The sequence below is a fragment of the Achroia grisella genome, unplaced genomic scaffold (assembly GCF_030625045.1).
Source record: "Achroia grisella isolate CSIRO2021 unplaced genomic scaffold, CSIRO_AGI_Agris_v1 utg109, whole genome shotgun sequence".
In the NCBI taxonomy this organism is placed as follows: Eukaryota; Metazoa; Arthropoda; class Insecta; order Lepidoptera; family Pyralidae; genus Achroia; species Achroia grisella.
The window spans coordinates 4,349,654-4,401,850 of NW_026712573.1; the positions used below are offsets into that span (position 1 = coordinate 4,349,654).

Sequence of the window (52,197 nt, forward strand, 5' to 3'; positions counted from 1 at the left end):
TGGGTGTTTTTTATTTATATTAATGTATCTACTCGTGTTTACAAAAGTATTTAAGTATCGGTATCAGTTGCCTAGTATCCATAACATAAGCTTAGATTGGGACTACATGGCGTTGTGTGAATTGTCCTAGGTTAAATAAACTCATTTTTATTATCAATCAAATATTAGGTGGCATATTGACAATATTAATGTATTTAAAACAGTACAATGATATCATATAATAAATTTCTTTTACTGGTAAAAATTTTTTTTTTAACAGTGTAATGTTCTCTCAACAGGGGTGATGCATTGGGTCGAAAATTATTGAAAGTTAAAGTATGCCAGGGTCCGCGCCGAGACATGTTGAATTACATGAACAAAAATACTAAAAATATATCTCAATCTACTAATGATAGTGATACAACTAGGACGGTTACAAAGACAATAAGAAAAAGGAAAATTGTTGAATCCAAAAAAGACATGGAAGATTCGAATGATTGGAATATACCCTTACAAGCATTAAAAAAGAAGAAGAAGGCAGATAACCAGATCTACATAATACCTTCGGTATGTACCTGCCCGTCACCTTAAGATTGTGAAATCCTTTAGTTTATAATCTATCTAATATTGAAGGCCTCTAGCTCTTCCGATGGTCGCGGGTTCGATTCCTCGAACTATATAACGTTGTATACGTGACAATTCTATACGTGAGTATGATTGTTTATAAATCTATCTAATATTGAAGGCCTATATATGTATATATATCTAGCTCGCCTCATTTCTTCCGATGGTCGCGGGTTCGATTCCTCGCACTATATACCGTTGTATACGTGACATTTGTATATGTGAGTATGATTGTTTATATCGGTCTTGGTATTTTCTATGTATAGTATATATGTATTTAAAACAAAGTATGTAAGTATATATATTGTCTAGTACCCATAACCAGGAGCCTAGTTTAGCTCAGGTCTAGATGGCGTCGTGTGAGTTGTCCAGGTATATTATTATTATTTTCTAACGACGTTGTGATCAATCAGTAAATTATGAACAGTACAATATTGCTTATAATACAACCCGCAACATCAGCACTATTAGAGGTGAGTTGTCTGGTTTTAAATGTAGAATTAACATGTCATCATCATTTCGGGCGCAGGATGTCCATTGCTAAACAAAGGCCTTCCTCAAAAATCGGTCCTGCGTTGCTCGCATCCAACGCTTTCCAGCGGTCTTTACCAGATCGTAGTTCCTTGTCGGAGGTCCTCCCACACGTTATCAGCTCCGCGGTCGCCAATCGAGAACTACTACCCTAAAGGGCCATCTGTCCTACGAGCTATGTGCCCTGCCCATTGCCACTTCAGTTTCGCAAATCTTTGTGCTATGTCGGTTACTTTGATTCTTATGCGGATTTCCTCATTTCTGATACTATCACGCCGAGAAACTCCAAGCATGTCTCCCTCTCTATTGCCCTCTAAATGAATCTAAACAGATTTATGAGGCCCATAGTTTGCAACCCATCTCTGTGCCGTAAGTCATCACCAGCATCACACTTCGGTCGTAAACCTTCGTCTTGAGACACTGTGGTAATTTAGACGAAAATATATATTGGAACTTTTTTAATACTTCTATGGTGGCAATCAAGCATACAGCCCATCTGATGGTAAAAAATCCCCGAACGGTGACCCATCCGAGTTGGATTCGACTGAATAAACATGTAAATGTAGACAAAGAGAACGAGAATAACAGCGCGCCGCCAGTTTAGACATTCCCGCGTCTGTCACTCGAACGAGCGCCATTTTTTTCAGACTTAATTATCATATCAAAATGTCGGATTATGGAGAAAAGATATAATTATAGACTTATTGATAATTTATAAATATTGAAAAATAATTGTTGTGGAATAAAAAATACAATTTTAAAAGAAAGTAAAAACCATGAAATATAGTCGCTGCCACTCGCGAAAGAGTGAACACAATAAAAATAGTAAAACGCAGTCGCTCACGATTGCATGCGCTGGCTTTCGCGCACTGAATCGCGCGCGTGAAAGAATCTGTCATGTGACGGGCAGTTTATGACAGCGTATAGTTGACTAATAACAACGACCGAATGGTAAAATATAATACTATACGTCTTCAGAGCACCGGCGTTAAACGTTGCGTTTCACATCGTCAGTCGAGGTTTGAAAAGACCTCTTCTTAGAAGTCGTCGGCAACTTACCTGCAATTCACGTGGTGTTCATGGGCGGCAGTGATCTTACCATCATGTGCCAAGAACGTTTGCCCTCTATGCTACAAAAATGACTCTTTAACTAAAAGCTCACTAAAATGTCCAGACATGTGGCGGCGTGGTGGGCCGGGTCAATGGGCTCCCTAAAATATGGTCGAGCGCAGTGATGGCTGGCTCATCCGTCATACTCGTGAACGAGTGCTGCTTGTAGGGACTGGTCTGCTCTTATCACTACGACTGATTTAATCTTATTGCATGATTATATTTGACCCAAAAAATTAGTGCTTGTTGGTAGTTTGTATTCACACGTTTCGACTTGTAAATGTAAACTTACAAGTATTATTTAAAAGAGCAACACACAAGTTTCTTGCTCGTTCTTCTTGTGATGAGACAGCTTTCCGAACGAGTGGTAGATAAAAAACAAATTGTTATGACTATTCAAAAGTGCTTAAATTAAGTTTATTTGAATAAATGATTTTCTATTCTATTCTATTCTATTCTATTCTATTCTATTCTTTAACTGACTTTACACAACATTCATTCATGCGAGAAAGTGCGCAATCATGTGCAAAAATTTTTTAATTTTGTTCACCTTTTCCCGCAAGATTGCTCGTGTTAGATTGTATTTCCTGAAAATAATAAGATGAAAAGTTGCAACCGCCGCCAATATACATGAATAGCACTATAGACATTGTGTTCCCTCCGATCGATCTCCCGTCCAATTCGAACGAGGATTGAGCCGAGATTCGAACCCTTGGCGCCTGCCCTCGAGTTGCCTTCAGATTAAAGTCGTAGCTGTCAGGCAGGAGTTGGCCTTCAGCCGTTTTATAACTCCTTCCGCTGCTTGGAGTGCTATCTGCACTATCGTTTGTTCAGTAAACTTATAAAGACCAGCTGCGGCCAAGAACATTAGAATATTTCGGAAACAAGAACATTATGTCGTCATGTGACATCATTCCTCGTGCATTGTTATTGCCGGTGAACTAAGATTTCACTTCGGTAAGCTGTTTTTTCATTGCTACATTTTCCCATCAAACCCAAACAGCTTGCAAAAGCTAAGTGCTTGGGGGTTGAAAGCGATGAGACAAAAGTACGTTTAACGACTCGGTTTATATATGGTATGTGTTTTATATATACGATCTAAGTATTTAATTCATATATATTTATAGCTGAATACATATGAATACATATACATTATGTTTACTATGTGAATGGCTGTGCGACTGTACGTGTATGTGTTGTTTACATATATTTTGCTCTTTGTATTATGTACTAAAAGTGTGAATTCTTTTGTTTACAGATCTATGTCAAAGACCGATTATTGTTTCGTAAACTGATTAAGAAGAATATCAAAGCGTTAAAATCTCACATTGCCAAAAATAACGAAGAGGATGCAGAACATTTAAATGCTAACATAGCTGTGCTGAAACGCGGACTCAGTTCAGTTTAGGCAAGTATATTAATAATGTCTTATAATAACCCGGAACAATTCACATAGAGCCTTCTAATTCCAAACTATGCAGACCATGTGTTATAGGTATAAATATTAAACTATAACTGGTACAAAATATTTAAATATTTTTATGTATCTCAATATATTTTTTTTCTCTACGTTAATCGACGATCAGTCGCAAGACTCGGTCAACACATATAGCTACTTGATTTGTAGGCGATAACCTCTTCTGCCTTTCTAAAATATCTTGACTATGTGAGAAGGCTCCAAGAACTGTACTGCCGAAGAATTAGGATGGTTAGAGAGTCGAGTTCAAGAAGCATGGTGCATTTGCTATAGTTACGCAGAAAACCATTTGTATTCTTTGTAGACACATGGTGTTGCTATTTCTGGCCGTGGCTCACAGGGCAATACGTCCAGATTGGTATCAGAACAGACTTATATATTTAGTTTTATCGGAGTTTATTATCCACAAAGTGCACAGAATTCCTACCCATGAGTCAGCTCAGATCACTAAATTTGAGGTTCATCTCATGTATTTTCTTTTTTATATATGTAACTAGCTATTCGCCCCGGCTTCGCACGGGTGTACATGTATTATATATATAAACCTTCCTCTAGAATGACTCGCATACTTAATAAATAATTTAAAAAAACCGATTCAAAATCCGTTGCGTAGTTTTAAAGATTTAAGCGTACATAGGGACAGACAGCGATAGCGACTTTATTTTATACTATGTAATGATTTTCAAGTGAGTCTCTTGTCCAGATGAAAGCCAAGGTATTTTATGCAATGGATGTCGGGTTGCTCTTCATTACTAAATCTGACATATAGATGGGTGAAAGTATGAAACTTTGCGTGTTTATGTGAAAATATGCTTTGATTTTTGCACCATTTTGTCATCCATATATTGGATTTATCCAATATATATTGGAGTTTTCTGCTAGCCATCTCTGTCTGTCTGGTTTGTTATCACTAGCGAGGTAGGCTATATCATCAATGTAAGTTGTGATAATAATGTCTTCCAAGATGGGTAGGTCTGACGTAAATATACTGTAGAGCTATGGACCCAGTACTGAGCCCTGTGGTACTCCTGTTTTAATATCTAATATTGGGAAGTTTATTTATAATTTTTGATTTTTATTTCTCTTTCAAATTACACTCTACATAAATTGCGTTATTGTATTTCCACAAAAAAAAAAAAATGCTGTTACTGTTTCCGAGAATTGGCTTAACATTTAATATTCTGTATTTATAATGTAATTTAATTGTAAATCACTTGAGATTTATAATTTGCATGCCTCCTGAATATGAGGCGAACATTTGTAGCATGACACTGTAAATATTCAAGCAAATAAATTATCTATCTTATCTATCTATCTATCTATTGCGTCGGATCGTCTCGATTGCCTTGAACACAAGAAAGGCCGCGCCCTTTCTCCTTCTCATATATCCTATGCGTATTGGTGGGGCCACGTATAATTTTAGAGTAATAATTTTACCACCAGGAGAAAGGGAAAACCTATAGTTTAGTATTATAATTATAATTTTGTAAAATACAAGTATGCTATATATAGGCTACCTCTTTCACACGACAGTAATTCTTTGTCGTGATCGAAAAAATAGAAAAAAATATATATGTAATATCTATTTGTAATAGATGAACTCGAACATAAACGATTTCAATATTCTTACACCTATATATAGAAAGATTATCAGCGAGTAATAATCCACTCAAACAGCGCTGCGTGATGACGCTTGTCATTTATAAATATTTAAAGTTGTTTTTGAAATTTTACAGATAACGCGGACGTTGCAGCACCTCAGTAATCGGCGGTCTAGTAGTAATTAATAATATTAAGTCCTTACATATGTAATTGGCGTTTTGTCGTACTGGCCACTTTGATCTCAAATAGCTCCTCTTTGGTTAGGAATTCCAATTCCAAATTTATACACCGTAATCCATATGTTTTTCCATCTTTGGTTTTTTCTTTGCGTCACTCAGTTACAAAATTGAAAACTTAAAACATCTCGTTATTTACGAGTACGAGTTCCGGCGCCGTGGCACCAGTGCTGCAGTAACATCCACCGTACTCCCCATACCTTGTTCCAATAGATTATATATTTTTCGAAATTTGATGCAAGGGAAAAAGTTCAACTCCGATGAGGCAGTCCAAAGCGCCTTCAAAGATTTTATTAATTCCCGTCCTAATGGTTTATTTAGTAAAGGGATCAATTAACTACCTATGAAATCGCAGAAGTGCATAAATAGCAATGGTACATACTCTGATTAAATAAATATATTATATTTTGAATAAAATCAACTTCAGGTTAGTCCCTTACAAAACGCCAATTTCATATGTTGTAACCTAATATTACAATAAAATCTCTCTATTTGAACTTTAGTAGTAGAAGCTAAAAAAAGTGCACTTTCTATTTTAGACACGTGGCAGGAAAAGTCAGTTTTTTATAAATAATAACTGTAAAATATTCACATATATATACCACCACAATACACTAGTAGACTGCCATTGCCCGCCAATTACCACTACTTTACTAATGATACTGACGCGGCGCGTAGAGGAATTTCTTTCGGACCACCTTCGGCCCTTGACAAGGGGAGACTTCATCTCTTATGCAGAGGTGCATAGGGCCCTGCAGGGCCTCTCTAAGAGAAACTCCCATTCCGGGCGGGCTTTCCAACGCCGACCAGATACGGCTGCCTCATAGATGTCTGATAGCACTTACCAGCCTCTACAATGCTATACTCTGAAACCTGGAAACTGGGCAGGGTCATCGCCTTCCAAAACCAGGGAAATACAGACTTTCCGGAAACTACGACCCCATCGGTCGAACTGTCGTCGGTGTCTTTTTAGACATACAAAAGGCGTTCGACCGGGTTTGGACCGGCGGCTTACTCTTCAAGCTCCTTGAGAACACCAGCACGCCGCCCGCCTACGTGCGTTCACTGGTGTCGTATCTAGGGTCCGTAACTTCTATGTTTTGACCCCTGCATGGTATCCACTGTGCTGTCCAACGCTCAGGCTCCGGTTGCATGCCCAGCAGAATGTCGCTCTTCGCTTGTGCACGGGAGTGGCTCGATACATCCGGTATAACGTGTTGCTGCGCGCGATCTTAAGATCCCCTGTGGTGGACGAGTTTATGAGTCCTCACTCCCACCTGAGGGAGATCACTCTGTATCACGTATTGCTTCATGCGCGACCTCCAGACTGTCGCTCTGTCGCTCTTCAAGCGTGACGACGTGGCGCTACCCTACATCCTCCTCCATTTTTTCTTATTTTATTTCTTCTCCTCTCAACCTTCCCTCTCGCCCCGCGTTAGTCAGTAGCTAGCGGATATAGGTTAGCGCCACGTACCCTATATCCGCTTCCATTTTTTCTTATTTCATTTCTTCTCCTCTCGACCTTCCCTTGCGGCCCGCGTTAGTCAGAAGCCAATGCCACACAGAGGTTGAGCCTCCCCGTGAATGCGGTAGATGCCTTGTAGCTTAAGTTAATATGTAAGTGCCATACTTGGAGGACTAAAATAAAAAATAAAAAGTATAAAAAACTACAAACGAAAAAATATAAAAAAAACTATTCGCCAAGTAGTTAGGATAAGTTATTAATTAAGTAGTTAATTAAGTTAATAATTCTAACATATGTGGGTAATTCTTAAAAAAATCCGAAATTCGTGTACTTTGTTTTGTTTTATCAATACATGTTTCTTAGATTTTATGTATTGATTACCAATATTTCCTGGCAATCTACACTACTGTGCCTAAAAGTTTCACATATCATTTTAGCGCTAAAAGTGTGCAATAAAATAAATGCATCTATATATTTAATATCTCCAAAATCATTCCCTCACATTTTACTAGCAATCTAATTATGAACGCATCTGTAATCAAACATGAATGCTGCTATTCGTTTGTTGATAGTGGGTAATACTGTCTATTTAACAATATAGCGAATTGAATGTGAGGGTTCAGGTGTTTGCGCTGAAAAAAGATTTAAGTAATTATTTTTAACCAACCCTAAGGGGATAAAATAGGTGATGAAAGTTTGTATGAAAGTACTGTAAAGCCGCTAAAACTACACCTAATAATAATACTTCTTAACGCGAGCGACGCCGCGGGCAAAAGCTAGTTAAACATTTACATTTCAAAGGTTCTCGAAGTTCTCTCCCTCACCTTACTCGTCGTTCCCTCACTTATATTTTTTTTTATTTCCTCATAATACACGTTTAGTCTGGGGACCACTATGTAATTAATATATGGTGACATCAGTACTACAATATCCATAAAAAATAAATGCAAATTAATGTCAATAATTATTAAAAATTATTAACAATTTTTTATTTCCGAATTTCGGGATTTCATGAGAACTACCCATTTTATTTGCCTAGCTTAGATTTTAGAATTTTAGTCTTAGAAATCCGCCCCAAGAGGATGTCAACCCAAAACTTTTACAAATTGTTTTAGAAATGATTGAGTTTTAACATAACAGACATTAATAAAATAAAATCCTACAAATTGACCTCCTCCATTTTATTTTAAAGTCTGTTACAAAAAGAATTTTCAAAATACCTACCTAATTCGTTTGCAATCACAATTCTAAGGACTAAGTATAAAATCTCTGGCTCGAACCAATGGTCGCAATAGGTAGGTAATAAGCTATAGCAATCTCAAATTCAATTTGCCAGAAAATAAATTCAAATGTGTCACAAAATATTTTCTTTGCTTATTATAAAAAAAGCTTATTATAAAATTGACGAATTTATAAATGATAATAATGTTTTTGTAGAAAATATCTAACTTAAAATTCATAGCGCTGACAATGTTATCTGATTGAACAGAGATTAAGTGCGTAGCGGTTTCTACGTTGATTGTCGCATGCCTAATCCTTGTTGTTAATTAAATATAAGTAAATCAATATTTATTTAAAAGAGCAACACACAAGTTTTTGCTTATTCTTCTTGTGATGAATCTGCATTCGGAATAAGCGGTAGAATAAAAAAACTTGACTATACAAAAGTGCTTATATATATATATACGTTAATTCTGTTACTCCAGTGGTGTAACTCTATCGTATATAGGCCGCAAATTGTACTTTATTAATATGAGTAAAAACACTTTTTTTATTTTATTTAATTTTATACTATTCCAATGCACACAGCCTCTCAAACTAAGGGCTTCCCACATGACAGGACCGTGTTATTTTGCCCACTATACCACAGTATTGTTACACCATTGTCGTACATACTATAATTAATAATTAAATAATATTTAAAATTTATATATTTTGCATGCCTAATGAGGCAAAACATAATGGGACATTATATTACAATAACAACCAATGTAAACCTATGTTTAGTGCAAATAAATTTGATTTGATTTGATTTGATACATATATTGTTCTTGAAATTTGATATGTATTCTATTTGCATCCTCATGTAAAGTGCGAATACTGTAACTACCATATAGTAATTTTTGTAGCTGTGACGTGGAATGAGTAGTCATGCTCACTAAAATGTCCAGACATGTGGCGGCGTGGTGGGCCGGGTCATTGGGCTCCCTAAAATATGGTCGAGCGCAGTTATGGCTGGCTCATCCATCATACTCGTGAACGAGTGCTGCTTGTAGGGACTGGTCTGCTCTTATCACTACGACTGATTTAATCTTATTGTGTTTTTATATTTGAGCCTAAATAAATTAATGCTGGTTGGTAGTTTGTATTCACACGTTGCGACTTGTAAAATGTGAACTTACAAGGATTGTTTAAAAGAGCAACACACAAATTTCTTGCTTATTCTTCTTGTGATGAGACAGCTTTCCGAATAAGCGATAGATTTATAAAATGTTTACTATTTGATTAAATTAAGTTTATTTGAATAAATGATTTTCTATTCTATTCTATTTCTATTATTAATACCACAGATAACATAATATTACATACAGATACCCTACCACCATTTTTAAGTTTAAGTTCACAATTTTAAAGTTATACAAGTAATTCTGAATGTTATCAAGTTCAAAATAAGCACACATTACTGGCTTAGATAATAGACTAATATTACTTGTAATAAAAACATTTGTGACACCCATATGTATATATATTACATAGTAAGTACTTACGCCCGCGCCGTGAGATTCATCTAAGCGTACAGCGCATGCGCGTCGTGCGGTAACCGCACCGACCGACCAATAGGAGCGCGCCTCTCGCGCATCCAGAAAGTTCGCGACTAATGGACGGTATAGTAAGGCAATGAGTGTTCCAGTGACATCATTATAATATTTTCTCGTTAAGTTTTATTGTAATATACACAATTTCGTACTAAGTAACGTGTTTCCCCGTTACACATTTCTATAATAGTAATGAAAAACCTAGACCGACCCTGTTCACTTCATCTAGGATTGAAGTTTTAAGCTATTAAGCTTAATTAATATTCCTTCTTTTGAAACCGAATTTCATTTCATTATAGATATAAATTAACTGACCCGGCAAACCTTGTTTTGCTTTATAAATTAACAAGCTGTACCCGCGACTTCGTCCGTGTGGAATAGTGACCTTTACCAAATAAATAATAAATATTTAATAATGTAACTCGAAAAATCCAAAGAAAGAATACATGAAGTATATACCAGTAAATTAATTGTAGCTAAAATCAGTCTCTTACACATAACGATTGAAATAAAAAATCGTATAGCCCGATTTTGATACGTACGAGTATAAACGTATCAAAATCGGGCTATACGTATAGCGCAGACGCATTACAACATATCTTCGTCGAGAGAAAAAAATATGGCATGGAATGTAGAATAAACTATAACATAATATATACATTGGCACATAAGCCATATCTGCAGAGTGTCGGCTAAATCTTGAATCGTCCCTAATGAGGTACACGATACAGTTACCTATATATCTATTATATACCTATCTTTGCAAAACAGATGTCATGTAGATTGAATAGCCATCTATTTTCGTGATTTGTTACTAAGCACCCACTTGTAATCCGAACTGCTTCAGATATAGCGACATCTAGCGGCTAAAGGTAAAATGCATTTTAATTTGTTAGCCAGAAAAGCTAGGAAAATATCGATGTATTCAGACATCTGCGATCTTTTTTTAATGGATTGTGGCGAATCTACTATCATCGTGCGGCAACACCGTTGCCTAGTTACGATGGGGCAAGAAAAATAACAAGCTTGTCATTTTCGAGACCGAATCGCCTTCTTGTACATACCTATATATTCATTGTAAATATTTCGTAATTATAAATATGTACATAACAACAATCTGGACTCATCATTTCACCTCCTTCTTTCCCGCTGCTGCTACAAGAACACAACATAAACACAAATAATAGCGGTAACAATATAGACGCTAAAGGATGATAATGGAATGAGATTTTCGCTTGAGTTTACGGATTACGCTGATGGGCGCCAGCGGAGGATGATAGATGGACATGAGGTCGGGTCAGTTACCCCATCATGGTAAATTCACCAGGAATTTATCGCGATGATTTCCAGGGGGAACCGCATGTAGGTAGGTACCTACTTCAGACATTATTAGATCACTGTAAGGTTTCATGTTAATGCGGCTGCAGGAATTAGAATTAAATTTCCACAGCATATATTATTAAATGTGAGTAGGTATACACTATACATATAGGCAAATGAAATCTTAGAAAAATACTCCAATAGAGGTAAAGTAGTATTTCTTTCTAATCAGTTTAAAATATCTCCTATTACTGTAGTACTCCACCTAGTGCCGTATTAAAAACACTTCTTTACTATGTATAAGCAGGTTGTAACACTCGTTTTCCCATTACACCAAAGAGCGCTCGATAATACTGGCCACTAATAAAAACATGTGGCGACTTATATAATAAAAAAAATCAATTTAAAATAAGAATTGGAATGAAAAGGACGCTCCGATATTTTTACTATTACAAACAAGAAAATGATTGAATTAATTGATTAAATATAATTGTGTTTAATAAAATATCCACCCCAGAGTGCGTCACGTCGCCACTAAACTGTACTTCACATCGGGATGTTCCTGAGCAAAGGTGAGTAAGTTTAGTCTTACTTTAGTGTGTTTTGAGTTTGGAAGACGTAGTTCCTAGGCGAAATCGTATTTCTCCTTTCTTTTCTATAAATCATTTACTTTTCCAAAATACAGTCAACTACCTATTCTATACGGATTTATAATCCTACAATTATGTATTGTTAATTTGTTGATAATATAATAGATGGCGTTGTACAAATGTTTCAGTTATTTTCATAGTTTAATTATTGTCAATATGTTTTCACAATATACACGAAATTTCACATATCGCCTGTAGTGTTTAGAAAGTTTTCTCGCTTTGCGCTACCATCTTTTAAAACTTGTCTAGTCATATTAAAAAAATCTAGTCTAGTGTAGTCATTGAAACGTTGTTGTTTGTTGTTGTGGACCACATTGACGGTGTTTTTAATGTGTAAATGAAGAATGTTAACTAATTTTGAATATTAGCTTTCCATATTCTCTGTCAAAAATAAAAAATATAAGTGAAAGAATTACTTCAATACGTCAATTAGTTTCTGATTTATAGAAGTAAACGTGCGATGCGGACTCGTGTGACGGTGTGACGTCATAGTACAACACTCGCTCTGTCCGCTCGCGTTCTCAGCACGGACTCGTCTTACGTTTCATTAGAAATTATAAATACCTTCAAAAATAACCAAACCAAATACTAGGAAATCATGTGTTGTGCCGAAACGTACAAATACAACCACCAAAGTAATAGTTATTTTTATAATAATCACAAAAAAATCCAACAAATTTGATAACAGTCGTCGGGTCCTCTCTTCGACGATGTAGTCACATTAGCTAAATAGCAAGAAAAGTTAACTTACCTTTGCATTTCTATTCCTCGCATTTCGGCGTCACGAAATCACTATTTGTTGATAAATAATAGGCAACCATTAATGCATCTATTTTAAGCATATTATCCGATTGCTATTTTTCGAATCCTTGATCCATTTCATTAATTAATAGAATAATAACGTAATGCGCGGATGAAAACAAAACAAAATACTGACGACTCGCTACTAAGCGGATTGGAGCGTTGTAAAGTGACGTCCCACATCACGTGACTGTTAGCGGGATTCGAAATTTATCGTAAGTTTAAATGCCTATAAAATCAAAACTAATAGTTATTTTTGACTAAAACAAAAACTAGTATATTTGTATACATACAAACTTTACTATATCAAACTTTAGACCGATTTGGCATACCTATGTAACATTCTTCATTATTTTTTGTATTTCTTATGTCATTATTTTGTAAAAAATCAATAAAATTATATTCTATTCTCTATACATATATGGCGAATAAGCATATGGCTCATCTGATGGTAAATGGTTACCGCAGTCTGTAGACACTTGTAACATCAGCTGCAACTTCATAGTAATGTTTTATCGATAGAAATGATTCATGTAGCCATCATCGGAACTTACTTATCGCATTTTTTAAATTGAAATATGGCACCACATATTCAACAGAAACGTTTTTATATCGTTATGTAATTAGCCCACAGGTATGTCACGTGCTATTCCGGACCCTTAAGAAATCCTAACAGATGCACTTTTTAAAACTCCACATTCTAGTCTATAGAGAAAACCTCAGCTAGTTCATTACAACATCTGGATGTTCCATCCGCATTGTCCGCATGCTTCAGCTTCAGGATGTAAGAATGAATGATGTAGTAATGAATCTCCATGTCGATGGAGATAGATGTATCGGTAGAAGGTAGGTGTAGGTATCATATTAATTAATTCACCAGAACACAAACCATTGTATATTTGGTAGGATAAGTGTTAATATATATATATCGTGTTAGTTAGTTACCATACTCCTCCAAAAGAGTTTGAACGTTTTTTTATGAAATTGTATTTCTGTAGGTAAGATCCGATTCTCAGAATCGGCTACTATCTATGTGTTTTATACTCCTAAGTGATAAGGGTTGTCCACCCCAAAATCTTTTATTTTGAGTGTAATTTTTAATATAATGCGATATTAAAAATACACTCAACCTTAAATTTTCACAATATCTACAACATTCCATATTGAAATAAATTAAACACAACTTTATTATATAGGTATAATTATATATTTATCATAACCGTTATGTAATATTATTAGTATTGCACTTCGTGGAAAGGTAGCCATTATTATTACTAAAAATTGCATATAGATGGCGTGATTGGTATCGATGGAATTCTTCATAGTTTTGCAAACGTTTTAAAAAACAAAACTGTGTTTTCATAAATGTTTAATCTATTTTTAAAAAGTTATATATACATGTTAAAATGAAATAATGCGATTAGAAAAGTAATATTCATTACTCGTTATTGAATCATATTAAAAACTAGCTACCCACCCCGGCTTCGCACAGGTGTATTATTTATTATACATATAAATCTTCATGAATCACTCTATCTTTTAAAAAAACTATGTAATGAAATAGTATCTACGCAAATAGGAGAACTTGATCTGCAGCCATGCATGTGCTTCATAAGTTCTTCTGCGGCTTTGAAGTGCCATTTCTACTCGCCCCTATGGTTCGGTGCAGCCTTCAAGGCTGCGGCCAAAAACATTCAACGCTGCGGCCAAAAACATTCGAATTATTCAAAAAATTAAAAAAGAACTGTTTATTTCAGGTAACTCGAGTCAACTCGAGATTTACTTCGAGTTTTAGATTCCTCATAGCTTTTTTTATATTAATTTTTAAAATTTTAAGGTTAGGACGCTTTTTGCATTATATCTAATAGATTTGGGGGAAGGGATACCCCTTACATGGGGTTCCCCTTACTGAGGGAAATCCGCCAGACGTACTCCCTGCGCCGTCAGCAGTCTGCCGCACCAAAGCGCAGCCCGGGGATGTCCTCCGCAGATAGGACTCCCGATCTTAACAATGTTAAAATCAGGAGCTACCAATGTTGAACTCGTGAATACTTACCCAAATTCGCGAAGCGTAACCGTAAGCGGGATCGTATCCTCCGTAAGCACTACCGCGCCACACGGTTAAACCGTAGGCGTCGGTAGTGTTGCCTCCTCGAGTGTTGCCCAGCGTCCGAAGACGCCTAGCAACGATCCTCGTCGACTCCGTCGTCTGCGGGCCCTCCTCGCCCGGACGACGTCCTCCTCGTCGACAGCCGCGCCGACCGCCAGAGGTTTTTTATTGAGGTTGTCTTCTCGCAGCCCCGGGCGAACCCAGGGCCCCGGGGGGAAAGGGGATTGTTAGTAATGTGGATTGATAATCTCATTGCTGCAATGTACCATGTCATGTCCACGCGGTTACCCCTGGAAACAATCGTGATAAATTCTTAGTGAATTTGTTACGATGGGCTAACTGACCTGACCTCATGTTCATCTTATCATCCCACTGGGCCAGCGTAAACCGTTAACGCAGGCGGGTGCACTATTCCATTATCATCCATAAAAAAAAACCCAGGGCCCCCGTTCTCACACTGGGCGGACGACCACTGACATCACACCCAGTGCAAGTTTACGGTATGAAGATACACTCGCAGTCTTCGCCAGAGACAATTCCGTCGTCTACGGGCACTCCTACCCGCAACTCCGTCCTCCTCATCGACTCTGACGCCGACCGCGAGAGGTTTTTTATAGAGGTTGTCTCCTCGCAGCCCCGAGCAAACCCAGGGCCCCCGCTCCCACACCGGGCGGACAACCTCCTGTCATCAACACCCATGCAAATTTATGGTATGATGGTACACTCGCCATCTTTGCCAGGGAAACCCCGAAGTCGACGGCGAGCTGTTTTTTAAAGAGGTTGGCTCCTCGCAGCACCAGGCCTGGGTTCGCCAAGTGCAAGTTTGCGGTGTAAGTCAGTCCGGCTATGCGCAAAGCACGGTGGTGCATTCGAGTCAGATCCGGTGGGACCTGACCCGAATGCTTCGCTCACAGCCTGGACGAGTCCTGGCTGGGATCAGGACCCATTGTCCTAGCCGCTCGCGTCGCCCTCTCGCCGAAATCGCCCTAGGTGGCACGCCACCTTAATTGGACGGGCGCCGTTAAACAGCGCCCTGACCACATATTTATTTGTTTTTTTTTATAATGCGGCATTAAAAAATACACTCAAACTTTAATTTTCACCCTTCTACCATCGACCCCTGTTTTTGAATACCGATTTTAATTTAGGTATATGTCAAAACGTTTACGAGGTAAGCTAGTTAGAAATATTAATTAGTTTAAAACTTGTCTTAGAAACTGATAGAAAAACTTAAGTATAGGGTTGGACATTTTCTGACTGATATAGTAACACAAGACAATTGATTTGATGATGTAATAAATATGCGGTTTTAATTGAACATAAATTGTATTAACTACAAATTGAATTTTGCTCATCTCTCAGACGTAATGTACGGATCTAGACAACATATTGTTAACACATTATTAATAATATCTATTAATAATTTATTTACCAACATTTGGTAAATAAATTATTAATAGATATTATTCAAACTAAAGGACTGGATACCATCTGTGAGTTCAACATTATCAACAATTCTCGGGGCATGTCTCTAAACCTCAATGAACTCTTTGTAAGCAATTAGTGTTCATTTGGAGATATCAGTTGAATAATTTAGATATCTTAGCTGATGGGAAACTTCAACAAAGTTGTACAAATAGTTCGGTATTTCATCATAGGATAAACATAGAGAATTCACGTCGAGGGGTTAACTGTTGTAGCTTCATGCTCCTCCTATCATTAATTCTGCACTTCCGCTCCCCCAGCCTACACCCGCTGCTAATGCGAAGTGCAACATTCCATATTGCAATAAATAAAACACAACTTTATTATATAGGTACAAAAATTATATATTTAACATAACCGTTATATAATATTATTAGTATTAATAATAGAAATAGAATTCATATCAAATTTCAAGAACAATATATGGTATTATAGTATTTTCGACAGTGGTGTAACAATACTGTGGTATAGTGGGCAAAATAACACGGTCCTGTCATATGGGAAGGCTGAGAGGCTGTGTGCATTGGAATAGTATAAAATAAATTTAATTAAAAATTGTTTTATTCATATTAATAAAGTACAATTTGCGGTCTATATACGGTAGAGTTACACCACTGGAGTAACATAATTAACGTATCTATATAATCAATACATTATTTAAATATGCTATCAGTGTTCGTTTAAATTTATTTTTGTACTTGAGGTGATTAAATAATGATAATCATTATTTAATCACCAATATGTATACAGGGTGGAAGGGCTGGTTGACCAAAAAGGACAACAGCCCCGCCCAGACTTCTCTTCTTCACTTGTAATTATTTTTAATGACTAGTATGTCTTTGGAAAAATATTATTTATTAATTTAGAGAGGCTAAAATAGGAGATTGCATTGTTATGTTAAAAAGTTTTAAACATTTGCCAAACAATATGAAAGCCACAATTGAAGTTCAGAAAATATCTAACAATTTCTATTATATATATTGATAGTCACACAATATAATAGCCAACTAATACTATTCCTATTAAAATATTTATGTAAACTAATATTTATCTATCTTTATAAATATGATGGACATTGACTTGCTAGTAGACTATTCTCCAAACTAGTCAATGCATTTAGTCGATCATTTATCTATAAATGAATTCCTTCCCTGAATTCCTTTAAAAAAATTTTTTCTTGACCCTACAAAAACGGTTGGGACCTCTGGGTTAAGGGCCTCGCCTTAACCAAGGCATCGACTCCAAGGCACAACCCTCGGGTAACTGGGTTGACACTTGGCCGCCCCAAGAGGTTTCTAAAGACTAAAGTTCTAAAATCTAAGCTAGGGAAATAAACCGTACATACGAATATGAAATTAACTTATCTAATCTCTTAATGAATATTGAATTAACTTATCCTAACTACTTGGAGAATAGTTTTTTTTTTAATATATTTAGTTTTAGTTTTTTATACTTTTTTTTTACTTTTTATTTTTAATATTTTAGTTTTTTATACTTTTTTTTTACTTTTTATTTTTTATTTTAGTCCTCCAAGTATAGCACTTACATATTAACTTAAGCTACTAGGCGTCTACCGTATTCACGGAGAGGTTCAACCTCTGTGTGGCATTGACTACTGACAAACGCGGGGCGAGAGGGAAGGTTGAGAGGAGAAGAAATCAATTAAGAAAAATGGAGGAGGATATAGGGTAGCACCACGTCGTCGCACTTGAAGAACGACAGAGCGACAGTCCGGAGGTCGCGCATGATGCGATGCGTGATGCAGCGCGATCCCCCTCAGGTGGTGAGGAGAATTGAAGGCGCGGCTGGACAAGCGCCGCTCCATGCTCCTCACAAAATCATCCACCGAGAGTTATCTTAAGATCGCGCGCAACATGTCATACCGGATATATCGCGCCACTCTCGTGCACAAGCGAAGAGTGACATTCTGCTGGGAGCGGGACCAGAGCCTGAGAGTTGGACAGCACAGTGCATACCATGCAGGGGTCAAAACATAGAAGCTACAGCTCCCTAGATACGACACCAGTGAACGCACGTAGTCGGGCGGCGTGCTGGTGTTCTCAAGAAGCTTGAAGAGTAGACCGCCTGTCAAAACCCGGTCGAACGCCTTCGTATGACTAAAAAGACGCCGACGATAGATCAACCGATGTTTCAATCGATGGGGCGGTAGCTTCCGGGAAGACGTCTATATTTCCCTGGTTTTGGAAGGACGATGACCCGGCCCAGTTTTCAGGTTTCAGAGTATCCCATTGTAGAGCCTGGTAAGTGCTATCAGATATCTACGAGGCAGCCGCATCAGGTCGGTTCCCGCCCGGAATGGGAGTTTCTCTTAGAGAGGCGCTGCACGGCCTTCCGCACCTCTGCATAAGAGATGAAGTCTCCCCCTGTCAAGGGTCGAAGGTGGTCCGAAAGAAATTCCTCTACGCGCCGCGTCAGTTTCATTAATAAAGTTGTGGTAATTAGCGAGTATTGGCAATGGTAGTCTACTAGTGTATTGTGGTAGTATATATTACAGTTATTGTTTATAACAAACTGGCTTTTCCTGCCACGTGTCTAAAACAGAAAGTGGACTTTTTAGCTTCTACACTAAAGTTCAAATAGAGAGATATTATTGTAATATTAGGTCCGGTCCGAATTTGACGTTTTGTAAGGGAGTAACCTAAAGTCGATTTTTTAACAACTCGGACGTGGTTTTAGCCCAAGAACCCACGACGGCCAGACATACGTTTTATTAGTAAATGTGAAAGTTCTTGTGTGTGTGTCCCCAACACAGGTAAGAACGATCCCCAAACGTGAAACCTGTATCGTGGTTCCTTTGGCAGGTAACAGGTAACAAAGGTGTAAATATTTTCATATAAAATTCGTTATTTTGTTTATTTGTTTTTTTATTCGTTATTTGAAACACCTTTTTTTCATATATTGTTCGTAGCAGTATTATAACTTGCGCTGCTCATTGCCAGACACTTAGTATGGTTCCAACCCCCCGCCGGAACCCTCTAAACTATATTATTTTATGAATAAACTTACGTTATTTTAATAAAGCTGAAATTTATATATATTATTCAGAGAACTATTAAACTGTGTTTCCTAAATTGTATTTATGAGTATGATTGTTTGTATCGGTCTGGGTGTTTTCTATGTACATTATGTATGTATTTACAAATTTAATAATCTAAGTATTTATATCAGTTGTCTTAAGCAGAGCTTGTGTTATGAGTACTACACAAGCTCTGCTTATCGTGGGACTAGCGCTGTGCACGCAAGTTTATAAAAATAACGTAAGTTTATTCATAAAATAATATAGTTTAGGGCGGTCCGGCAGGGGGTTGGAACCATACTAAATGTCTGGCATGAAATAAAATAAATAAAAGGAAAAAAGGTGTTTCTTAAAATAACGAATTTTATATGAAAATATTTACACCTTTGTTACCTGTTACCCGCCAAAGGAACCACGATACAGGTTTCACATAGGTTTGCGGATCGTTCTTACCTGTGTTGGGGACACACACACAAGAACTTTCACATTTACTAATAAGACGTGTCTGGCCGTCGTGGGTTCTTGGGCTAAAACCACGTCCGAGTTGTTAAAAAATCGACTTTAGGTTACTCCCTTACAAAACGTCAAATTCGGACCGGACCTAATATTACAATAAAATCTCTCTATTTGAACTTTAGTGTAGAAGCTAAAAAGTTCACTTTCTGTTTTAGACACGTGGCAGGAAAAGCCAGTTTGTTATAAACAATAACTGTAATATATACTACCACAATACACTAGTAGACTACCATTGCCAATACTCGCTAATTACCACAACTTTATTAATGAAACACAAGAACTTTCACATTTACTAATAAGACGTATGTCTGACCGTCGTGGACTTTTGCTCTATTTGCGAAGGATCCGCTTCCACAATAGCCTTCAATTCTTCAAGCTTGGACTCCAGCCGCCCACAGGACTTGTTTTGCAGGTCGAAATTTCCAGAACCAAAAAGGCAGTGTTTTCTTTTGTGACATCACCGCCATACATATCATTAATCTTTCGAGCCGTTTCTGTAGCACTGCTGCTATGGCGGAACTCGTATTCATAAATAACGAGATATTTTAAGTTTTCCATTTTGTAAACTGAGTGACGCAAAGAAAAAATCAAAGATGGATCAAAGTGGCCAGTACGACAAAACGCCAATTTCATATGTAAGGACTTAATATTATTAATTACTACTAGACCGCCGATTACTGAGGTGCTGCAACGTCCGCGTTATCTGTAAAATTTCAAAAACAACTTTGAATATTTATAAATGACAAACGTCATCACGCGGCGCTGTTTGAGTGGATTATTCGTGCGTTGTTCATAAATCGGCAATATTTCCATATACCTATAGGTGAAAGAATATTGAAATCGTTTATGTTTTGAGTTCGTCCATTACAAATAGACATAAAAAATTACTGCCAGTATTGTTCACTATTCGAGAGTGGAGGTGTCCCCGAAGGGCGAACCCCTTTGCCCCGGAACTATGCCGCTGGGGCAAAGGGCTAAAGCCATATTTGAAAGTATCTTTTTTGTTGAGGTTTATTATTATTTTTGAAGCTAAACTCCTATATAGACTGCATTTGGATTATTCGATCACGACAAAGAATTACTGTCGTATGAAAGAGGTAGCCTATATATAGCATACTTGTATTTTACAAAATTATAATTATAATACTAAACTATATGTTTTCCCTTCCTCCTGGTGCCCCTGTATCATTAATTGCAGGGGCTTGTCACTTTTATGGGTGTTTAGATAATAGCTATGAAGGGCGGGAGGAAGAGGAGAGAAAAAATTTAATCCTACCCACCTATTATGTACCTAACTACATGTTAATTATACAATAAGATTTCTTATATTAGAAAAACAGATTTTAATTAAACAGCATATTTTATTCGACGAAATGAAACGGTAGTATGATTCATACTAATATTGAAAATACGTCTGCGTTCCAAATGAGTGGTAGAATAAAATAAAATAATGAATATGAAAGTGCTTAGTTAGTTAGATTAGTGTTAGTTTAAATATACAAATGTAAAGTAATCATTTGACTAAATGGTAAAATGATTACTCTAAAATTATACGTGGCCCCACCAATATGCATAGGATATATGAGAAGGAGAAAGGGCGCCGCCTTTCTTCTATTCAAGGCAATCGAGATGATCCGACGCGATAGATAGATAGATAATTTATTTGCTTGAACATTTACAGTGTCATGCTACAAATGTTCGCCTCATATTCAGGAGGCATGCAAATTATAAATCTCAAGTGATTTACAATTAAATTACATTATAAATACAGAATATTAAATGTTAAGCCAATTCTCGCAAACAGTAACAGCATTTTTTTTTTGTGGAAATACAATAACGCAGTTTATGTGGAGTGTAATTTGAAAGAGAAATAAAAATCAAAAATTATAAATAAACCAGTACCACAGGGCTCAGTACTGGGTCCATAGCTGTACAGTATAGTTACGTCAGACCTACCCATCTCAGAAGATATTACTATCACAACTTACACTGATGATATAGCCTACCTCGCTAGTGATAACAAACCAGACAGACAGAGAGGGCTAGCAGAAAACTCTAATATATATTGGATAAATCCAATATATGGATGACAAAATGGTGCAAAAATCAAAGCATATTTTCACATAAACACGCAAAGTTTCATACTTTCACCCATCTATATGTCAGATTTAGTAATGAAGAGAAACCCGAGATCGATTGCATGAAATACCTTGGCTTTCATCTGGACAAGAGACTCACTTGGAAATCATTATTACATAGTATAAAATAATGTCGCTGTCGCTGTCTGTCTCTATATATGCTTAAATCTTTAAAACTACGCAACGGATTTTGAAGCAGTTTTTTTTTAATAGATAGAGTGATTCTAGAGGAAGGTTTATATATATATATATATAATACATGTACACCCGTGCGAAATCGGGCGAGTAGCTAGTATCATATAAAAAAAGAAAAGAAATGAGATGAACCTCAAATCCAGTCGAGCTGACTCATGGGAAGGAATTCGGTGCACTTTATGGATAATAAACTCCCGAGTATATAAGTCTGTTCTGATACCAATCTGTGGGCCACGGCCAGCAATAGCAACCTCATGTGTCTACAAAGAATACAAAATGGTATTCTGCGTAACTATAGCAAATGCACCATGCTTCTTGAACTCGACTCTCTAACCATCCTAATCCATCGGCAGTACAGTTCTTGGAGCCTTCTCACATAGTCAAGATATTGTAGAAAGGCAGAAGAGGTTTTCGCTTACAAATCAAGTAGCTATAAGGAGATATGTTGACAACTTAAAGTCTTGCGACTGATCGTCGATTAAAATATAGAAAAAAATATATATTGAGATACATAAAAATATTTAAATATTTATACCGGTTATCTAGTACCTTTAACACATGGTCTGCATAGTTTGGAACTAGAAGGCTCTATGTGAATTGTTCCGGGTTAATATAAGATATTATTAATATACTTGCCTAAACTGAACTGAGCCCGTGTTCCAGCACAGCAATGTTCGCATTTAAATGTTCAGCATCTTCTTCGTTATTTTGAGCTAAGTGCGATTTTATCTCGTTGATATTCGTCTTAATCAGTTTATGAAACAATAATCGGTTTTTGACATAAATCTGTAAACAAAATAATTCACACTTTTAGTACATAATACAAAAAGCAAAATATATGTAAACAACAAATACACGTACAGTCGCACAGCCATTCACATAGTAAACATAATGTATATGTATTCATATGTATTCAGCTATAAATATATATGAATTAAATACTTAGATCGTATATATAAAACACATACCATATATAAACCGAGTCGTTAAACGTACTTTTGTCTCATCGCTTTCAACCCCCAAGCACTTAGCTTTTGCAAGCTGTTTGGGTTTGATGGGAAAATGTAACAATAAAAAACAGCTTACCGAAGTGAAATCTTATTTCTCCGGCAATAACAATGTACGAGGAATGATGTCACATGACGACATAAGTTCTTGTTTTCGAAATATTCTAATGTTGTTGGCCGCAGCTGGTCTCTTTCTAGCGTGAATGACCATGTCGTATAAAGTCAGTTAAAGAGTCATTTTTGTAGCATAGAGGGCAAAACGTTCTTGGCACATGATGGTAAGATCACTGCCGCCCATGAGCGCCACGGGAATTGCAGGTGAGTTGCCGGCGATTTTTAGGAAGTGGTGGGGAGATGGACTTTTCAAACCTCGACTGACGATGTGAAACGCAACGTTTAACGCCGGTGCTCTGAAGACGTATAGTATTATATTTTACCATTCGGTCGTTGTTATTAGTCAACTATACGCTGTCATAAACTGCCCGTTACATGACAGATTCTTTCACGCGCGCGATTCAGTGCGGGAAAGCCAGCGCACGCAATCGTGAGCGACTGCGTTTTACTATTTTTATTGTGTTCACTCTTTCGCGAGCGGCAGCGAGTATATTTCATGGTTTTTACTTTCTTTTAAAAACTGATATACAGCTCACGCTAGTTTGGGAGTCAGGACTGCATCAAACTGTACACTGATGAAGGTTTCAATAAATAAATTAAAAAAAAATCTTTTCTCCATAATCAGATGTCCGACATTTTGACATAATTAAGTCTGAAAAAATAATGGCTCTCGTAAGAGTCAAAGACGTGGGAATGTCTAAACTGGCGGTGCGCTAACATTTTCGTTCACTTTGTCTACATTTAAATGTTCATTCGGTCGAATCCAACTCGGATGGTCAGCGTTCGGGAAGAAGAACCATCGGATGGGCCGTATGCTTGTTTGCCACCATAGAAGTATAAAAAAAAGTTCCAATATATATTTTCGTCTAAATTACCACAGTCTCAAGACGAAGGTTTACGACCAAAGTGTGATGCCGGTGATGACTTACGGCACAGAGATGGGTTGCTAACTATGGGCCTCATAAATCTGTTCAGTCACTTAGAGGGCAATGAATAGGATAGAAGAGATAAAACCAGACAACTCACCTCTAATAGTGCTGATGTTGCGGGTTGTATTATAAGCAATATTGTACTGTTCAAAATTTACTGATTGATCACAACCTCGTTAGAAAATAATAATAATATATCTGGACAACTCACACGACGCCATCTAGAACCGAGCTAAATATGGCTTCTGGTTATGGGTACTAAACACTATATATACTTATTATACATACATTTTCTTAAATACATATATATTATACATAGAAAATACCAAGACCGATACAAACAATCATACTCACGTATACAAATGTCACGTATACAGTGCGAGGAATCGAACCCGCGACCATCGGAAGAAATGAGGCGTGCTAGAGGCCTTCAATATTAGATAGATTATAAACTATAGGATTTCACAATCTTAAGGTGACGGGCAGGTACATACCGAAGGCACTATGTAGATCTGGTTATTGTTATCTTCCTTCTTCTTTTTTCTTAATACAGCTAGGGGTATATCTGAATCATTGGAGTCCTCCATGTCTTGTTTGGACTCAACAATTTTCCTTTTGTTTTTAACTGTCTTTGTTTGACCACTTCCTTCAGTAGATTGTGATCCATTGTTACCATTGTTATTAATGGCGTGTAGTATAGCATTGCGCGGTTTAGAGGTCAATACTACTTGCAATTTTTTTTGACCCACTACATAACCTCTGTTGACAAAACATTACACTGATAAAACATATGTATATCATTTTTATCAATAAAACATCGTCATTGTACTTTTTTAAGTAATGAATATTTATTGAAAATATTAATAGTTTATTAATTATAAATTATTGTTATGGGTATTCCCAATCTAAGTAGAGCTTGTGTTATGGATACTAATAGGCAACTGATACTGATACTTAAATACTTTTGTAAATACGAGTATATCCATAATAATATAAAACACCCAGACCGATACAAACCATCATACTCATGAATACAATGTTTGTACTGTGCGAGGAATCGAACACTCGACCATGGCGGTGTGCTAAACCGCTAGACCACCGAGACCGTAGGCAGGACGGATTAAAATAATATGGCGGAATGATATTGTTTTATTTATTGTTGTGTTTGGTTATCATCGACAGGTGGCCTCTATAAATATATATTTGTAACTTATAACCTGAATTCGCAGGCACGATTAGTGTAAAAATAATTATTGCTTACTCCTCGTCTTTTAGCATAAAGATGACTTGAATATTCCAATGTTTTATTCCACACCCCGATTTGCATGTATTATTCTCATATACAATATTGTATCCATAAAACGGTTTAATTTTACTAGGTTCCAATTTGGTGGAAACATGTCTTAATATGGCATTCATCGATCCAGTGTCATCATTGTGAACGCTCTCAGTATTGGTATCGCAGGAATGTAAACTTAGCATTTGTTCTGCAATATTAAAAATATTTCAATCGAACGTACATTTTCATTCTGACCTTTAGTGTCATTATAAATGCGAAAGTACCTCAGTCTGTCAGTCTGTCGTGCTTTCTGAACTAAGCAAAACAGGAAGCGGCTTCGATATTTCTTAGCTACTATGTTGAGAGCAAACATCCAATCGGTAGTCGATAAGCCCAATATTATTTGGTAAATGAAGGATGTTAATAGGTATGCCAAATCGGCTGAAAGTTTAATAGTAGTGACACTGAAAGTGTATACAAATATATTAGTTTTTGTTTTAGTCAAAAATACCTATTAGTTTTGATTTTATAGGCATTTAAACTTACGATAAATTTCGAGTCCCGCTAACAGTCACGTGACATGTGACGTCATTTTTACAACAGTCCGCTCCGCTTAGTAGCGAGTCGCCGAGTTTGTGCAGTATTTTGTTTCATTTTCATAATGAAATGGATGTAGGAATCGAAAAAGGGCAATTGGATGATCTGCTTAAAATAGATGCACTAATGGTTGCCCATTGTTTATCAACAAATACCTAGTGATTTCGTTGCCGCCGAAATGCAAGGAATATAAAAGTAAGTTAACTTTTCTTGCTATTTAGAAAATTATTTATCTGTTTTAAAGTGTTTTGTTAAAAAAAATACCCAACTGATATCGTATTGCAATTCAAATAGGCAGAAGTACTAAACCTTTTAAATTTTACGTTATAGAGAACAAATGTGTGTTAGTTTTATGTCTATAGGTACCTACGTATGTACATATGTGAATATAGGTACTTCTTTTAGTAAATTTAACTAAACACATATATTGATTTATTGCAAATGTAGTGGGTTGAACAGATGTACTAAACCTTTTTTAATTTTCATTTGTCTTATTAATATTATAATGTTTTATTTATTTTTATTTGTAACTTATTCCAAGTCGGCAAGAGACGGCTTTGGTGATGATGCTATCGGTTACATACAAGTAAAAAGAGCAGTACATTTAAAACCACGAAGTTTTAAATGTAACTTACGAAGATTGTGCCGCCAACAGAGGCTGTAAACGTACTATAGCATTTTTAATGTGGTGACTGTTATCAAATTTGTTGGATTTTTTTGTGATTATTATAAAAATAACTATTACTTTGGTGGTTGTATTTGTACGTTTCGGCACAACACATGATTACTTACTACTTACTTCTATAAATCAGAAACTAATTGACGTATTGAAGTAATTCTTTCACTTATATTTTTTATTTTTGACAGAGAATATGGAGAGCTAATATTAAAAATTAGTTAACATTCTTCATTACAAATTTTGATGAGTGAACCAGAAAGTACATGGGTGCGTTTTTAAGTTCGCGAAATGAGAGAGTTGTAGGGGGGTGATTAGACTCGTTGGAATCGTAACGTATTCAGTGACTCATAATTAGTATAAATACGAGGTTTCATTGTTATTAGACTATTAGTCTTCGAGTTGTCGTCAACCAACATAATCCGGAGGGGAAAGGGAAATATGGAAAAAATCTAATATCATGCCGTTATAAAATTCCTTACCAAGCAAGGAAAATCAGTTGAAACCATAATGAATGAGATGTCATTGGTTTACGGCAACTCTTGCCCAGGAAAAACTATGTTGTACAAGTGGAACAGTTTATTAAAACAAGGAAAGGGCATCACTTGAAGACAACTCGAGGGCGGGCAGGAACATCGAGGAGACCACGCCAGAACTTATACAAATAGTTGAAAAAATTGTATTCGTCGAATACAATTATTTCAACTTTTTATATAATACTTTTTGTATAATGTGCTCGCCTAAAGAAGAAACAACTCGCAGAAATGGTTGGAGTATCTGATACAACCATTTTTAAAATCCTGTACGATCATCTTGGCATGACAAAGTTCAGCGCAAAATGGGTACCTTGAATGCTCACATTGCCGCAAAACAACAGCGCGTAAAGTGTTCACATGTATTTTTGGACCTCTGTAATGAAGATAAGGATGGTGTATTGTAGTATCGAATTGTTACTGGAGTTGGAGTCGAAACTTAGGTGTGTTGGGAGTGGTAAAATCATTATAAACCGAATCGAAACGAGACTCCATGTCGTGGCGTAAAAAGCACAGCACAGCACCTCACAAGAAGTTTAAGGTGTCACAGTCAGATTTTTTTTTGTGTTCCCTTAATTTTTGCGGGATGTGTATGTTTTAGATATTTCAAATTAAAACATTACGTGATATTCACGTTGTGTGAAAGCTGTTAGAATATCTCTCTATCTTCAAAGTAACTTATCTATCTCTATCTTTAAAGTAACTTACTCTGTACAACTTTTGTGTTTTCTGTTTTTTTTTTTATTATCTATGATTCTTTCTTTCACCTTGACCTACTTCCGGCTTTTGTTAAGGCAATAAAAGATGTCGTCTTTTTGTTCAAATAAATTATTAAATAAGTACATAAGTATCTAATTATTTCACAATTGTCAACAAAAGCATAGACAGATATTAAATTATATGACAAGGTAGGAATATAAAACACATTACATAGTTTTTATACCATTCTTAACAAAAATATCACCTCGGCACTGTTTATTTTTTCTTCGTTCGCCACTGACATAACATATAAACCAATGTCCTCGAGTAATTTTTAAAAATTTGCAGTCGACTTTGGTCGCTTATCTTTACCTGAAATTTTCTTAGTGCAGTCCTTGGCCTAATGACCAACCTTCTATACACCGGTAGCATACCGGAAGTTTTGAAATTGCCAGAAATTGTTAGTACTGGCACGGTTGTTTGTTTGTTGCCTGTGTTCTATTATTCTTATTAGATTACTTTGTAGACATATGTCAAATAAAGTTTTCATTCAACTTACATTTTCTAGCCAAAAACCCTCACGAACTGGTAGCAGAGCGTGGTTAACAATAAAATGGCATCTACGTCGAGTTTCAGAAATATATAATAGAACCATTAAATAAAGGAAATTACGATACATGGAGCCTACTTGCGCAGGCCGCATTGATCAAAAATGATTATTGGGATATCGTAAGTGGCGCAAAAACATTGTCACCCAGTGCTGAAATTAAAATCAATATCTCTTTGTGACGAATTATAATCAATACCAGATTATGCCGGACCAGCAAGAAAGGAGACCTTGCTGAAACAATTAGTTCTAAAGCGTATGAGTTTTGAAGAAGATATTCGCGATCACATAAATAATTTCATGGACATCGTTGTTAAACTCGCTGACATGGAGATTAAAATACCTTCAGAGTTACTCAGCATTATGTTACTGTATAGTCTACCAGGAACATTTGATGACTTCGGAATAGCCAGAGTCACGAGATTCATTACTGAACCCCGAAGATCTTAAGGTAAAAATACTAGAAGAATTGTAGCAAAAAGAGCCACGCCACCGAAGAAGTTGGGGAAAGAAGAAAGGCGGCAACCTTAGTACCGTAGAACTACTAGTAGAACACACTAGTGAAATTACATGGTGCCTGGATAGCGGCTGTTCATCTATTTGTCCATATTCGCGTGCAGTAAATAGTCCATTACGTGCTGGCTGACGTTCCATTAATAATAATAATAATAAAGTATTCACAATTAAGAATACAAAACAAAAACAGTAAAAACCTAATCTCATTTCAACATAAAATCGAAAAAGTTTTTTTATAGTACGGCAAAACACATTTTTCGTACGCTTATGCCGTTGACCTTGACTCATAAGTTCATAACACAGCTGATTCGCGCGTATCGGTACAATTTTAAAACGAATTACATTGCTGCTTTTTGATATTTTATAATATTTCATTATAAAATATTATTATTTCTTTATATTATGATAAAATGTCCTACAGGATTTATTAGAGAAAAAAAGGGAAAAAACTACAGAATGAATTTCCACTTGTTTTCAGTTCAGAATAATGGTCTGAATTCACAGTTTCAGTTTTTGTCAATCTGTCCCTTACACCCTGTATATTTCGTAACGACTTCACCTGACTTATGACCACAAATTAAAGATATTTGAAGGACGTACTTTGTAAAATATCATACAAACCAGTATTGCCTGATAGAAGATTCTGGCAGGTCTTATTGTGTTTCAGGACCGGCGTCTGGTATGGTGAGTCAATAAATGCACATAGGTACATTGGTTTCTCTCCCATATTTTTTACCGTAACATTAACGTGGAACTCGATGTCTGGGCGGATATAAAGTTTGCCATTGTTATACTGAAAATATTAAGCTTTTACAGTACGTTACAATACAGTGTAAAAATGAACTTAAATAACTAATGACTATACTATATTTAGTAGTATGTATTCAAAATAATCTTAAAAATGTAATACTGAACAACATTTATTTAAAGGACCAACATGCAAATTATTGCTCGTTCTTCTTGTGGTAAAATAAAAATATGACAATTCAAAAGGGCTAACAATAAGTTTATTTGAATAGAGATTATTCCTTTACTGAAAGCTTAATGCCCTCATCATTTGCTGCGCTGCAGCGTGTCATTAGTTTTAAACTAATCTACATTATCATTGGGGTATTGGGCCTAAAATATGGTCGAGCGCAGTGATAGCTGGCTCATACGTCATACTCGTGAAAGAGTGCTGCTTGTAGGGACTGGTCTGCTCTTATCACTACGACTGATTTAATCTTATTGTACATTTATATTTGACCCTAATAAATTAGTGCTAGTTTGGTAGGTTGTTAAACGTACACACGTTTCGACTTGAAAATGTGAACTTACAAGAGCAACACTAATAATATAATACTATTCTATTAATAAGTGAAGAAAAAACTTTTCACTCCTTTTTAACATGAATTTCGCGGACGGAGCAATATGAAATATCTCACAACGCCGCCGGAGTCGTAGAATCTTTTTATTTTGACATTGAAATAGTCACCATTCCGTCACCATCACCATTCCTTTTCTCCGTTCTTGTAATTTAAAACTTACTTTCAACCTAATAGTACGGTTATAAATATTATTTATCAATGAAATGGTTATAATGAAGACACAGATATATACAAATAAAATTATTTTTACTTTATACATTTTTCTTTGAAGTAATATTATTTTTGACCATTTCAGTTTTTTGGTAAAACGGAACGTAATTGTAAGCTGACAGACATGAGTAACTGATTTTGTATATTATCTGTGGGGAATATACATATAATGAACTACTAAGTAGTCCTCTGTTAAATCTGGATTCGTAATAATGTTAGGTTTATTCCTACTATTAACTTTAGGTATGGTTTTAACCTCGATCACAATCATTCATCTCTTCTTTCAACCACTAACAACATTTTTCTTTATTTATATTTATTTAACAGCCTAAAAAATAAATAACAGGCTCTCTAATAGCCTAGCTTTAAAATAGACGATACTTCCATACAACCTTTCATAACCGCTTTCAACCCATCTTTCGCATTAAAAAATAGCCTATGTCCTCAGAGTCTAGACTATGTATCTACTAAATTTCATTTAAATCGGTTCAGTAATTTTGCCGTGAATGTGAGACATACAACCAGACAGAGTTCCTTTCGCATTTATAATATTACTAAAGATATGTGTGCGAAATTTCATACTTCTCCGTGCGCACATTTTCGTAAAAAGGAGATCAAAGTTTTTGCTTCACATATTAATATATAGATAACGGTAGAATTATATTTTTATTTTTATAGTAATATATTTTTATGGTATAAATTACCTGAAATCGTTGGAGTTCTTCATCAGGGACGACGTCAAATTCATAAACGTCTTGAAAGTCAGCAGTACTCTGAAAAGCAGCAGATTACTACAATTGTAAAAAAATTTAATAAACCATAAATAGTTGGAATCTTATAAATATGTTTGCTATGGCATTTAAGTAGGTTTTAAACACCGTTCAGTATGAATTGTTCTGTCCTGTTCTGTACAAGTTGTCTGTTTTGCGCGTGAGGTTTGCTTCCTTCGAGCCTCCAGATATAAAGGATAAAAGCAAAAACAAGGCGTACCATCCTAAGGTTGTCTGGTCTCTATTTAGTAATAAAGGCGCCAATTGTTACCTCTTTTACTAGCACACTGTAATTATGTTTTTATATTGTGGACATATAATAATTTATGTAACTGTGTGTTTATGATAGATAAAAAATAGAGTTTACATTTCATTTAGAACAGTTTCGATTTTTCTATGATACATATTACTATTATACAAATCTGTATAATCAACATATGTTGATCTAAAGTAAATATGTGTATGTCTTTACATATTCTCTTTAGAATAATACAGTCTTGAAACGTAGGTATACCAAGCCAAAAGCGAGTGATGAAATTCAAGAAACTAACCAATTTCGCCAAAGGGACCTAACTTGTTTTTTGGTGAAACCGAGTCAAAGAATTAAGGTACTTAAAAAAATATTATAAATTACAATACCTTCTTTACAGAATATCACGGAAAGCTATTAAAAAAATTGTGTTTTATTAAAATTCATTACATTACAGAAAATGTGCAGTCACAAGGGTAGTAGAATGATATATTTGTATATATATATGTATATACCACGAATAGTGATTTTGCCGATTAATACCGAATGTTCAGCTAGGTTCTCTACCGAAAATGTATTTTGCTTATATGGTATATTTGGATAATTTGATAACTTTGTTTAATATGACGACATGCATGATTTGTTGATTGTTTATTATATCAAACTGTGTTGCTAATAAATGTTGTATGAAAATGTGTGGCAACGTCAGTGCAACAACCAGAATTTCTTATGTTTAACTGTACATTGAATACCTCCACATTTTATTCTTAAAAATGGTGTTTTAGAGCTGAACCCTTTTTTGATTCATATATTAATATCACCGAGAACTCTATAGTATCGCAGAAAGATTGATGTTCGATATTCTGCCAAATATCGAATATTAAAAAGTAGTAGTCGACTAGAAAAAACTATTGAATACAAGAGGAGTATTCATGGCATCTCTACTACAAATATTTTTAATTCATAATACCGTGCTTACACAAAATTGTTTCATAATTGCATATTACTTACACACTCTGAGACGGACCCGGAGGGTTGCTTGACAAGTGACAATTCCGCTATGCCGATCTGGAAAAAAGGAATTATAAATAATAAAAATTGCTATACACTGCTGACATCTAATCGAAAGTTCACTTATGCCTTTATAAAGTTTAAACAAATAAGAGATGAATATTCTAAATCTCCTAGTCATTCAGATCAAAATAAAGAACATACCTATTTACTGTAAAGAACAGGAGTTCAAAAAAATAAGAACTATATATATGTATATAATTAACTTTTTACTGTATAAAATAATAATGCAAGTAAAAATAAGAGAAAAAAGCAGAAGAAAAATCTGTAAATTATTAATCACAATGCAATTAAATTAAAGAAAGCAATGGACTGGGGATGAAAAGAAATTCCAAGTTATTATATTATGTGTGACCGACTGCATATAAGTTTATGATTCAAGCTCATGATTGTTATTATATTGCTTCATCAACAAGTCCATGAATATTTTGTGTACCAGGAATTAATTTTGAAATGATTGTGATGAAATAATTGTATTGATATTGTATTTGGAATATAATATAAAAATAACAGAAGTGTTTGAAGTTTTAGTGGTATAACCCGTATAACAGACAAGTGTTGTGTACATGCAATGTTAATTTCACCTCATTCGATTTAAAATATCAGGAATAATTTACTACATAATGATTTTGTATTAGATGGTAATCATATATATATATATTTAATGACATGTGTATAATAATGTCCATTTTCATCAAAACACTTTGTGCTCATCTATATTTCTCTCTATACATAATATTTCTCTGTCTATAGACTTTGGTCGTGGAATACTAATAAGAAACAAAATCGAGAGACTGTAGTATATCACATCACCCCAGAACCTTGCATTTAAGTCATATAAGGACTTACTGAAATGATTACGTGAAATGCAATTTCTCATGTAGTTCAAATAAAGACAATGACAAGAGAAAGACCGCACCGCGCGCCGCCAGCTCGGAGCTTTGACGACTTTTTAATAATTAGTTATCATTGTAAAATGGCAGACATCTGACTATACATAATTATATAGAGTTACTGTTACTTTATAAAGTTAATTTATAAAAGTGTCTCTGGAAAATAAAAACTGAAATACAAAATAAAATTTATAGAGAAAGTGAAATGAAATGAATCCCCTACAATTGTGAGTGTGCACGACTGTATATTCGTTTCAAAATTGTGTATAAGATGTAAATAATATATCGAAATAATACACGAATTTTAATAAAATAGAAAAATTATATATATTTTCAAAATATCGACGAACTCGTTTAAATTAAATTATATTAATCTATCTACTGGTAAAAAAATACAAATAATTGTCGATGAAATAGGTATCGAATAAAAAATTGGACGAGATAACACAATAGGAATAGGAGAATAGCTCACCTCGTTAAAGTACCGTACCGCTGCCACTGCTGCGTTCAGTACAGGATCCTGAATAGTTAACAGTTGACTAGTTTAAAGGCCATCATTATCTCACGTCACACGTTTACGTGTTTTCAGTTTAGTCATAACTTATATATTAATTTTGTTTAAAACCATGCTGTGCAAAGCTATATCGTGTTCCTAGGTGCGTTTTAATTTAATAATTTCTAGTTTTATAGAGGTAGACTGTTGTTTATAAAGTCCACTACGTGGAGGCTTCTCCCCCATCTATTCCAACTGCCTTACAGCTTTTGTAAGCTGTGTTTAGGTTGAAGGTGTAGCCACGGGCGTCACACAACGAGTCAATGTAAGTGATGCTGTTCATGTACCTACTATATGTACATACAAGGTACATACACTTTGCAGTTACCATCAATAATGCCCGCAACTTATGTCTTTCCAGTTTCAAATATAGAATTGTATAAAGTATTGTATGTCGCGTATTCAATAACAATTATCGACCGACTGTTTGGCGACTACTACTCCGAAACGCCGAACTATCAACAATAAGGTTACCAAGCTATATCCGAACTCTATTCATTGACTAATGATGTGTCGTTTACGAGATGAAACACGTGTAGCAACATAGGCGTAGATTTAATAAATGTCATAATGCTTCCAATAGCAGTGGTCAGGTTTCCGCACTAAATATTTGTGATCTCACACATGCTAATGGTAGCGGAATTGAATTAAACAAAATAACATAGGTAATTTATTTAAGTAATGAAATTGACTTTCGCAAAATAACACCTAATTTGTTAAAATATATTAGCAAATGTAAAGTTCGTACACAAAATTGGTTCATAATTACATATTACTTATACGCTCTGAGACGGACCCGGAGGGTTGCTGGGGATAGAAAAACTCATCCCAGGTGATCTGCTGGGAAATTATAAATCATAAAAATTGCTATACATTGCTGACATGTAATCGAAAGTTCATTTATGCCTTTACAATTCCCTTTATAGTCCCCAAAATAGATTCGACAAACTTTGTGACAGTATTCTGTACTGCCTCCTGGGAAGAATTTTTTTGACCTAGAAAATTGTCCAAATCACGAAAAAACAGTAGTCCGTTGGAGCAAGATCTGGCCAGTACGGAGGATGACGTATGGTTTCTAACTGCAGCTCCTTTAAGGTTGCAAAGATTTCTTGTGCAGTACGAGGACTTGTGTTATCCTGGAGTAATAATGGTGAAGATCGAGTCACGAGTCGGGGCTGTGCCAGTTTCACTACCAGTTGGCAAATGTTGGCAGTGAAACGTGAGTAGTACCTGAGATATCCATAGAGATCTCATCTATTCCAGCCTCCCATCAGAATGCTTTTAATGTGTTTTGGTTGATGCGTGAGGTATGACAGTGGAATAATAGATGTCTTTAAACGTATGCACTTTCATGCGCGAATTGCATTTCACGCAGGAAGTAGTATACTACATGCACATTCATTCCTGCGTAATATGCAATTTCTCATGTAGTACAAATGTAGACAAAGAAAACGAGAAACACTGCGCCGCCAGCTCGCGCATTCCCGCGTCCATAAATCGTGCGTGCTTTGGCGACTTTTTTAATAATTAGTTATCATTGGAAAGTGGCAGACATCTGATTATTCAGCAAATACATAATTATATACAGTTATTGATAATTTATAAACCGTAAACTCGACTGTGGAAAACAACAAAACTGTGAAATAAAAACAACAATTTATAAAGAAAGTGAAATGAAATAATCACAGTTGCACACTGTGGCTCAATTGAGCTAAGTCGCGCATGAAAGATTGTGTAGTGTAAAGGCAGCTAATAGGATATGAACGCAATATGACTTGGTCCTCCGGAATGGCAGACGTGTGAGTGGTGCCACGGGTGTCACATGATGATGTGATGTCTTATCAGTGGGAGGCCAACACATTGTTTGTCATTCCAAAGTAGATGAATGAAATTAAAATATTGGCATATGTAAAATATGTTTCATAATGTAACATGTGATTACTTACTTGCTCTGGGCCGGACCCGGAAGGTTGCTGCTGGATATTAAAATCCACGGTATTCTGTAAGTAGTAATATGTATAAATAAAATAATAATAAAAAGCGTAAGGCGGTTTACACTCTCGTGGACTTTTATCTAAATAAATAATAGTGTTATTGGACATTTATAAGTTTACTAATAACGTACGTAATTGTAACGTATTGAAAAAAATGTTAGATTTTACCATCTCTACAATGAAGTTACAATATTGGCAGTATTACTACTGCATATGTACATTTTAATAAATAAATGTTTACTATTTTTTTATATTTATATTTTTTTGCGAGTGTGCACTACTGTATATTCGTTTCAAAATTAAGTATGTGTATAAGATGTAAATAATATACAAATTTTAATAAAATAGTCAAATTATATACATTTCCAAAATATCGACGAACTCGTTTAAATTAAATTATATTAATCTATCTACTGGTAAAAAAAAATGACAAAACACTGGTGATGAAATAGGTATCTAATAAAAAAATTGGACGAGTTAACATCAATAGGAGTAGGAGCATAGCTCACCTCGTTTGAGTACGAATCCATTGCCACTGGTTCGTTCGGTACAGGATCCCCTGACACAGGTTCATTCGGTACAGGATCCGCTAACACTGGTTCGTTCGGTACAGGATCCCCTGACACAGGTTCATTCGGTACAGGAGCCTGAATAGTTAACATTATAGTTTAAGTCCATTCTCATTCATCTTACTTCACACGTTTACGCGTTTTCAGTTTTGTCATGACTTACATATATATTAATTTTATTTCAAAAAATGCGGTGCAAAGCTATACCATAGTCCTAGTTGCGGTTTTAATTTAATAATTTCTAGTTTTATAGAGGTAGACTGTTGTCTATAAAGTCCACTACGTGGAGGCTTCTCCCCATCTATTCCAACTGCCTTACAGCTTTTGTAAGCTGTGTTTAGGTTGAAGGTGTAGCCACGGGCGTCACACAACGAGTCAATGTAAGTGATGCTGTTCATGTACCTACTATATGTACATACTAGGTACATACGCTTTGCGGTTACCATCAATAATGCTCGCAACTTATGTCTCTCCAGTATCAAATATAGAATTGTATAAAGAATTATATAAAATAAAAATTGCAATTTTATTAATAGTAGGACATATCCTATTATCTATATAATTGCAATTTTTTGTAGTACGTGTCTTGGTCTTGAACAAAAAAGAGAAATTTATTTGTTTCAAAGTAACAAAATACAGCCAAAATAGTACAAACTTATTTTAATATTATAAACGCGAAAGTTTGTGAGCCCAAATACCCTGTAATTTCGCAGCCTAATTTCAACTAAATAACAACTTACATAAATACCTAACAACTAGCAGTACGGGCGTCGTGTGCTAGCGATTTACTGTCGCCAGCCTACTTGTAGATATAGAAGGTTCTACAAGTATAACACAAAATAAGTACCTACTTGTCATTAGCACCGATATCTCAAATAGCTTTCTCTTTAATATGTGGTTGATGGTTTGTAGATATTATTTTTTATTTACAAATACCCAGTTTACAATAATTAACTATATATTGAGAAATACTCATTAGTAGATCATTGTGATCTACACTGAAAAATATATAAGTTACATCACTTGATTATAGCTAAAATCTATAATCTGTCACATAAAAATTTAAATAAAAAAAACTGTATCAAAATAGTGTGGACGCGTTACGAAATATCTTCGTCGGGAGAAAAAAAGTAGGCATGGAAAAAAGTAACTATAACATAGTATGTACATAGGTACATTAGCCGTGTCGGCAGTGTCGGCTAACGACATTATACCTACATGGAATGAAATGCTCACCAATCAATATTTACGAAAATAATTCAATTCGTAAATAAGAATATTATTTATAAGCTAAAAATAAAAAGTGTAAACCTACATTGTACAATAGATTATTTTCAAAAAATTCTTCCATGGTTGGTAAACTCCACCTATAAACAAACAATTTCTTTTTAATTACTATTGTCTAGAGATGTATATGGGTATGGGTCATAGATAAATTATGTCACATATTAGGGGGCAGTGAAGGAGTCGACAAAGTGTGACATTGTCTGACACAGGGTGGCAGAGATTCTAAATTTCGTGACAACGCATTTCAAAATACAATAGATGTAAGAGGTCATTTTTAATAGATGCTGGCGTACGTGGGTGACGATCACCCGTGCGATGCACCGACCGAGTCAAAGCAACTCCACGAATGTACCAAAATGGCAGCCAGTAGAGACAAGTGGGGAGCTGTAGTACGGCGGATGACATCAGCCTCTTACTACACTATATACACATGATCACGACTGTCCTGTCAAGAACGTATCGAATGAGAAGATGGAGGGTGCACCATCCAATAAAAATGTAATGTTCAGCATAAAGATTAGAAATGATAATAATGATCATTCCAGAATACTTACTCTGCATTAAAGTTGTTACCGCTTCCATACAGATAGTCACTCATGATGATTCTCCAGCTGCAAAACAAAGAAGTTATTAACATTAATAATTGTTACTGCCAGTGACTACAACGCCATCTAGTTTGAGTGAGATAACCACCACAATTTATTTTTAATTAATTAATATGATTTATAAGTTTAAATACCACCATAAATGAGGTTTATAAGATTAAATCTAATTATAATTATGATATAAAGTATATGTTCTAGAAGTTTGATATAATCATGTTTATTTTTGAGTACAAGATACAAGTTCTGATTTGACCATAAAAGTCCTACCTACGTAATGACTTTAAAAATGGAACCACCATATTTCATAATAATAATAGTAATCTCGGAACAATTCACACAGCACCAACTAGACCACCAGAGGAGGATGACAAGAGACCACGAGGTCAGGTTAGTTCGCCGTGGTAAATTCACCATTAATTTATAACGATGGTTTTCAGGGGGAACCACGTGGAGGTCAATCTTACTAGTAACCCCATTACTAGCAATGGGGTTACTAGTCACATTACTAACAATCCTCTGTCCCCCCTATATATTACAACTATTATGGTGCAGGTGTTGGAACACGTACCATGTTTTCATCCTAACCACAGATTTCTGCTAGGAAGTATTAGTAGTAGTGAGACAGACGACTACTTACAAAGTCTACCTAGGTGTAAAAGATTGTTATTGCTTCCGAAAAGCAATAGCAGGCCGGATTTTAGCGCCAACATTAGTATAAACGTGATTGTTTCTCGCTCGTTTGTACTAAGTCTAATATACTCACCGCCTGCGCGCCTGCAGTGCTCTGCGCGGTATATTTATAAGGCACTACATGTTTAGACATGAACTAATTCCTAACCCATTCTGCACCATAACCTTCCTCTTCTAAATTTGATTATGAAAATAATTCAAATGCATAAAAATAACTCTTAACTTTTCTAATATAGAAGATGATTATGTATCGATGACTACATAAATGACTATAAGAGAAATGAAAAGATGAATATATAGGTACGTAACGAATCAATTTTTTTTTTTTTTACCAATTATCTCCCTATACTATATTCCTATCCCCAACAAAATACATTACTTAAGTATTCGGTATTCGTCCGAATAATATTATGTAGATATTCGTTCGATAGTTCTATTTTTTATAGATATATGGTAGCCCCAGCTTATTTAACACTTAAAATGACCATATCTTGGAGTACTACAGAAAAACATATGCAGAGACTAAGAGTATGTGAAAACTTAATAGAAAGAAGTGTTATTGGTGTTAAAATAAGAGACAAAATCAATCTAACAACAACACAGGAAAAAACAATATTTAAAAATGTTGAAACCACTGTTAAGTCTATGAAATGGAGGTGGACAGGCCATGTGATCAGGGAAAAAATACATAAATAGATAAAAAACATTATAGAGAGGTACCCAAGAGGATACATAAGAAGCAGACGCAGGCAAATTAAAAGATGAGAAGACAATATTAGGAAGACAGCACGAAAAAGTTGGATTCAAAGAGCAAAGGATTGTATTCTATGGAGACACTTGGAGGACTATGTCACATTATGACAAACTGTTAACATTCAAACCAATTAATTAATCTATAATATAAAAATGAATCAGTAAATGTGTTGGTAAGCACTAATTTTCTGTAATCCCATACAAACTATTCTTAATGATACTTAAAAGTCAATTTGTACTTTAATACCATATGATAAAGTTCAAAATGTTACTGGAGAGGTTCCGGGAAAAATCCCATACAAACAATTCATAATGATATTTAAAAGTCAATTTGAACTTTAATACCATACCATAAAGTTCAAGTGTAATTGGAGAGGTTCCGGGAAGGCATGTGTCAATATTAGTCAAAAACAGGTTGTCAGTGACAAAATGTCACTTGAAATGTAAATGTCTCATTGATGTGCAGCTAAAATATTACTACAAATCTAAAAGCCAAAAATTTAAAGTCTTGTGTGTTTGTAACTCATGTATACTCGACAAGCCTCTTATAAGATATGCCTCGATAATGTTCAACTGTCAAGTCTAAGGTCTGCAAGTTCTATATAGAAACACAGTTAATGCAAAGTATATGTATAATTAGAAAAATTTGCAAACTTGAAAGTTATCAGTAATAAAGGCTATTATTATTATTATTAACATTAAATTATGGAGTCATTAGTAACTATTATGAAGACAAATTATATCATGAAGACAGACAAAAAGTTAAATTTTAACATAAAAATGTAGAAGAAACTGCTTCCTGCCTGTATCATGAAATGAATTAATCTGCTGTTTAAACTTAAACTGTACTGTTTCATAGTTTACATTCTATTGGTCTTATTTTATCAAATTTGTATTTATTTATATTTATTATTCGATTTCATGTAAGTATATTAAAGTTACAGTAAGTATATTAGAGTAATTACAGTTTCATGAATTGGTTGTTAAATTCAAGAAAAGAGATGAACAATATATTTTATTTTTATTTTATGGATGGTAATAATTTGGTTCATGCAGTGCATGCATGCATAACAATTTACTCTGGCAGGGCACCATGATGATAAGATGAATATGAGATTAGGTCAGTTAGACCATCGTGGCAAATTCACCAGAAGTTACGATGTCGCACCCACCCCGACTCCCCTCATCCCCCCCCCACCCCCACCCCCCCATCACCCATCACCCCACCCACCTTCGAGATACTACGACGTCCTATGAACTTAGTTCTAAAAAAACTTTGCAATGTAACATGGCCGTAATTATTCGTAAAGAGTAAATTATGCATTAAAAAATATTGTTAATATATAAATATGATTTCAAGACAGCGATCGATAAAAAGTAAGTGTACTGTTCAAACGTACTAGAACGAACGTCGCACTACGTCAGAGATTAGTTTTGGGTGAATTTGGACACAGAATTTGCCTGAATTTCATGAAAAGACGATAGAAATTTAGTTTGTGAGTTGTGTGTGATGACTCTGCCCTCAGATAGTCAGATACCCAATAACGAGAGAAAATTATCTTTACATACCTGAAATTTTCAATATAGGTAATTTGTTGCCAATTTTTTTGTATACAAGTACAGATGATGTATAGATAATTCACAATTTATTTATATTGAGATATACCAGTTCTAATCGTCCAAATAAGTTATATTAAGTTGGATGTCTAATGAAATTATTTGAAAAAGTAAGGAAACCGATCTGAAATTGAGTATAATTAGAATGAAGAATGAAACGTCAATGACTGAAACATTGACAAAATAGATCGGTTTCATTCAGTGGTGCCAGATGCCCGATGTGTTTTACTCTAAATTAAGACAGAAAATTCAGGTTAAGCAGAAAAACTTTTTATATAGAAAGTTAACAGAGTTTTCGTGATATGCATGATCGATGGAAAAACAACTTGTCTTGTATAAATAGTTTATTTTGTTAATATAATATTATGAACGTACAATATAGTTTTTCGACAATATATATTTCAAATAAAAGCGGCGATCGAGTGAGTAGTGATGTGCCAGTGTCACCAACATTTCGTCTACGCTAAATTTGGGTGAAAACCCCCAATCCCAAATTATTACTAGTGTTAATATTACGGGCTATATTTCGGCCGAAGAACTCATATGATTATAAATAAATCATTATGAATTGGTACACTGAGCTATCCGAACGGCGACGTAAGCACGATTCGTTCGACGTTTTCACAACAGAAATTTACGTACATATGCTAGTGTTTCCATTACTGCCGTTGTATTAGACAACACCAAAATACATTATTCCCAAGGGTGGTGCATCTTCGACATCAAAATTGCCGAATCGAAATTTAGCGAAACAATTCTGGCACAGGCGTACTGTTAACACACCTTCTCCATACACATCGGTCAATTTCTTTCAGGCTTGAACAGCATTTCTGTCCTTTCTGTAGTAAAATAGTAAGATATGTGGAAAATACTGCTTCTCGCTCTCCATATTTAAAAGGGCACCAACCAAAAACTACTGTGTAGAATTAATTGGTAGAATGAATTTTTCACACACAAGCCTTGCATATGAGCTTTCAAACCTTATAAAAATTATACGCTTAAGTGTGAAATTGGGTGCAAAAATACAATTAAATCCTCTGTCAAGAAAGAACGAAATTACTTTCCGAACAACCTAATAGAAGAAAGAAAAAACTGATATGAAATATATAAATATTTAGCTGTTTGAAAAAAAAATGTGTAGACCCATTTTTTTTTTCAAACAGCTAAATATTTAAAATAGGTGTATGTTTTTTTTAAAACACCATTCGAAGGTAATTTGTTTCATAAAAAGGTAGTTAATATTTATTTTAGTGAAAAATATGAAATATGAAATACAAAAAACTTGATATTTCTTAATACCTATATATTATTCAAGTGTTTCAAGAAGCAGCAGAGAGAAGCATGATAGGACAAACTTAGTGATAGAAAAATTACAAATGTCATTGATGCTGCGGAGCTGGCCTGTAGATTGAAATGGAGGTGGTCAGGCCACTTGGCAAGGACTACGGATGGGAGATGGAGCGAAAAAATGTTATATTGGTACCCACGAAAGACCACGCGGGAGACCTAAAAAGCGCTGGAGCGATGACATCATTGACGTGGCGGGGCCTACTTGGACGAGACTGGCTAAAGACAGAGACAAGTGGAAAAGGTTGAAATTAAATGTTTATTGTTATTGCATGCTATTAATAATATATTGAATGTTGATGAAATAATATAATTAAATAACAAATAGAATATGTAAAAGATCAATAATATGATACTGCATGCAACTGAACTGCGATTGTTGAGATAGATGTCTGGTGTGACAAGATAAAGAATGAACACATCAAAGGAAGTATGAAAGTGGCACCGATGTCGGAGAGGTTAAAGAGTAATCGTCTATCATGGTATGGACATGTAATGCGTAGGAATGAAGATCATATCCTATGGACGGTGTTACATATGAATGTGGGTGGTTATAAGGGTAGAGGAAGACCGAAAAAGAGATGGATAGACTCTGTGTAAGATGATATGGTGAGAAAGGGAGTAAATAACGGGATGACTGCAAATAGAGATGAATGGAAGAGAAAAACATTACGCCGACCCCAAATAAAAGGGATAAGGAAGAAGCAGATGATGAATCTTCCTAAAATAATTTAATTGTAGAATAATACTTAAATGTTTTTTGATTTGTGTTTTCCAACCTGTGTTAGTAAGTAGTAGTGTGTGTTACTAAGTCTGGCAAGACTTGTATTATTATATCTTTAAGTAGGTTTCACAAAAATCCATAGTTGCATTTTTTTCTCCTATAGAAATTACACAAAATTTTTTTACTTTCATCGCCACAAAATTCTCCCAGGTTTGGGAGATGTCAATAAATGGAGATGGTATCTCTGAATCTCTATGGAATTTGACGGGGAAAACCGAGCTTCGTCGGTGTCATGTCATGTCAGTTTTATGAATAAAACCCTATAATACGGTCTTATTTCTAAAACCCACCTTTGATAGTGAAAAACGTTATTCATAAACGCTCTATAGCGGTCCGATAAAGTCAAAACGCCCTATAAAGTTAACAGAGCCGACTCCCTACTATAGCGGCATTTTAACCTCAAAATTGTGAAATAATTACATATTGCGTTAATTAATAAAATGAAAGCTATTACGACTATTTCTACAATTAATTTAATTGATATGTCAAGAAATTGACAAAGGAAACATTAAAACAAAAGTCAATCCACTTCTTTTATCTGAAAAGTGCTTTAAATATAAATATAGATTTAATAAAACTACTGATCGATATATACTTTCCTTGGTGTACTATCAATTAAAACAAAATCCCAGAGGTGGTGCCATTTCTCCTGATTTGCAAGTATTAACTGCTTTGAGGTGCTGGGGACGAAAAGAGTTAAGTTTTTTTACAAAACATTCATCAATCATATATTTAGGTTTAGAGGTACTCAAATAATTTATGTCATAGGTACTATGTAGCCCATTTAATAATGTAAGTTTTCCTACAATTCATCATAATTAATCTTGATATCTTTCATTTCATAGGTTCAGCATGATTGTGCTGATCTTCACGGACTCTGTCAACTCACAGTTAGCAGGATATGTAGTAGGGTGGCAAAGGCAATTGCACAGCTCTCTTCCACTTTAATAAAAATGCCAGAAACTGTCACAGAGGAACTATCTATTATGGCAAATTTTGAATGTCTGGCTGGTTTTTCAGGGGTAGGGACTGTACCCATATTAAAATCAAAAAAGCAGGTGGTGATGAAGTCCAATACTACATAAATAGGAAAGGATATAAAGGAACTGGTGAGACCCGCTTCTGGGAAGCCGGTGAAAATATGCAATCGTTGGTGGTGCGCAGGATGCCGTCAGACAGAGATCACTTGCTTGATCTCGTCGTTTTCCCAGGTATCGTCTCGTTGCCGACTGGATCACGTCGGGCAGATCACATCGGCCAGATTACGTCAGGGTCACCACTTTTGCGGGTGAATGATACGATGTTGTTGGTCGAAACGATGTATATTACAGATGTTGATAAACTGACAATATGTACATAGAAATAATGATCTTATATACTAAATAACAATAGGAAAATGTAAAGTGGGGTGACACAGTTTAGACACAGCAGTGCTTAGTAGACAATATTGAATTTGTCTTACTAGACATTATTAAATGCAATTATTATTTTGATGTATCTAGGTGACTGTGTCCCACAGCAGCTATGGCTGCCTCCTGTTGTATGTATAAATCGAGGGGTGTTATGTTGAGGGCTATTTCAATTGCTGTTGTTGGTAGTTTTCATACATCCAGTGATTGAAGAGCATGCAAGTCTCTGAAAGGACCTTAGTTTGTTGATTGTGGCCGTGAGTTTCGACCTTGTCCACCAAACCAAGGCCCCATACACGAGCATTGGTCTTATCACTGCTGTATATAGCCAGAGTGTTATTTTTGGTGTAATACCCCGCTTGTTTCCTAGCATCTTTCGGCATTGATAAAATGCTATAGTACTTTTGTTAATTTTGTGGTCAAGATGTTTGTTCCATAGGAGTTTACTATCTAGTATAACTCCCAGGTACTTGACTTCTTCTTTTAGTTTGAGGTCTGTGTTAAAGAGTTTCGGTATCCTGAAGGTACCAGGAGCTCTTTTGTTAGTAAAAGTGGAAAGATGTTTTGGAGTGTGGAAACAGATTCCAATGTTTATTACATGGTTTAAGTGTATCGCTAGAAAATGGATAGGCAGTTATAGTGGCTTTAGCTGTGCTCTATAGCTCTTAGTATGAATGATGATATATTAGGTAATATTTTAATGAAACACTATACTTTTATTTATTTCAATATTATTTAGTAAACATAATTTTTTCAAATAATTTACAATACAAGTTTTTGCACTGTTACACAATGATTACTTAACTAGCCGTTGCCTGTGACTTCGTCTGAAGATGCATTTTTGTAAAAATTTTGCAAAATTAATTGTTTTTGAAACCTCACAGGTCTGTTATAAATATGTAACTTTCAAACTATTCATTCAGATTATATGTGAAGGACAAGGTTTTACTGTAGTTTATACATTTTTGTTGATTTAATATCTTCTGATACCTATATGTTGCAGTTACAGTCATCCATTGAATATAGTTATGCAGAGATGTTTCTAATCCTTGTTGTTCAAGCTGTGTCTTGATGAGTAGCAATAAATTATATTTATCAATAAATTATGGGCCTGTAAAATTAATAATATGATTAATTTCAGAATATGAGAATCTTGAAGAGGTTACCATTCAATCACGACATCAAATTGATGAAGGAATGGGCAATAGTGCTGTAAGAAGACACTGTCAATATATTTTGGATACATTGTGATATATAATAAATAAATTATGATAATTTACTTAGTTTACTCTAATAAATAAAATGACAAATATGTCAGCTATGCTGTAGCTAGTTCCTCATGTATTTATATTCTTGGTGATTTTGTCCTCCTTGAGAGCTAACTCATAAACTGATAGATGGATGTATAAGTGTGACTTATTCTATTGTCATGTAATTTTAACATTTTAATTCTTATTAAAATATTAGGAACTAGCTATCCGCCCGCGTGGACATAGAATATATAGGTTATCGCGCGTCCAAGAGCGGGTTCATAAGTTATAGGTACAGCCTAGGATATATTTATGGATTTATAAAATAAAATTTCAAAGCAAACATTTAGATTTTTTAAATTTATAAGAAGACAACAGATTAAAAATAATCAGTTGCGCGCGCAACTTTGCATGCGCGCTGCTTATACAAATGACATATGAACGTTTATATGTCGCCTATCACATTACTGGTGTAATTCAGAAATCTTAATTTTTTTTTAATTGTATTTTAATACCACAGTTATAAAATGGACTTTCCAAATTTTTTAATTTTTGAGTTAGGCCAGTATTATAATAATATAAGTGTGAAATGTATTCAAACGCATAAAGATAACCTTGCATTTCCATTTTGAACCCCTTACAACCATTTTTTCACATTAAAAACTATCTGCGTACCAAATTTTATTTAAATCGGTTCAGTAGTTTTGGCGTGAAAGCGAGACAGACAGACAGACAGAGTTACTTTCGCATTTATAATATTAGTAAGGATTAAAATGTTAAAATGATGTGGCTAGTAACACAATATCCAGTCCCACGTTACTAATAATCCCCATCCCCCTCAGGGATTGTAATTAATTTGTAACAAGTTATCTACATACTTGAATCGTTTTTCTTTTTTGTGTAAAATATCAATTTTTGTTGAAGAATTTCATACTCCAAGTCTAAATTTCTTGCTTTCTTTTTTTCATTATCCATTTGGATATTATGTATTCATTTTTGTTCTTGATCTCTGTATGAGCTATGTTTTTTATATGATTGTTTGCATTTGTGGGCTGTGTAGTGTATGTGGAAACACTAGCAGTTTATTATCTATCGTCTCGAGCCGAGCGTACACGGACCGCCGTGCGCAAGAGGGAAAGGAGTCCCTGCGCAAGCGCCGCGGAGTAAAGACGTGGAGCTATGGCTAACGAGCCGATATTACGTCGATAACAACTTACATACAAGAAGACATAAATAACAAATAAGTGAACACTATATGTGGCGACGAGGCAAAATGGATATAAACAAAGATAAGTACAAAATCATTTAATAAGATATACATATACCTACGGGTACGGAGTAATTACAAATTTAGAAGGATTATGGTGGGGCCGCACGGGGAGCGAATTATATAGACCTAATTATAAATTGTACTTGCTATACCTATAGTGTCTCTAGCTGGTAGGAATAGTCGTATTAATAATCATTGTAGTAATATGTTTACGTATATCCGTGATTTATTATTTTTAATGTATGATAATGGTGTACTGCCTGCGCTGGCGTGGCACTGATGGAGTATGGTAGAATGAGCGGGGGGGGATAGGATCGGTTGGCCCGTCGTGGTGGGTTCGTGTTAATTTGTCGCGATTGTTTCTGAGGGGAACCGCGTGGAGGTCCCTCTGGCGTGATACATTGTTAGCAGTGGGATTATTTTAACAATCCCATTCCTCCTTCCGTATTTCCGTGTTGAAATAAAAATCGGTAATGATTGTAGTTGCCGCTGCATGTTCGTTTCATGAGGGGACGGTGACGGTGAGATGTTTAGTGGGACATCATATTACGTGATGCAATAGACCTGTGGATATGAAATAAAATAGAGCACTGTGCGGACGACACGTTTGTGTTGCTTTATCTTTTCTAGGTGTCGATGCACTTTAATTACTTTTGGCAATAGGGTCGCCTTATTGTATTTATACAGATGTGGTGACTAGTGTTCAAATGTCACTATTTTCTTTTAGGGTATTGCTGCAAATGAAAGTGGTCTAAAGTTCCTCTTTCTAACTGTAATGATCACATGATAACCAAATATTACATTTTGTACGGCATAATATTACGATGTTGTCGGGTGATACGATATTATTACAAATGATGGTGAGCTGACAATTGTACCTGCATTATAGTACTGATGTTGGGTATTATATTTGTATATGTATATTGTTTTGTACAACAATAGTAAAATCTAAGGTGGGGTGACACACGGTTTGAGCAGTGCTTGGTGGACAATATTTATATTTGCCTTAATTGATTGCAAGTGTTGAAGTATCTGGGTAACAGTGTCCCATACATTTCGATGCGGATGAGTTGTTCGGAATACCTGCAGACTATTTTATTCTGGTATTCGAGCAGAGCCGCGAAGTAGTGTGGTTAAAATGTTTTTATTTGGATTGGATTTGGCTTTTGGATTATGTAATTTATAAATAATAATTATTAGTGAGCATTCCAATGGATGCCGGTGGGAATTGCAATTGTTTTACATAGGAAGGTTTTAAATGTAGATTAATTATTAGTTTGATATATTATGTTGGGGTCTACTATACAGGTTGTGTAGTGCAAGGTGCCTATCTACTTGTATGGCATATTTTTAACAATTTGTGCTTTGTGTTAAAATGAAGCGCGCATCTACAACTTGCGACCTAGAAGGCAATCTTTTGGTTTGGTGAATTTAGTGTCTAATGAATTTGTTGAAGAAAAACAAAAAACAACGTAGTCAAGAGGTTGAGATGCCGACTATTATATTGCGAGGAAGTGTGTCGCTAGTTATGGCCGGATGTAAGGTACAGGAGTGCTGTTTCTGTATGCGGTGTGTGGTTTCTATAGTCAGTAACACTGGAACGAGAAAAAGGATACCTAATTATGTATATAGAATTATTCTATTATTTTACAGAAAGGACAGTGATTAACTTTTAATAATAAGCTATAGTATAGTACAGTGGTGGTGAGTATGTCTTTATGGAATCATATTTAAGATTCTCTCTAATTTAAAAATACCAGTAAATTAGAAATTGCACAATAATGGTTACATGAAATAGAACTACTATTAAGTTCTGAATTATTGTACCTACCCGCCTAATGCATTATGCGGATGAGTAAAGGGGTTATTAGAGTGGAAAAAAAAAATGTTTTTATATTCTTTGAAGTTTCGGGAACATGGAATAGAATATGAATATTCTTTATTTAAAGAAGCTTGAATAAATAATAGGAATAATAGCCATAATTGCATTAATGTACCGCATTTAGTAGCTGTGGAATGGAGTTAGAATTTGTTTTGTGATCACATGCAGACAGCGCTGACAGCTGTTTTATATGAATGTGACAGGGATGTTGGAGCGATGGGGAGTCATTTTTAATTGACAGTTAATCCAGTTGCGGCTGGAATTGTGTAGTGTCGCGATACGCGAAATAAGTGTATTAATGTGGTTTTGAGTTTTGAGATAGCTAATAGGAAATGATACCTGCTTCATTGTAGTAGTTGTAAAATATATACATGTATTTGTTTATCGTCATAGTACTGGTGTTGGTCGCTCTCTAAATACTTTGGCCGCATTGCAGGGTAGCTTAGACAAATTAGCGTGTTTTAACTTTTACATACGTACTACAGTGCAACCTCGATAAAACAAATCGAAAATATATATATATATATATATAGTATATCAAGTAATTCGTTGAACTGAGATTTACTATGTTGAAGGTACGTTGGTCTAAACTTCGTTATAAAAAGGTAAAAAAAAACCTGTCTAAGCCATTTCATTTCACTTGAATCTTTAACAATAGTGACGAGCAGCAGTGTTTACAAAACTTTACATTACTTTCCATCGAACAACAATTATTGTTCTACGAACAAAAGTACGTCGAAACATGTCCTGACATGAATCACATTTTATGAGATAAGAGATAAGTAGAGTTAGAGTCATACCATTGGTGGGAACATTAGATAAAGGTTTTGGGTTAAGAAAATTCCTTAGAAAGAGGTGTTTTTCCAAATTAAAAAAAAAAAAAAAAAAAAAATAATAATGTCGCAATGTAAAGGTATATTTTACATCGATTCTTATGGAAAATCCAAGGGATTACAAAGAATTAGTTAAATCAAGAAAGTCGTTATATACGAGGTATATTATTGTGAATGAGGTGCGTTATATTATGGCTGCACAATTATTATTATTATTACTAGATAATAATGTAAACCATGATGCATGATAGTAACAATTACTAACGATACATTATTGGAAAAAAAATAGTTCTGAGGATACTATTAGTATTCCCATACTTTAGATTAGAATTATTTACTGGACATTCTTGTGGAGTACATAAATCTGAAATATGTTTAATATTAGTAGTCATAAATGTATATATTGTGAAAATTAAATGGATAAGAGTGGCGTTTAATTGTGCTATAATTATAAAATTTGGTGTTTTGCAGGAGTTCATGATTTGCTTATAAAGTGACTATTGGCTCAGATGACCTTAAAGAAATTAGCAAAGGAAGAAAAACAATGAGCATAATACTAATAACCAATACTTAAAGAGGATGAATTAAGAAGTTCAATGGATTATAATGACGGTGACAATGGCATTGATATTCTAAAAAAGGAGCTACAGAGGTAAGGTAGACTGGGCCGTCAAGCATTAAATTGCGTATTGACGGACAGGTTGCATTAAATTGCGTTGGCTGGGCCATCAGGCATTAAATTGCGAACTGATGGACAGATTGCATTAAATTGCGTTGGCTGGGCCATCAGGCATTAAATTGCGAACTGATGGACAGATTGCATTAAATTGCGTTGGCTGGGCCATCAGGCATTAAATTGCGAACTGATGGACAGATTGCATTAAATGGGCCATCAGGCATTAAATTGCGAACTGATGGACAGATTGCATTAAATTGCGTTGGACTGGGCCGTCAAGCATTAAATTGCGTATTGGCGGACAGGTTGCATTAAATTGCGTTGGCTGGGTCGTTAAGCATTAAATTGCGTATTAACGTCCAGTTTGTGTTAAATTGTCTTTGGCGGGGTCATCAAGCATTGTATTGTGTATTGATGAATGGTGTCCTATTCATTAAAGGTAAATTGATAGAATGTTGCATTAAATTGCGGGTGAATATAAGTAATAAAAAATTGCCAGTTTTAATGCATATTAATTATCGGAGTGAAATGGAGCGGATTCAGTAAAATATAATAAATCAAAAGTCATAGTACACAAATTAATTTTGGTCGAAAATATAATTTCTATAACTAATATAATTGACGATTGCTGGAGTACGTAGAGTCGCTGTGGTGATATATGTGGTATATGTCGATCGCTCAAAGACTGGTCTGACAACCTTTCCTAATATTTTAGCACTGAATTAATGCAGGTGATAAGAGAGATAATTTTGTACGATGAAGAATGGTTATAGTTATACCCAATTAATACTACATGGACTGATATCAGATGTGTAGACAGAATATAGTGGAAAGTCGTTTGCAATTGTTGATGCAACTCTTGATATAATAATAATATTCTGGTATACCACCACAGGACCCATCAATATTGTATGGAATGATAATAATAAATAGTGGGGAGTTTTGAAGAAATTCCAGATTATGTTTAGATAATCAGTATTCAAATGTACATGATAAAGAAAAATACTACATGTAAATAACACATTGCATGAGACAGATAGAATGGAAAAAAAATATATAAGTATTTAC

General features: G+C 35.1%; 2 protein-coding genes across 2 annotated transcripts in view; one reads left to right on the forward strand and one right to left on the reverse strand.

The window, feature by feature from the left end:
- LOC131848181 (cellular tumor antigen p53-like) overlaps positions 1-3,652 on the forward strand; it is an 8,779-nt gene extending 5,127 nt beyond the window's left edge. Inside the window, exons 7-8 of the mRNA XM_059197962.1 lie at positions 279-546; positions 3,503-3,652. Coding sequence (XP_059053945.1) covers positions 279-546; positions 3,503-3,652 — 418 coding nt within the window. The remainder of the gene's footprint in view (positions 1-278; positions 547-3,502) is intronic.
- Positions 3,653-22,728: 19,076 nt separating this feature from the next.
- LOC131848190 (uncharacterized) lies at positions 22,729-36,687 on the reverse strand. Its single transcript, XM_059197974.1, has 8 exons — positions 36,667-36,687; positions 36,110-36,163; positions 32,658-32,714; positions 31,331-31,399; positions 29,671-29,842; positions 25,458-25,629; positions 24,637-24,901; positions 22,729-22,878 (listed from the first exon to the last, which is right to left on the reverse strand). The coding sequence occupies exons 1-8, from the start codon at positions 36,685-36,687 to the stop codon at positions 22,729-22,731; spliced, it is 960 nt and encodes a 319-aa protein (XP_059053957.1).
- Between the last annotated feature and the right edge of the window lie 15,510 nt (positions 36,688-52,197).

Bases quoted from the DNA above. Each gene is read 5' to 3' on its own strand.
- LOC131848190 (XM_059197974.1), bottom strand. From the start codon at position 36,687: ATGGATTCGTACTCAAACGAG. The intron at 32,715-36,109 runs GTAAGTAATCAC...CCTTTTTTCCAG, and splicing joins CCGGGTCCGGCCCAGAGCAA to ATCGGCATAGCGGAATTGTC. The intron at 22,879-24,636 runs GTATGTACCTGC...TTTTGTTTACAG, and splicing joins AGATCTACATAGTGCCTTCG to ATTTATGTCAAAAACCGATT.